Raw genomic sequence first — 68,131 nt, forward strand, 5'->3', positions numbered from 1 at the left:
TTGTGTCTTCCTATAGTTTGATGCTGTTGAGTAAATTTATAATGCAGATGATAAAATACTAGCAATAGCTATTAGCTATTAGCTAAAATACTTGGTGAGATGAGTCTAATTTTTTTTTTAAAAAAAGCATAATGCTCTCATTCAAAAAAACCCAAAATCCAACAACCAAAATAACCAACCTAAGATCTGCTTTTGGAACTGACAAAATACTTGTTTTGAAATGAGTCTTTCACCGGTTAGAACGGTTTTAGAAAAAATTACATAACAGCCACGCACATCTAAATTTTAAGTAAGAGACAGATTTTTTGACAATGAAGCTGATTAATAATGAGAACAAAACACCATGCAATGTGATGGATTCTTAATTTCTGAAAATTCACAGTCAAAAGTGAATTCAAAATGCAAGTTTTAATTGAATACAAGCTGAATGAAAAAATGGATGAAACATCACAGTTTGTGATAAAAAGAAAAGGAGCCCAGTGGTTCCTGGTGGCCTGGGGATCTGTGATGAAACACAATATTGAAACATGTTAGTTTTATTAAAACATCCTTAAACTACCAAGACTGTTTCAGCTACATTTTCTGTCAGTAGTACGTGACTGACTCAGCATCCTCTGCAATCTTCAGCACTTCATAACGGATATTCTCCCCCAAAACTTGCCAGCAACAATATTTCTTTTTTTTTTCTTTTACTCCTTTTACTTCTCATTTTTCTCTACTATCTTACTGCATTTAAACGTGCTGTTAGACTGCTGTTAATTTTATTGCTCTTTTCCCATTTGTCTATGTGTAAGGTTCTCAGCGCCAAAGTTTTTGCTCAAGTTTTTCCTTCTTTTTAAATTGGTATTTTTATAAGTTTGGGCATGTTACTGCTAATCTTTCTTTTCTGACAGCAATACTTTGCCAGTGACAGTAAAATTTTCTGGTTCAGTTCAGGAATCTTCAGTCTGAACCCACTTATTCAGTCCATTGAACTTGCATAACCCCCCCCCCCCCCCCCCCCCAGACAATTCCCTAGGTCTAAACCACATGTGTAGAGAGCAGATCTGAGTCCTGAAAGAAGAAACAATTCAACGGGTATTCATTTTCATTCATTTTTCAATACTGTCTCTTTGTCTCAGCCTGAAAAAAAAACAAACCCCTTTATAAAATCCTGAGTAAACTCTGGCTGGTTGCTCCTCAGAATGCTTTTATCTTGGTTTGTGGGAAAATAATCTGTGGTTTTGTGTTTGCGTAGAAACTTTTTGATAAGTGTTCTCAAGCTAGGAATTTTAAACACACAAACACACACAGAGCTTTCTGCTTCATCACTTTACTCTGACAGTTCTGGAACAACCAGACTGTAGGTGATCAAATCTTGTGACACAACATTTCATGGAGACAGGTGAGACAGATTAGAGACAACTGTTACAGTTCTGTAGAACTGCACAGGCAGCTGCATCTCTCTGACATTTCCTCTGCCTTTAATTTTAACATCACTTCTCCCAAGCAATTTGGAATTGCTTCAGTTTATGTTGATGGCAGCTGAGCTATGCAAAATTTTTATTCTCAAATACAGCTTCATTACCTGCATTTGGATTTCATTAGAAGCATGACCTGGAGCCATTGCTTGTGCATTTTCCTAATTGCATAAATCATTCAAATGAGCTTCTACAATATACCTTTCCCAATAGCACCATGAGAACCTCACAGTTTCTCATGAAGTCAGTTGAGACAAAACACAACAGCTTTTGAGGAAAGCTAAGGAAGGAGAAAAGAGATACAAGTATAGGAACTAATGAAGGGCTTAATGAAGACATAGCACATTCTCATCATGTTTTCTTGTAATATCAAATTGGGCAGGGTAGTTACTTCATAAACATCATTAAACAAACTGAAAAATCATAAAAAAGGGTTTAACTCTCACAAGAGAAATTAAATCCATGGACTTCACTTTAAAAAGCTGTACTGAAACAAAGAGCTTAGCAGGATACAAAGCTTGAACTAGACAGTCATAACATGTTAGGAAAAACTAACCACAGTTTTTAAAGAGACAGAAGCTCTCTTGTTTGAAGGGATAACCCACCAGAGCACCTGAAACTATAGAGTACCTTAACATGGTGGCAACTTACATATTAAGAGTAATGTTCTTGTTTGTAATTTTAATTTCCAAGCTTGAAGTGAAGTTCAAAAGTTAGTGAAAAATCTGTGTGTCCCTTGATACATATGGTCAGCTGCCAGCTGCTGCCTTGAAGCCCTCTTGCACAACCTGTTCTTGTGGGAGAAGAGATAACAGCTACTCTTCTTCAAGAAACAGGATTGCTACTGCTGGCCAGGGTGGCATCAGTTATGTTGAGGTCTAGATATTCATTTGGACAGCTAAATTCCTTGCAACTGAATGAAATGGATACCCACAAGCTGGTTAGCAGCAATTCATCAAAAGCCCAAATCTATTGAAGGTAAGAGAGACATGAAGGAAGAATATATTTTTTCCAAGGAGGACACAACCTGATCTTACAACCATCAGTCTAAGACTTGCATTTCAAATATATGGGGTCTCAGCCTTTTTCAACACAGACAATTTCTCTGCAATCAAATTTTTCCTCTCTGGCCTTACTTCAGCAACTGTCTGTAGAGAGGCTGATATTGGAAGGCAGGGGCTGCGTATGTCAGATTTCCCTATCTTTGCAGGGTATCCACCTGATGTTCTTATACTTGTGGAAGTAGAAATTACTTTGAATAAGGCTGGTCTTGCACTCCCTGCTATTTTCTGTGTTAAACAGCTTGGCTGAGAGCAGCTGTTGAGTAGAAGAACTGACAGTGGCTTGATCCACCCAGCTGCCGCTGACCACCTGCAAATTCAGTGCAGAAGGAAGGCTGAGTAACACTTGTAGAGCCACAAACACAGAAGTGAAAGCACAAGTACGTTTGTCAGAAGTCTTCAGGGACTGCTAGATGTGAATGGATTTCCCTTCTGTCATGCAAATGAATGTGGAACAATGTATGGATATTTTCAGACTGTGCTTCCCAGAAATCAGTTTGTAAGTGTTGACTGGTGTGGGATAACTAGAACAACTAGTCACTTTGCACTTAGCAAACACCCACTAGCATAACTTTCAGTAAATGCCTATAAAATATTATTATGGATGCAAGTTAATATAGAAATGGCAGAGCAGCTGTGTTTCATTTAGTATTCACACAGTCATTAATTATCAGAGACCGGTTTTCCTCACCACTAGTTCTATGACTGAAATGTGGCTATCTTTTAAGCAGGTGTCTTTAGAAGGCTTCATATATGTATAAAGGAGAAGAGGCAGATCCCCTTAGAGATGAAATGTAATATTCCTTATGGGAAAAACTAAAGGTCATCAAGTAGGAATTTTAATTGCCGTAACTATAAACTCCAGATTCCAGGTAGATGTAACTTTCTACTGAATTATTTTGAAATGTAATGTAAGAGACAATTAAAGAAAAACCTGCTAGATACACTCATAAATATTTTGTGTAGGGGATTTTCTCTATTTTCTTCTTAGTCATACCATAGACTCATAGAATCATAGAATCATAGAATCATAGAATGGCCTGGATTGGAAGGGACCTGAAGGTTCCTCTAGTTCCAACACCCTGCCTATGGGTAGGAACACCTCCCACTAGACCAGGCTGCCCAGAGCCCCATCCAGTCTGGCTCTGAAACTTCCAGGGAAGTGGCACCCACCACTCCTCTGGGCAACAACCACCAAGTAATTTAATCATCTAGTCATCTTGCATCTCATCCTCTTGGAAAACATCTTTAAGTTTGGATAGCTACTCTTCCTCTAGTCTTCTAAATTTAGCTCTGTCCATTTTGTTGTATGGTCACGGAGGATATCAATAACACTAGGACTTGCATGGAAATGTCAACCTCCTTTAGGAATTTAAACAGAAAAATGACATCACCTATTCTCAATTAATCACTGTTGAAGAGCTGGAACACATTTTCCAGCAAGGACATCTTTGTCATGGGCAGTCTAAACTTTCTGTAAATTGAAGAATGGATCACCTCAGATAGAGGAAGATAGTATTTTATTCTTGTTCTCCAATCTAGTTAGCTGAATTAAACACTGTGGGATTTGCTGGTCTGGAGTAACTTCCAACTTTTCAGTGCCTGGGAAATCTGCAGAGAAAAGAAGAGAGACATTATCCTGAATAAAAATTCACCTTGTACAGATCAAAAGACTACAAAGTGAAGTTGACAGGTAGTCTTGATTAGGTTACAGATATGATTTTCTAATTTGGAAAACAAATGCAAAGGCATAAAAAGTTAGCTTTTATCCTGCCTAACAAGCTATAAAGAATCTGGTATTGTGCAAAGCTATTTTTGATTGCAGAATGTCTATGCAATATACTAGAATGTGTAATTTTAAAAGTAGCCACAACTTAAACAGAAAACATGCTTACAGAGGTAAGGCTTTATATGGTTAGGGAGTCCTTTTTTTTTAAAATCATCACGATGGGTGAAACTGTCTATCAGATACAGATATCAGATCAGTGACACCACTCTATCAAGTGTAATAGTTGGTCTTATAAAAACCTATCTCCTCCCAGAGATTTTGTTGCTCTCAGACAATCAAACTTTTGCTGTTGCAACAAGGTAGTAAGAAAATGTTATCCACAGAGGAAATATCCAAAAGGCAATTTGAGCATAAACCTGAAAAGGCTTTTACTGTATCCTAGCACAGACTGCATTCAAAAGAAATGCTCATCTGCTTGATCTAGAAAACAGCTTGTCCATCTAACACATATTTTTCCATAGTGTCCATTAACTGAATTTTAGTATGTGGATTATGGCCATGTTACTCACACTCAAGGGTCCAACAGTTGTCAGGTATTAGCCCAAAGTGGACGATTTTTCAGTTGTGCTCTCACGGAAGCCAGAAAAGAAATTTGTGGTTACAAGTGCTGACCAAAAGACTCCAAAAGACAGGAAAAGATCCTTGACTTTCACTGGTTCCATTTCAGAGGTGAACCTTTGTGCCTGGCCCCAAATGGAGATCTGACAGCAGAATTAGTAATTAGTCTTTTCTGGGGATGAAATCTGGAGGAGTTGGGTATCTCTTAAGGTAAATATGCCCCAATGCTCCTGGGGATCCTGAGGTCTTCTCTTGATGCACAGCGGCAGCAGTATGCTTGAGGCTGCTCACACTGGCATTTTATCTGCCCTGCAGCCCATTCACCACCCTGTGTGTGAAGTGGTCAGATTTCAATCTCCGGATTTAAATAAGAAGGACATGGAAAGATTTGCCCTACTTGCTAGAACAGCTCCTCATTAACAAAACAATGCTTTCCAAGCCAAAGTCATCTGCATCCATGGTCCATTCTACTTAGGTTTTGGAAGATCACAGTCTCCTGAGCTAGTCTGTCCCTCCTTGTTGTTGCAAAGTTCTCTCATTTCAAGAGACAACGTCCTCTAAAGTGCACCAGTCTTCCATGCTTCATCTTTTTTGAGGGAAAGTAAGCTTTAAAACTCATGGTAGTTAAAGTTGTTTCTGTTGAATACTGTCAGACTACTGAAATGTCCTCAGAAGAAAATGAGTGGACTCATATTTTATATTCCCAAACCATTACATCACTGCAAATTAAAAAAATTCCTGTGATCCTCAACTGTTATTCCTGCAGTAGTTCTCAGACTGCCAGTAAGCACACTCCTCTGTGCATGTTTTTAAGCTAAATATTGATTTTGACATGAACTCTACCTTGAAGTAATGGACAGTTTATAATGCAGCAGTGTTATATATAGTATATATTTAAGACATTTTGGAAAAACTGATATTCTCTTGCTTAAACATGACCACCAGCAGTCTTAACACCATTAAGAGAGAAACTCTCAGTATTCAAATAAATCATAAATATATGATGTATTTGATATACCTGTAAGTGGCCTGCAAATACTGAGCAGCAGAATACTTAATTTGATGAGACTGGGCTCAAATTTTCCTGACCAGTAGCAGTTCCTTTAGGAGCTCTCTCACTTGCACAGGCTTTACCTTTGATGTATTTTGAAGCCTGGCTTTCTGTTCTCCTTCCAAGTTCTCTGTTTGCCTCAGGTTGTAGAAGGTGTAGCATGCTAGTCTTCACCCACCTCTTCTACTCCTGCTTCTGTGGAAACTTGAAGGCTTTGCTGCTGGCACTATGCTACAGAAAAAGTCATGCAGGATATTTGACTTTTTCGTTCTACCTTCCAGAGACTCTGAGAGTTTGTAGAAGGCACTTACATGTTCACACTCGTAATAAATAAGATGCATTTAGACACAGAGGAGTAGAACATCAGGGCCCACAGAAGGAATATCACAGGAGAGAGGAGGCATTGGTGGGAACATGCAGCTGGAGCCAGAGGGAAGACTGAATCCTGCGGTGATGATCACAGCAAGTTCGGTGGGGTCTGCTCCAAACTCCTCACTTGCATGTCTCAGGAGGCATCTAAACCACAGCAAAGCAGGAAGCTACATGCAGCACAGGTAACAGAGAAAGAGGAAATACTTAAAAACATTTTAAAGCACAGTTAAACAAATTAATGGAAATAATGTTCTGAAGTAAAATTTATGCATGTCGAAATATTTCCATGACAGATTAGTTCAGTTTGCAGACCAAAGACCGACGTTTTCAGCTTCAAGTTGTATTGGGGCTTGACAATAAACCTACATCCTTTTTCCAGTTTATATCCTTGTCAGAAACAACATGAGCTCAGTGATCTGAAAGGATGGCACATGTTGGTCGCAGCTCATGAGATGGAACAAGAGACATATCTTGGCTGATTTAGTTGCAGATAGCAATTTTTGTTAGAAAATTTTACAGATGAGATATGAGAAAGTGTGACTAGGAGAAGACAGGAGGAGGAGCAAACAGAACTTTTACTCTTCTGCTTCTGCAGATGATAACTGACAGGCCAGTAAGGTACCACAGCTTCATGGCTCTGGGGAGTATTTAATTAGTGGAAAAAATGGAAGAATTGGGTTCACTGATACAATATTCTGGACAGAACAGCAACAATGTTGCATACACCTCAGTTGTATAAGATTTTTACTTTTATTTATTATATCCCCCTGTCCTTTTGCATTTGCACTTGGGTACTTGTGCATGCTGAAAAACAGCTGCAAAATCAAGGCCTTACCTTTGCTGTGGAGTTAGAATTAATTTGTCTCTACTCTTGTGGATTTACAGCATACTGCAATGGGGCTACACTTTGAAATTCAGTAGAAAAGTACTGATTCTCTTCTACTTCCTGAGTATAGGATTCCTTTTTGATATTTCATGGGAAAGAAAGTTTTAACAGTGAGAATATTCATTCACTCAAACAATCTTGCCCAGAGATGTGGGGCAGTCTCCATCACTGGAGGTTTTCAAGATGTGGCTGGATAAGATAAACCTGGATAATCTCATTCAGGCTTCATTTCTCATAAAATGTTGGACCAGGCAATCTTCTGAGGTGACCCTTTCAGCCTGGGCTGTCCTATGGTTTTCTGTGGTTCACTGATTTCTTTTTGTCCAGGTACAGAGACCTGTGACCAGCTCAGGCCCCTGAGAAACTGTGTCTGTTTCAAGTACTACTTTTTAAAAGGACAGGACACTTCGTTTCAATTTTTAATTTTGTTTTTTGTTTATTTGATTCTTTGCACTGTTCTAAGCATTCTATGCTACATGCTGAGGAGAAAACAAAATAATGAGCCTTTTCCCACATTATTAAAAGGGATTTGTTCTAAGTCATAGGCCATTTTGTAATATGCACTTGAGCTGAAGACCATTGCAGTTGACTTACTTTTCTAGCATAGTTTATGAGAAGTACTGACCATTCCCACTTCACCTCACATAGAGCCACAGTACTCCTTTCAGCATGCCTGGGAGGTTTTGTGGATGCAGCCTTTGTGAGGCCATGTCTGCAAAACATCATCTGCACATCATTTCCCCCTCAGAGCAGGAAATTCAATACTGCAAAAAACACTGTTCATTTTTCTGGTGAAGGAAATGGGAACTAGAAAAAGAATAATATGACACGTTAAAAAAAATGTAATTGAACTCAGACATTTTTTGAACCTTTGCCATCTGCAAATTGGGAGAAGCAATGCAGGCCTCTGGAAAGCTTGAGAGGAGCTATTGTATGGGAAGAGATCTCACACTGCTAAATAGGAAACACAAAGAAACAGAAATCAGTCTGTCTCCAGTTTAGGTCCTGGTTCTTGTGGCAGTCACCTCTTTGACTAGTGACCTGGTGGCATCTTTCGCAAAAGGTACATAGAGCCAGCCCTACAAAACCGCTCCTGGAATGCCTGTTTCCTCACTGGGTACCCATTAAGAAAGGTGTGTCAAGGCTTCACTCCCTGTGCTCTTCAGCAGTTCAACAATATCTGCTAGCAACTGTTGTACTCTCAGAGGCTCCTTCAAGCACCAGCACATCTAAAGCCCATTTATTCTGTTCATTAAATGCTGAGAAAGCTTCTGTAATGGTTGAAATCCTGTCACTAAAAGGAGAAGCAGCAGCAGGACTGTTTGTTGACCACACACCCGTAATGGGTTTTCAGTCCTTTGTTTATCGCATTATGGAAGTCTTACTGGGTCCTCACATGAGTAACCTTGTTCTGTTGTTTTGCTGCTTTGTTTGCTGTTGAGTATAATTTAGTTTGTCTTTTGGCAAGTTGATTCAGCCATTACCTATGCTATACTTGACCTAAATAAATTTACCTTTTCGTCATAAAAAACCTAAATAAATTTTAAAAACCCTTGAGATCCTAATGTATTGTTAAAGACTGGCCAAATGACAAAAACTCCTGCAGCCATCTTTTCTGGAATGGGTTCTGTTTTCACTGATTCCAGTATAGATAGATAGATCTATTTAATATAAAACATAGTGCTGTATTGTTTTTGCTGAAATTACTTTACTTCAGATCATTTGCTTCAATCAAATTTTGCATATAGGTTAAACAAAGAGATCTCTTGTCTCCTCTCCTATGTGCCCATTTACTCTGATCTTTTCTTAGTATATTTAATGCAAAGGTCTGCCCTAAAATGACTGGGGCATTTTCATCTAGACACAAAGCAAAGTTTTATGTTATTGAAGAAGACAACTTCATCAGCAACATCAAGATTAACCATATTACAGTTGCTTTTTCACCAGACAAAAAAAAAAAAAAAGTGAAATTCAGCTTTCAAGGTTTGATCACCCAGTCACCATCAAAGTCTTTACAGCACTGTTTCAAGGATCCCTTGGAAGCAAACCTTGCAACACCTTTCCAAGCTCCTTTGGCTGGTGGGGACAGGAGGCTGGTGAGCCAGGGAGGCACTCCTGCTGCCACAGGCCACAGCTGATAAGAGGCAGGTTCTCCAGAGCAGCCACCTGCATGGCATGTCCAGGAGCACTTTAAGGAGTCTCACAATCACTTTGCCACATTTAACCAATGCTGTAATCCTTACTGGAGCATTCTTCATGTTCAGAAAATCTTCCCCTTTCTTCTCGGAAAGTCTCCATCTGTTGTTTCCAGATTTAACACTATAACAAAGCACAGTTCTGCTTCAGTGTGCATCTGGAGGCACGCAGCTCACATCCAAAGTATGCATTTGCCTCTGTCTCTCTTACTCACATGTATGTATATATGTATATACATGTATATATTCTTACTTACATATGTATGCAGATGCATACACTTCTGGATATATCACTTCAGATATCCACCCCGCTTCCCCTACCCTGGAATGGACCTGAACCATCTTTTGTGAATCCCTGCATTCATTCAGCAGCTCCTCTTTCCCATTACCCAATTCAAAGCTGTGTTGGCATCAGCGTGCAGAAAGTCTCAAGCTTCTGCAAACAAATGTCACCATTCAGAAAGCCCTGACTGCATCCCTTTCTCCACTGTCACTGCTTCAGTTCTTGCTATTCCTGTCTGCATGCTGCCAAAGTCTGGTATTAAACATGCTGGATACTGGCCTAAAAAGGCTCTAGACCTTGTTTTGACATTTTGCTGTTATCATTCTTAAGCAAAAAGGTATTGTACCTTGAACAAAGAGTTAGATTTAACAGAGTGTGCAGCACATGCATTCCTAGCAGAGAGTGGCTGGATTTTGTTATGATAACACCCCGAACTAAAATTGACAAGTGCTCAGCTTCAGAACTGCCCGAGTCAGCTGCGCTTGCTGTTAATGCATTAGACATTTCCCAGAACACACAATGGGAAAAGCTTTCAGGAAAAAGACAAGTGTAGGAAAGATTAAAGACAGTTTCTATAGGCTGTGCTGGTGTTCAGGAATGACAGTGAGGGAGACAATAGACCAAAAGTCAGCAGTTGGATTTTACACATGCATGCCAATTCCCTTTACTTTTAAAGAATCAGAAGAGATGGAGGCAATTGGAACTGAAATATTGGCATGACACCTGGTTACAGCACATGGCCTTGTTTTCTTTGCTTATTCATTTGGAATAAGAATTGCAAAAAAAGCTTGCAAAGCTTTTCTTTGCTTTGCAATTCTTTTACTGATGAGCTGAATTACCCCTTGCTGGTTTCTGAACACAGGCTTTCTTTTGGCAAGGCAAAAATCAAGACCTGCAGCCATTGAATCAGGGACACGGCCTTTTCCATTTCCAGGAAAAAAAGGGTCTGTGTTTGTCTGTGCTATTGATTGCTGCACAGTTGTTGTTTGCATATAGAGTGGGGAGTTCTCCAGACTCCCCAGGTGCAATCCCATGATCCAGTTGCGTGGTTTCCTATTATAAGCAAATGCTTCCAGATCCTACCACAGATTTCAAGGTGAAGGAATCCGTGTGAGTGTCTTTGACTGCACAGCAGCACAGAGGGAACTCAGACACTTACCATGTTATACAGGGATGAAATTAAGAACTAGGAATTAAACTAGGAGAAGAAAAATGTGCCTGTCAGGAATGCCTTCATGGAAGTGAGCCTTCTTGTGTTGCAAAGAGAAACTTATTTTCAAAAACAAGGTGGCATGCATAGTCTTGCTATGAGGAGGAAATGAAAGAGCAGTTCAAGTGAAATCTCATGTAGTTTCTACTTTCAACATTTATACTCCAATCTTAGACAAAAGCTATGGGAAAACTGAGTTCAAGAGTACATGTCATCAGCATAAGGTAAACGCACAATGTATGGCTACCAGAATTATTCCAAAGCAAAAATTGCAAGCCCATAAAATTCAGATAATGACTTTTATATATACTCAACAGTTTTTATCATGTGGTTAAGATTAAGCCATGTTGGTCTCCTGAGCCCTAAATTAGATTAAACAATTTTAAAGGCAAATTCCTTCCAGCCCTTGCAATAGTACCTAAGGCATAATGGAAGCTGTTTCAAGAACCCAAATGTACCTGTTCATAATTTAATAGAAAAAAAACCAAAACAGAAATTATATTTAAATTTGAGTTTCTCAGGTTTACTACACTTTGTTCACTTGGTAACTGTAATCTACAGTGCCTCAGAACAGGATTTCAAAGTTGTTATTATTTGCTCTTGTATCTATCCTTGTGAGGCTCTAGAATTGTCTGGACTAACTTTCACACCTTATGATACACATCCACACAATCTTTGTGAGTTATTGCTTTAAGGAAGTGTTATGTGTATGGTTATTGAATCCAGAGAGCACTCAGGAAAAAAGGAATGTTTATTTTCTCTTTAAAATATTTTTTAATCAATTTCCTTCATATGTTAAGAAGGTCTGTACAATCTTTAGTGTAACTAGCTTCATCAGACACCTCTCAGGGAAGATGCTCTTTTCACTCTTTACAGGCAAAAAGGAGCTGGCTTGGCCAAGATCTGAAATTAAATTTGTTGTAGAAAAGAGGACTGAACACAGCTCAAAAAGACCCAGACTTAATCACTAGCTTTACAGTAACTTTAATTTCATGGATTTATGGATTTTTTTGTGACTTAAAGGAAAAACAAATCTGCAGAATGCTCTGGTGCTCAGAGTAAGTGCTCTGGTGTTCATACATTAGCATGACACATTCTTAAGTAAAATAAAAGAGTAACTGTTCATGTAACAATGTACAGTCAGCAACTGCACAACACAGACAGAAGAAGAAAAACAATTTTTTGACATGTGTAAAATAGTGTTTCTTCCTCTTTGAGGGCACAAAGAATGTGTCTTGAACATCAAATTTTTTGAGCCCCTCCTTTCATAGTGTTTTATAATTCTTCGTCTATAGACAACTCTGAAAACTCCCATGAGATTTGTGTTGTAAATATCAAGTCACTTGACCTCATGCTGCTGAAGATACATTAGCGTTACATGCTCCAGACACCGGCACTGGGAAAATACTAAGAATGATAGATTTGGAAGGCAGGAAAAAACACCACCTACTTTCTCCAGAGTCCAGCCCAGTCAGGGCATAACTTTAAACTCAAATCAGCTCAGGAATGTTTTAAACTTTTTTTATTGCCCAATATTTTACATGAGAGTAAGGGACATGTCCTTCTACACCTCATAAATTTGACATACTGTAGTTTGAAATCTCATTAGCCTTCAGATGCAGCTTGCAAAACTTAAAGATCTTATGGACATGTTTTGATACTGTTACTCTCTACCAGTGCTATTTTTGCAAGCATATGTTTTGTATTTGTCCTTTCCATGAACTCTCAATTTTGTTTAGTAACAATATTAAACTATTTTACTATAAATTTAGGGTTTTAACTACTTTGGGGCTCTTGAAATGACTGGTGCATGGTCAGAGAACTTGTATACATAATTTTGTCCTCTGGAAGTACATTAAATACCCATAAATTTTAGTGAAGTGTCTTGTGGAAGAATGCCTGCTATTCTTCAGCAAAATCTTAATCAACCTCTTTATATGTTGGTAGCATGTAGCATTTTAAAAGCCATGTAAATTTAAAGCTGTGGCATAACTTGTAAACACAATTTAAACATCTTTTCCTTAGTCCAACAGATGTGTGTACACTGCCCAAAAGATGATTCTGTAATTACCTACTAGCACTGCTTCATTAATACAAACTATCAACCTATCTGGTAAGTTTGATGTTTTACTCTCTCTGCTCTGCAAAAGTGAACTCCAGTCCCTCTAGGTTTAAATGGGGCCTAAAGGAAGAAAGTTATTTTTGCACATACAGGATCTAATTTTGAGATTCATACGCCCATGTCATGATCATTGGTTTGTGTTTCATTGGTAGGCATATAATGTATTGGTTTTTATCACACATTTTTAAGTAAAATGTAAATTTTATCTTCCTACTATTGGTCAGTGTAGCTGTCTTGACCATTTAAGGGCCAGGTAAACTGGAGAGAATCTCTGCTGTGATCTGTTTCTCATGGATACTGGATTGAGTTAATATGAAATGGTATGAATGAGAAATGTGAAGATGTTTTATAATAATAGTCTCCCTGTTAGAAAAAGCAAACCATTGATGATAAAAAATATCCATACTATCTATCTGTTTCAAATAAAAAAATCCATCTGAACTTTTCCCAGAGACAAACCTTAAAGGATACCAATTTGTATATGTTCACTGCAACAACCTTTGAATTTAGCAGTTATACAAGGAAAGCTGCTGTCCTCCTCCATGCCTGAAGCCTTTGATTTCAGCAGTTATGACTATGAAGGTGCTGACCTCCTCCTTCAAGTGCCTGAGTCTCTTGTGGACAGCAGTGTGCTGAGCAGTGGCGCTGAAGGAAGGCCTGTGCTCCCGCCAGGATTTTGAGGCTCAGAAAGACTTCTGCACTGATGGCTGTGCTCAAGTCTTGAGGCACAGTGCCTGTTCAAATCATGCCAAAAATCAAAGACTTATTTTTTAAAAAAGCTGGTGAATGCTATTTGATAAGACAGTACCAAAAATTTTCTATCAGCTTTTACTGTAGAAAATTTGGAACCGATGTATTTTCTCCTTTCTGCCAGGCAGAGGGAGTTTCTCCATAGATAAACCTTCTTCCAACTACTTCTGTTTCCTGAGTATATATTTGTCTAGTTCACTGATCTTTCTCAAATGTTTCCAAAAAATAAGACCTTTTTCGGTGCTGTAGTCAAGGACTTCCCCGATGTGCACTGGGGGAGGCAGTATTAATTTCCTGAAAAAGTAGTTGTTCTTCAGAGCATTCTCTGTTCTGAAATTTTAATACAATACCTTTCTCCTAAATCCAACTTATTTCCATGGGAAGAATCATATATCGTGAAAAATGCAGAGCAAAGTCCAATCTGCATACCCCCTGGGGCTAAGACTTCACCATATGTTCTTTCCTTATGCTGCTGATCCCTCTGGTTCTCAGGGAGTAAATGCATTTCCAAAGACATCTGCAAACATGTACCAAACACATTTGTGTAAATAGGGGAGGAGCTTCCAGAGTAAAGTGATTCCTATGGGAAACACAGATTTCTTCCTTTTTTAGATAAGAAGCTAGGTTGTAACTGAACAGCCACTGGTCATACCACTGCCTTTCAGGTAAAAGGTTATCCCACAATATCCATATTGTTTTATTTGTGGACTTTGTTACTCTAAGATTTTTGTCAAGGTGTATGGCAAAACCTCTTCTCCATGGATTAATTATCTCGGCCTCAGAGCCAGACAGAGCAGATGTCATTCACATGAATAATTGCACAGATTAAGATCTGGATTATTTCCCTTCTTTTCAGTGTTTACAGATTAAATGCCTCAATTAGACATTATCCCTTGCTACACTGCCATTTATTTCCACAATTTCTGAACATGTCACTTTTGGCAAGCCATGCTGGGTAAGAGGAAGCCAGCCAGATTCGGGTAATGGTTTCTGAAGGCAGTGTCTATTAGCAGTTTTTGTCTCTCTGTGGTGAGATGGGTCTGTGGAAATAATTAAGACTGACTGAGGATTCTCCAAGTGCTCTGCACTCACATCATCCTCCGCTATTAACCTTTTGCCCTGAAACCTCAGAAGAAAAGAGGGTAAAACCATCTGAGATTTACAGTTTAGGGAATCATACCTTTCTCTGTTCATGTCTGCTTTTAGCAAGATTCTCTGTTGTCATTTTCACCTTTGCAGCACAAGACTGGCTTTGCTGTGTGCAAGCACATATGGTGGCTCATTAACTAGCCATCCTACAGTTCCCTAAGTCTTCCTGTTTCCCCGTGATGTTTTCATTTTCCTGAACTCCTTCTCTGCTATGCCATTAATACAACCTTGACACAAAGCTTGCCAAGAAAATCCCATTGTCCCACTGCAGGCCTTTTATTTTGACTCATCAACCTGTTCAGTATGGCTTGGTTAAAAAACATATTGATGTGTGTTAACTGACAAAGCCAGACTGAATATTATCCAGGCTAAACACTTATTAGAAAAAATAAAAACTATATTTTCTTTTCTTCCTCAGATATAATTCTTTCTATTTTCAAGTCAGTGGATATAGAGCTGGCTGGATGGAAAGACACAAAACAAGGTATATAAAATCTGAAGTATCTCAGACAGCATGAAACCCTGTCTATATGTGTGTGCATCCATCTTATATTTTTTCAAACAAAGCAAAGATCTCTTTACTGTATGCAACCAAATTGTGTTTATTTTTTAGGGAAAATAATCATGATTTCTACAGTCGCATGTTTTGTGGAGGTGAAGGTGAAGAGGCAGCTTTTGTAGTTTTTATTCTAAGCAGAGTCCAAGGGTAAGTGTTTACCTTCTACTCAGCCAGATATGCTTGGGCTTGTGGCTGACTGGGGTCTTCTCTTTTAGCTAGGCTGACTATGCACAGAGCCACGTTGTACTTCTGTGTATGCAGAGTGAAGGCACTGCAAACTCACTCTTGGTGGCAATTTCACTGCAGGGGATGTTATCAAAGAGCCAGAACATTAGCTCTGCTTACATTTGAGAAATGCATTTCATATATGCCTGTATACATAGCATTCTTGACCCTCCGTCTTGGCTCCAAGCTTTCCAAAGTGGCCAAAATATATACATAACAGATGTTTCTTTGTTTCACACCAGCCACTGTAGACACAGCTGATACTCTTCAGTGGACATGTTTATTGAAACTTTAAGGCAAAATATCTCAATCACCTGGTAAGCATTTTAGTTTGAAATCTGCCTTTCTTCTGCTCACTATGAAGTTTGCCTATTGCCTCACTCATTCCCACAGGGGTTTTTTGTTTGTTTTTCCACTCCTGCCAACCTTGAACTGTGTTTTTCCTGGAGTTTTCATTTTTCCCTGGATTGTGAAGCCCAGACATTTAAACCACCCTTTTTTTTTCTTTTTTTTCACCCAGCAAACTAACAAAAGCGGAAAATGGTGTCCACTTCTGAACGGATCTTTACCACAAATCTTAAGTGTTTGAAAGGGATGATTTCCAACAAAAGATCAAACAGCCTTTGGCATGCTGAAAAAGAAGGCTTTAGCCACAGGTATCTGTACCTTTTTCAGTTTCTTTCCTACCTGTTCTGTCAACTGATTTATTGAAGCTGAAACCCTGTGGGACAAAAGCAGTGTCTACTACTCTAACCACTTTGACAGACAAACAGTTTGCAGCTCTTTATTCATGGAGTTTATATTGTTATGTTTAGAGAACCTTATTCTAAGCTCACACCTTAAAAATCAGGATTACTTTTCACTAAAGTAGCAGAGTGCATAGCCAAAAGACAGGCACAGGCAAGCTCAGTGTAAGATAGACATGCAGTGTGTTGCTATGAGTGCTTCCTCACTGCACCCAGCCAGATGGGTCATAGCATACACAAAGAGTCTTCCCAAATGTGAAATAACAAAGACGCTAATTCCTCTGATTTCTCCAGGGGAATTCTGGAGAAATCACCTCCTTTCAGGGGTAGAAATGGCCTTGCCAGTTTCTGAAACAGTTAGACTAACTGCTAAGTGTGCAAAATATTATTCAAAAAGGATAGAACTCCTTTAGCTATTTCTCTCCTTACTGAGCTCACTATAATTTTAATTCCACTGCAGGTGTCACAAAAATAAGGCATGAGTAAACTCACTAGAGAAATAGTGAGTACAAAGGCATAATTCAGGCAAATTTCCCTCTCCTCAAAGTCTGAGAGTATAAAATTTGGAGAAGTCACAAACTAAACCAGATACAATTAAACATACAACTGAAAAACATCTTTCATTTTTCTCTTTCAGACATCCTATCCCTATTTCATTAGAAAACACCTCTGTATCTTTCAAGATTTCACTTTAAGAATCATATTTTTTAAATCTATTTTTTAAAATTCTCTCAGTAAGAGTGGGTTTCAGATATTGCCCTTTTTCCTAGGAAAAATGGCTTTTCCAGCAGTCAAGAACCAGTTTCTACACAAGAGAAGCATTTTTTGCCTCCCACCATCTGTTGAAAATGCTTATTAAAAACATGTACTAGAGAGCCTGGGTTTGATTTCCATTTAGTGGTGCCTTAATGAATGTTTGGAGTTCTTTTGCCCTCAGGCTTTGTCAAGTGTGCACATAATAACACAAATAAGTGCATTTGGGCACCCTGTTGCAGTCCTGCACGGAACACAAACTGAAACATCCTCTGCTACTAAGCGCATGGTTTAAAGCTTCATCAATATGTTGAGACCAAAATGCAGCAGAACTTGTCATCATTCAGAGGGTGGGACTTGAAAACTGGAATTCGAGAGAGGAAGGCCAACATTTGAAAAAATGTTAAGGGTGGTGTGGGTGCTGTTGCAGTTTTCTGGAAAAAAGAACTTGTTATTCAGACATAGAGGTCTTTCTATGTTCATTCTTTGAATTTAAGCACCGTATTTAAAAATCAATTCTTAAAATAGGCCAGTGGTATGAATGTCTTTTTTTCAGGCATGCTCTCCTTGCTTTGAGTGTGCAGAGCTCATGTGTACTGAGCTGTTCTTTCAGAGTATCTCACAGGAAAGGCATCCTGTCCCCCAAGGTTGTAGCTCTGGCCACCTCCAGCTGACTACCTATACCTAAGACATTTTATTCATGCCTTCTTTAATATAAACAACAAGTGTCCAACTACCCTCACTCACGTGAGTAGTCCCAAGATTTGGCCTCGGTTTCACCTTGTAAAGAATGATCGATTATCAAGGCCCTGTCAGAGCTTATATCCAAGCTACTGATATCTAGGAAAAATTCCTAAATTATACATTCAATGCACCATTGAAAAGGTGTGAGAACAAACTGATTCCCACCTCATTCTTAAAGTCTTCCCAAGGATACAGAGGGTGATTGGTGAGAACAAGGACAGATGAAGATGTAATTTGCCTTTCTCATTTTAGTTACTTAAGAGTTCAAGAGACACATTTCTCTTGATAAGAATTTACTTTGAGGGGTTTTTTTCTGCATATAAATACTTTTCTTTCAACACAGGCTGAGCTCCATATGTATTGTGTCTTAGTGGTTATATATCTAATAATAGGATTCTTTGGGAAGAAAGATTGTTTCAGCCTGCTATTTGATAGTCAGGCACCTTCCTGTTATGAAAGCAAGGCACTTTGCTGGCAGTTAAGGATTTAGCTGATGGTATTTCAACCTTGGATGAAATACCACACACTCTTTTCAAATAATACTCTCTCTAAAACTCTGCTTATACCCCTCAAGTACAGAGTGGTAACTAAACAGATTCAGAGAAGGAACAGAAAAAAGAAAAAAGCAAATCCTGTTTTCATTATTACTTTTTTCATAATTTTACTCCTCTATAGATCATGAATTCTGTCAAACAAGCTGAATTTTTAAGGACAGAATTACATATATTCAATTTTTGTTTATGCAAAATATCATTGGTGAGCTGTCTAGAGCAGGTGCTGATCCCATATAGGAGGGCATGCAGGGTCAGAGCTGAGCTGTGTTCCTGGAAAGGAGACGGATTGGAATAAAATAATGATATGAAGCCACTCTTGATCCTTCTCACTCCCATCTGTCTTGGATATAAGGACAAACGTTTTAGCTCTGCAATCTTGATCTGTCTGAACAACCAACAAGCCATTTAAAACAAATACTGAACATTGAATAACTCTCAGTTAATGTTTATCTTGCAGAGCTTGTTATAGTTATATTTAATGCTCCTCAAATATACAGTACAATTATTTTAATATATGAGTCACCCATCTCAAAAGATCTAAGGATAAAACCCAAAGGTTGCCCATATACAGAGCTGTCCTGGATCTGTTCTAACTAGAAATCTGTATCTTGTCATCTCCATCCAAGCACTTTTAAATGCGATGTTCCTCAGGGTGGATGGTTTTTCACTGAGCTTCAAGCAGTGTTCATGTTCTCTTATCAGTAGGAGTGACAGTGGTGCCAGCAGTATCTGGCCTTTATGAAAATACATTTTCTACACCCAGTGAACTGTATTTGCATTCCTGTGAACACAAAAAATTGCCTCTGCAATTGCCTCTCAGAAAACAGAATTCCCTGATCAAAACATATGTGGTCCTTCCCCAGGTTTCACAGCATCTGTTTAGGAAACAGACTCTTACTGTGTGACTCTACCTGTGAAAGGAAACGTGGGTCACTTTGTAAGAAATGGAGCTGAAAAGAGCTCGCGTTACACACGAGGTACTTCTCTCTGTGTGCACAGGAAAAGGAAAGCAGTATCCCATAAGCTACACCAAGGACCAGTTTATTCACAAGGCAGCTAGAAAGCCTATAAATTCCTGGCAGACAAGACATTGCAAATATCCTGCATATTTATTTTAAGAGAAACCATAAAAAAATAAAAGAGGTCAGTATCACCAAAATATATGTTGAAAAGGAGACCAAGGCATCAGATAAATTGCAGTGTTTGGCCTGTATTGGAGAGATTTTCCTCAAAGCTCAGTAATTGCTACAGTCTGCTGTGTTAGAAGGATGGCAAGGAAACAGGTAGGTTAAACAGGAGAAACCATCTCCATTCCCTACAAAGAAATTACACTCTTGCATAAAACCAGGGCACTCTTTCTGGAAGATCTGTGTATATTCATGTAGAAAGAAAGAACCAAACATAACTACTTGCAGTGCTACCATGCATATAATTACAGTTGTGAAAATATGTGAACTGAGACAAAACATTTGCTGGGCTGTTTTCTTTAGAGGGACACAGAAAACTGCATAATAATAACCCTACCAATCTAGAAACGGACAGCTTCTGCTTTGACACATGGACATAGCTTTGAAGAAATTTTGGCTGACCTGCCAAATAAAAACACACTTGGATTTTTATGCTCTCTATCCTAAGTTAACATACAGCCTGAGGAGTAAAAGTCATGCTTAAGTTATTTCTGAAATACATTATTAATATTTGTCTTCTCAACTCTTTGTCTTCTAGTTCAGTAGTTTTCAATATCCTTCCAATATATGAATGCCAGAAACAGATTTGCATTCAGATTTGCTCTCTTTTGTGACTTTTCACTGACCCTTTAAAAGCAGACTCCAGACCCCCACAGTTTTGCAATCCACAGCCTGAAAACTTCTACTCTAGACCCTTTCAGGTTTGATAAACTGATGTGTTTATCTGTCAGCTGTGGTTTTAAGCAGTTGCTGTTCAGAAGTAGATCAGTATGTGCCAGCAGCTCATCATCTGGAGAAGAAGGGACACTCTGGATCATCCCTCAGCATGTCATGTCTGCAGGAGTCCTGATCCAGTGAGGCTCAGTTTTGCAGATTGTGCAAGGCCACAGATGTACACGCACATAAGCAGAGAGAACATTATCTTATTTAATCATGAGCAAATATCTGCTGCCTATTTACAGATTTCCAGGCTGAATAAGCCATCAGTGTTGAGTGGATTTTTCCAGAACAAGGAAGAAAGAAAGTTTTGTGGGGACAGAAAGACTCAAGCCGCTCCTCTTTAATGAGAACTCCCAGCCTCATCTGCAGTGACCTTCATGGCAGGCCTCCCACAGACTTCAGTCAGGTCAGGGTTTGCTTTGAAAACTGTATGCTGGAACATATCTCTTTGTTCAAAGAGTGTTTACAACTTGAAGGAAATGGAACTTGCCCATTTAATGTAGAGGGTTTTAAAATCCCCCAGCATTTCATTTTCCAGTGTTAATTTCCCCACCATAACGCACCGCACTGTAGCCTCAGAACCAGGGTTTCAACCATGTGTCACCATGACCCTGCTTTGCAGAGAGTAACAGGGCTCTGAAATTACACAAAGTTATTATAAGTTATATTATTATTATATTACAGCATTGCAAACTTTTGGTTTAGATGTGCATTTTTTTTCCCTGGATGAGGTGGAAATGTAGTTCAAGGTTGCCCAATGTTAAGACAAACACAGCAAGCCCATCTCTGCTGCTTTCCAAGGATAAATAAGTGGTTACTTTCTGTACCCTCAAAGGATACCCCATCCATATCCTTCTGAGACCAGCATTAGCCACATGCTTCTGTCTAATGCTTGGGGGATAAGTGGTTTGACTACTATAAGCATCTTGCTTAATCTTCTAAGTCACGCAGTTCCACCTGGTTTTAAAGATAAAAAGATTTCATCTTTGTAGGTTTGTTAAAAAGGTCCCAGGTGTTACAAGTTATCCTCACTTTGCTCATTGGAAAAGCAACCAACAAATACATTACAAAGTTGTGATCTCAATGCCAAAACAGGTTCGTTATAACGTAGTTAGTTTTCAGCAATCATCAAAAAAGTGTGTAAACACCCATTCAAGCTCTAGCAAACTTGACTGCTACTAACATCCTTAAAATATGAGTCTGTCACCGTCCATCAGCATATAAAGACATATGGGTTTGTATGGTTAGCAAAGCAACTATATTTTGATGAAGGAAATTTTAACCAAAAGTGAAAATTCCTCCACTTTTTGAAAAACGCTGGTACTGGGATTTTATTATTTTAATTTTCATTCCTCTCCACTAGGCTTTTAAATGACATGAATGCCATTATCCCATTTCCTGCTGAGTTTGCCCAAGAGGAATTACTTACTCCTGCAGAGCAAATAACTATGATAAGTAACACAGTACTATTGTTAGTATGCTGTTCCAGAAGCTCAAGTTAATCAAAATAGAAGAAAAGGTGGCTTTTAGAGCAAAATTTACTTGTTATTTTGTCAAAACCTGTGCATTCCATTAGCACGAAGCAGAACCTCAGCAAGTAACAATCACAATGCTATAAATCTTCACCCTGTAGTTCTAAAGCTATGGATTTAAAGGCAAGAAAAGATCACTTGAACACAACAAAGACATTATTTTTTATAAATGCATTACTGCTACTAAACATGATTGCAAAGATGAAAAATCTTCTTTAGTAACACTCTACTAAAAAAGTTGAGCTTTCCTTCTATACTGAGTTTGTCTAACTGCAAATCTGATCTTTAAGCTGGATTTTGCAGTACTGTTGCCTTCAAAAGTTCTGTCAAAGACAGGTCTGTTCCTCAAACCTAAGAGTTCCACTCACTACATAGTTGCCACATCTCTGTGTTCCTGTCTCACCATAATAAGATCTTCTACTTTGTTATGACAGAAAAACTTACAAAATTACTGGTTCCTTAGTCACCTTAACATGTTTCCTAAGTATAGGTTTTGTACACATTAGGCTACCTTTGCTTTCCTGCACTCAAAGACAGTTCTGTTTCCTTGGGAAATCCCAGGGCATGCAAACACTCTCCTGGAGTGCCACTGTACGGTCTCCCAGAGCAGTCACATATATTCCCAGTTGAATCCTCTCAACAATTTCATCATTAGAATCTGTTGCAGTGATACAACATTAAAGAGTTTGTGTGACAATTTTGGCATTTTCAGGGGCAGCAGGGATTTTAATTTCCTGAAAACAGCAAAGACAGGAATCCACCAAACAGTATCCTCTAGCAGTTGAGCTGATATCTGACAATCTGCTCCCTTTTGAAAGTATATTTTAAGAGGATGAACAAATGCTCTGTTCAGTTTTCTGGAGCTGAAACCTCTAATTCAGCAAAGATAAAAAATGTGATTTCATAGTAGTCTAGTCAGAAGTTCATGTAATCTGGGATTACTTCATGTAGGGGTGACCAGACACTGCTGAATTCCAAGGCCATCTCTTTGAAAGGTGTCTCTCTGCCTCAGTTTAATGAAAATCAAATACCCTGTGTACCTGAAAGGACAAATCAAGCTGTGACTACCCTATCATGACAAACCATGGAAATTGCTCAACAGTGAACACTCTCTTTCTCCATCTTTCATGCATTTCCCTCACACGTGCAGCAGTATGGTTTCTTCCAGCTGTGATTCCTCCTCTGCTTCCTCTTTTAGAAATCCTTAGAAAGAGTCCTCAGGATTAAATACAAAAGGGGCTGGGCGAGGATATAATTCCAATGAGAAGATTGTGGAGATTAAAATGCAATGTAACAGAACAAGTCTTCTAGAAATATGCACTCAGGCATTTAACTATAACCAGGCCATTTCATAGCTTTTATCACATTGGACTTCTGCCAGTAAATGAAAATCACACAGAACATGCAACTTTAACAATGAGATTTTTCCTTTATTGAATCTAACTACCAGAGACAGCAGTCACCTCCACTGGTGCTCTGCCTTTGGCCCCCTTCTGAGGTTAAGGCTATTAAATTGGTTCCACATGACAGGACTTGGAATGCTGAAATCAATCTAACTTATGATTCTGAAGTTTAGTTTCCCTTAAAGAGTCATATTTCAAAACTTTGCAGCCCAAGCCCTTTCTCTTCCAGCTTCAAGTAAGGACCATTTAAACCTAATTTAAACACTATGAGAAGGTTGTAACATTAGGTCTGTCCCTGCACTTGTTTATTTTTCAATACGAATGAGTTAAGAGAAGAAAAACCTATTAAAAGGTAACAAGCACTAAAATTAAGGTATTAATTGCAGAGACTATCAGAAAGAATGAATATTACCTGATTGCTGTTTATTTGAACAATTTACAGTACAATTCAAAAGCTCATTTTCAAGCTTTCCTCTCCCCGACACAAATTAAGGATTATACTAATTTAGTTACTGACAAACTAGTAGTGTACTGAATGTTGCCTTCTGACAAAATTGGCCAGTCTTAACAAATACTTCAGGATAAAGAAAACTAACCTTGTTTGTTTGTTTGTTTATTCCAGTCCCTCTTACACAGAGATCTTCTTGCCTAGGAGAAAGATTATATACCAGCATTTAAGTGCTCTTGATATATTTGTTCCCAGTGGCCGTGGAAGAGATGTGTTTATTTCTTCACTAATTAATTCTATGTGATTGTTTCACTGAAATGAGCCTTACTCTCCATTTTAAAGGTCTTTTTATTAAGATTAAAAGCAACATAATAAGAGATGTATAAATATTTGGATATTTTGCTAAACAGAATACAAGGCATTTGCTATTTTTCCTGGGGCCCTTCTTTGCACTGTGCAGACTTAATTTATGGCCTGAGGGTTAGTATCATACAAACAATCATTTATTTCAGAAGAAATGTGATCATTACTAAGCTGTTCCATTGGTTAACGAGTTGAGGTAATTGCCTTAGGCTGCAGGCAGGAGAATGGGAAGCAGATGAAGCATGTTGAAGATTAACCACACAAAGAAACTGCCTAAACAAAGAAAAGGCTCCAAGAGGAGGAGGAGAAAAAGTCTCTCAGCCTAGACAGGCATACTGGGAAAGAAACTGCTTGTAGCTGCTCACTGCTTTGTATCCTCGAAAAATGAGGAAGAGAGTCATCAGCAATTCCTGTGGGCTAATCTGTGCATATGCACGCAAACTGGGCTTGCAGGCACTTTCTGATAAGAAGGAAAATGTGACTGTGACAGCCCATGAATGACACCAGTCATTAACCCAAATACTGATACAAGGAAGGTTGTTTAAAGGTGAAGGTCCTCCTCACTTTGGCCTGTTTACACTCACACTGGAAACCAGAGTCTCTTTAATCATGTTAAAGATTCAAATTAAATCTGCAGAAATCCCCCCAGCCACATTACCACTATACATTCCACTACCCCATATGTCCTAAACACACTAATGGCTTTTGTCTCCTGAATTTTATACGGGATTCATCTTATTCAACTAAAAAAATTAGAGTTTAAAAAAGTTTAAATGTTCACTACTCACCTTGGCTTCCTTTGTAGGCAAATGAGAAAAATAAGATGACTCCATAGAATCACAGAATAGAATCATGGAATGGCCTGGGCTGGAAGTGACCTTAAACATCTTGTGGTTCCAACCCCCCTGCCATGGAGATGGACACCTTTCACTAGACCAGGTTGCTCAGGGCATCATCCAGTCTGGCCTTGAGCACTCTCCGGGATGGGCCATCCACAGCTTATCTGGGCAACCTGTGCCAGTGCCTCACCACCCTCACAGTAAAACAGAGTTTCTGCCTGAGCAAAGAATTTCTTCCTGAAAAAGAAAACTTGTCTTAGCCATCTGTCTTAGAAGGAGATGAACTCTCTTGAAGATGCTCACTTCTTTTGACTGTCTGTAAAAGAAGACTATTAGTGAGCAGCACAGGCTTCAAAGCCTAACCCTGAAGCAGCTGACTGAGGAGAGAAGACATACTGGTATACAAGCGGGGACTTCAATTTCTGTTAGAGAAAAGTCTCTCCTATACAATTCCGGGAGACCAGCGGTGTCACCACAACAGTGCATTTCCAGCTGGCAATTTTAATTAAATTAATCTTAATTCACAGGAGTGCTTCTTATGACTATTTTTGCCATGAAAAATCTCTTATGCCTTCACTGAAGCTCACTGCCAGTGATACCCAGTCAAACTGAAACCCTGGTCAGCCTTGGAGCACCATCTAGCACAAAGTGTCCACCAGCAGACACAAGGAGGCATCTTTGGAAATCCTCTTTGGTGAAGACAAACCTTTGGAAGTCCCCCAGTGAACATTTCCTTGTTCTCTAATAAAGGACATTGCATGCCAGAGACATGCAGTCATGTTCTTTGAATTTGATTATTCTTGTGGATTCAATCACTGCCCTTCAATCACTAGCTACAGGATAGATCTTGATTTTAAAAATCTTTCCTTACTCCAAAATAAAGAACTAGCATTCGATTTTTTTTTTTTTTTTAATTATTCCTGGTTGTGCATAGCGTCTAGCTGAAAAGCATGATTGCTCACAGAGAAAAACAGCATTGTTGGACATATAAGGCTGATTTAAATGTATTACTTCCTTTGCTATTTTTGTACTAAAATAAATATGAGCTAGACTGGAATATGAGTAGGAGTAATATTCTAACACTTCATTAGCAAGGGAATGAACTAAATTTTAGATATATTCCTCAGCTACAGAAATAGAAATTTTCACTGACAACTAATGCAGACTTTTTGAAATTATGCTAAAAGTAGCAAAGGGTTTAAGTATCAAGGATTTTGTACTTTTAACCAGTAGTTAAAAATAGGAAAGCTCTGTCACACCTATGTTAAGGAAAAAAAATATGAACAAAATAGTAGCTCTACAGAAGTCCTGCAAAAGCCATATGAGTCTGTCATGGACTTTAACTATCTCTGGATCAGGCCATCGTTAAACATTTGACCAGATGTGCTATTATGCACCCTTGACTTCTGACTTTATTTCGATGACTTCCATGATATAACCAGGCTGGACCCATCTTCCCTGAGGCTTTAGTTTATGCACCAACGGACACAGGACTTAGTCTATCTGTCTAACTGGGCTATCATCTGGATGCCACATTAGAAGGAAAAATTTTTAGAAGTTTTGCCACAGAGTAGGCTCATATCAAAGTCATATAATCTGGGGATTTTCAGTGATCCTTATGACACAGCATTCCGCTGAGACAGTGGGCACTCTGAGATAAGCTCTGGTCTATCCAGAGTGAATGACAAATCTGTTCATAACAATGGGATCAGAAGCACATACCTGGATTCATTCCCTTAGGAAGAAGCTGGTTGGATAATGTTGCACCACTAAATATCTGATGTGTCAGCGAAGTGTTTTCTGCACTCAGGCCTTGTACTGGTATAAGTTTGTCTTGTGCTTGTTTGAAAATGTGATTTGCAAGTGTCTGTGATCAACATTCCAAAACAAGATTTACTGTCTTCATCTAAAAGTTGTATTAGCTGAATAATCTCTTTTCATACAATGGGTAAATTCTGTCAAACATCTAACATCTTTCTCCTCTTTTCTTGCTGAAGACACATTCCTGACTTTTATTCAGGAAAGGGCTAAGGCAAATGTGAGAAATCAGCTGACTTTTTATTAGATCAATGCAGCACATGACTTCTTCAGAGTGCAAAGTTCTCAAACATTTGAGCAAATGAATGAAATCACAAATCTTGCCATCTAGTAGCAATACAAGTTTATATGATTTATAAACAACAGCTTCAACCATTCAGGAACAGCAAAGGTGTACCCAGTACACAGTGACTACTAGTAGTATCAGGAAAGTTGATGATTTATCTGTCAGAGGTGATTATGTCACTTTGGAGCGCAAGTGTTCATTTTCTTTTTTAATTAGTGTCATAAATTTTAATATTAAATGTAAATATTACACAGTCAAAAATTTGATTTCATTTTCAAAGACATGAAAAACATTGACATGCCTTTCCAGCCTCACAGTGATGTTCATTTTCTTGTTCTTTTGCAGATTGCTAATAAACTGTAGATTTATCTCTCTGCAGAGCCAAAAAATCTTATTCATCTTTGGAATATCTCATAAATGCTGAAGTGAATTTGATTTATAATCCCCAGAATGTAAGATCTGAGTGCCTAAAATTCTTCTTTTCTTAAATTGCTCATGCCTAAGTATGCAGTTGTCCAGGGATTTTTCTGTATCTCACTGATGTCTACCAGTTATAGAAGAATTTTTTCTAGTTCTCCATAGTTATGAGACTTCTCTTTCTTGCCACAGTGATGTTTTAAAAAGTAAAATCTGTTTCTGTTATGGGTTTTCTTGCTGTGTGCCTTTATTCATGTCTGGAATTACCCAGCAAAGATGACAGGTTTTTGATTTTGATTTGAGGACATATGACATCTGCTGCATCACCGTTTTGGCTGGGGCATTCAAAATGCCCCAGCAGACGAGTGCATGCGTGCTTCTGACTCTTGGATATGAAGAGAGCCATTTGAACAGCTACAGCCAGCTCTATTGTGTTCATAGCAAACTCTGTGAAGTTCCTTTCAGCTACATGTCACTTCCAGTTTATGTTGTCTGAAATTTTAACAATGATAGATGGTACTAGGCTCTTTTCAAAATTCTTGCTCAATCAGAAGCTGATATCCAAGCATGGCTGCACACAGTTTTTTAAAGAATGATGACTTTTTCAATAAGTGTAAATAATTTTCCTGGGCACATTCAGGTTATATTTGGACATTTAGAGGTTTTACTCTACACTGTGTATTTGTCACTATTATTCACCTATGTGGAAAAGAGTGATTTGGACAAACCTGCCACATGAAGGAGGCACAAACGAGAGGTGCCCAGTGCTTTGCTTACAGAGAATAATACTGTTCTGTTTCATACCACTGTCAGTTCGACGGTTCTTCACAAAGTCTGGGAGTGCTTGCTTTAACAGAGAATCTGGCTTAACTGTTCTGCAATAACTCCCCCATGTGGGCATTTCATTTTACTCCATATTTAGTTTTCAAAACAGGCTGTTGCCAAATATTACTGTTTCTTTCATTTATAGTGGCTGCAGACACAAATTTACGCTTACAATGTATGGAAATCTTGGTCACTCTCCCTGTGTGAATAAAATCCAGAACATGTCATCTGTGCTAATCTCAGTATGAGCAGATTGTTTGAAAGAATGATTTCAGCAGGGTAGGAATGAACTGTACTGCCCTTACCAATAAAAAAGACTAAAACCTCATCTTTTGCTCTGATTTAGTTGGTTGCCTCTGATGCCCTTGGAATCAGTTGACCAGACCAGCTTCAGCCTCAGCTTGTTTACTGGAGTTAGGCAAAGCCTGTTTGCTGTCAAAGCTCTGAGCATGTCTTAATCCTCTCTTTGTAGCACTGGTTAGAGCCAACACCTATCCCTTGCTCATGCTGCCAGCGTTCCTCACACCCACGGAGGCGAACTGGCAGTGCAAACTATTTAGATGGCACATAAGACTGCAGAACTTTGAAGGATTGTAAACTCTCCAAAACTCTGTCTAGTCAGTACAGCTATGAAACTTCATATCAAAATCTTAATGCAGTTAATTAATAGTTTCTAAGCAGCTCAGTCACAGTAATGCAGTTAATTAATAGTCTCTAAGCAGCTCAGCCACAGTAATTCTGATTGCTTTCCTACTTCTTATCTAGAAATAAAAATGGTCATCTAATTACCTGATGGGATCTGTGAGAATAAATAAACACTGATCTTTTCTTCACTTTAACAAAGACTATAATCTAAGTCTATTAATTGACAGATTACCAGAGTGTGAAAGACTATGCCATGTTTCTGCTGCCAGTAGGTTGTATCACCCAAGTATCCCAGACAGGTTTTAAGTGGGTACAAAATGAATATTGGCATGAAGAAGGAAAGTGATCCTCCAGTTTGTTTCCCTGGTTGAGCTGGTTGATTAACAATGGGCTAGAGGTAGACAGGAGAGAGGTCATTTTCAGGCCGAGTAAACAGAGCAATTTCTCACCCAGAAATCTCCCCTGATGCATCTGTCTGAGCTATAGGGAACTTGTCCTTTGTATAATTAGAAAGAAAATTGTGAAACAGCTCTTCTTGTCTCTTCTCTTAAACTTATTCAGCCTGGTTAGCCACCAAGACACAAAATTAAAGGCAGTTTACATCCTCTTTTCAGATGGACCAGTCTCAGGAAATCCTGCCACCTCTTCAGGACAGTTTTTTTGGTGTGATTCTAGACTGTATACAAACATCAATTACTTATGTCTTCTGTTCAGGAGAAAATAAACGAACCACCAGCCCCTATTCCTTTGCTTCTCTAATCATTGTCCACTTTCATTCCCTGCATTTGCTTTTAGATGTGTCTGGATTACTTGTTTAATATGCACTTTTTTTAACTGTCGTTTGAATATATGTATGTGTATATATATACTGCTATCTATCAATATGTAGCATGTCTAACACAATTTTATTTGTTTAACTTTCCTAAAGGTACAGCTTCTCTAAACCGAAATGGAGCCTTTGTAAATCCTTGTTGAAGTGAATCGAATCTTTTTTCAGACAAGTTGAAAATGGAAGTTCTCTAGTTCTTAAGGTTTTATTAATTTGGTAAATCCAGGCTAAGCATTTTTAATACTTTACAGAGTAATTACTCTAGTACATTTACACTTACACCTGCACTTGAATTTTCCAGTAAGTTCATTCAAATGTTGTAGCTCGCCTTCTAGGCACTAAGTGAGTGTCTGAAATATCAAACTGAATGTTAGGGCCAGCCCCCTGTGTTTAGGTAGTCAGTGATGTAAAGAAACCTGACTAATCTGACTAAGGTGAAAAAATTCTTGATTTCTTAATTAGCAGATTCATACAGCTGTTCTCCTTTCATCTGGACTGGATGTGTACTGACACTGATTGAAGGACAGCATTGAAGTTCTTAATGTAAACTTCAGCAGTATTCCTGTTTTTCAAATGAAAACAAAATTGCTAAGTATGCCTGAATCATCACTTGTTAATTCCTATAACTAAATAAATAATATCCATTGCATCTTTATATCATTTGTTCTTTAAGTTTATTGAAAAATTTTCTAAAAATTTAGGGAATTCTTTGTTATAGAAGTGGAATAGCAGCCTAAGAAAGCAGAATTTGTGAATATGTTGAAGTCGGTGGGATATATGTATTCACATTTGTCGCTTTAGCAGACAAAAAGGTTCAGAGGTGAAGCTCCCTAAGTGTCCTTGGAGTCAGTGAGGAGATGCATGCCTCTATAGCCTAATTCAAAGCACTTAATTCAGACCTCTGTACACAGACATCTGTACATCCCCAAACCTTTCATTTTGTCTTGTACTAATGGGTCTGTTCTTGCACAAGAAGGAAGATATTCTTAAATGACTTCCCTCATTTCTCAAATTTGACTCATTTGTTTTTCAACTGCAGTGTTAATTTTCTTAACATTTGAAATCATTTGGTCTAGTAAGGCTTTTAATTGCTTCTTATATTTTGACATGATCTTGGTAGAAACACATATTGTGTGTCCTTATCTTTGCTTGTATTTTATGCATAGTGATGGACTTTGTACTGAGAGTTATACTATTTGACTTCCTCAATCTTTCTAAGTCTTGTTAGGTTCATAGCATCACAAAAGATTCTGAGTTGGAAGGGACCCACAAGAATCATCAAGTCCAACTTTTAAGCGAATTGTTGAAGCCAAAACCTTGGTGTTATTAGCACCACACTCCAACCAAACTGAGCTGATTTTCATATGTATATATAAAATATAATACAAATTTTGCTTGTCCTAGTGCCAGTCCTAAGAAAATCTCTTGTACAGAAACAGACATGGAAGTCTGAAAGAGTTCTTCTCACTGCCTAACAAATTCTCTTTAAATATCTCAAGTTCTCCGGTGTGAGGGCCAACCCTGTCCTGGGGTGCATCAGGCACAGCATTGCCAGCTGGGCAAGGGAGGGGATTGTCCCACTCTGCTCTGCACTGGGGCAGCCTCACCTTGAGTGCTGGGGCCAGTTTTTGGTGCCTCAACATAAAAAACAGACATTAAGGTCTTCAAGAGCATCCAGAGGAGGATCATGAGGACAGAGAAGGGTCTGGGGAGAAGCATGTGGAACAGCTGAGGCTACTTGGTCTGTTCAGCCTGGAGGAGACTGAGGGGAGAACTCATTGCAGTCTGCAACTTCCTCATGAGGGGAAGAGCAGGGCAGATACTGATCTCTGGTCTGTGGCCCCAGTGACAGGACCCAAAGGAATGGCCTGAAGTTGTGTCAGGGGAGGTTTAAATTGGATGTTAGGAAAAAGTTCTTCACCCACAGGGTAGTTGGGCACTAGAACAGGCTCCCCAGGGAAGTGGTCACAGCACCAGCCTGACAGAATTCAAGAAGTCCTTGGATGATGCTCTCAGGTACATGGTGTGACTCCTGGGTTATTCTGCACAGGGCCAGGAGCTGGACTTGATGATCCTAATGGGTCCCTGTCATCTCAGCATATTCTATGAATCTATGAAGTTGCATTTGTCCCTTCTATATTGAGTTACAAAAAATACTGGTGTCTGCAGATAGAGAAATCAAAGGTAGAGATCAGTGTGCTAAGTAAGAAAGCAAAGATAACCTCTGTGTTTAACTATACTTCTGGGTATAATCAGCATCACAAAAGCAGGCAATATAACAAGCATCCTTGCACAGCTGTCTTTTTGTCCTTTCAAATAACCAAATAACACATGCATCTGTATTTACTGATGCAGCTTTCATCACATGTGCAGACTGATTCCCAGATATGCTCCTTGGATCCACAGAAATATGCTTTAATTGATCTACTGCCTCACAGGTTTGCGTTAAAAATACATACGCAAATGTTTTAGTTATGCTATCCAGAAATGTACTGGTATGCTTTGCACATTACAGAAAGAAGGAATATTTGGGGGAGAGTGACAAGATTAAAAGTCTGGGAGAGTGACAGTTTTCTGAGAACAGTTAATCAGAAAATAAGAGAGGGATAACCTTGTCCTGCTTCTTCTGCTGTCAGAGGGAGGTCTCAGAATGATGCAGAACAAGACATCAGCTTTCTGTTTCCAAATTATGGGAATGTTAATTCCTTTGTTACAGTTTGACTGTCAAAGGAAGGTAAAACCAGACACTTGTGTCATTTTAATATAATTTTTCTCAGTAATTTTATTTATCCATGCAAAGTCATCTGTGAGCAACCCAGTAGGATTCAGGTTTTAAACTCAGAGGGTAATATCCCAAACATTTGTTCTGCTCTTTTTAAAGGCAGGCTGCCAAATTTTATGCAATGACTTGTGAACCAGTGCTGTGAACTTGTTAATGAAGCTTGTTTTCCATACTACCTGGTGTGATGTTTGGCAAGACAGGTGCTGTGAATGGCAGTATTAATGCCAACCAAGTTCTGTTTACAGGTACCTGTTTCACAGCTAAAACAAACAGCCAGAACTTGTTCAATATATACTTAGACAAGTATGGCTAGCTTTGTCAAGAAGAAGGTATCGATCTGATTTGAAAGTGTCATGAGGGAAAATAAGATGGGCTAATCACCCCGCAATACCTGGGACAGAAAGTAGATGAACACAATCTGGTCACCACCCTAATTTTAATAGCAACCAATCACAAATATTCTCTACTTAAAAAAAAAAATCACATTAATGCTAATGTGGTGCTTTATCATCACCACAAAATAAGCGTATATAACCTTAAAGACAATTTTACTGACTGAAAAGCATTGGTAATTTTTGTATTTTGCTGTGAGTCATCGGTTCTGTGGCGGACTTATACCACTGGATTTCAGTGGGTTTATGTCAGTGTGAAGGAACAGCTCACAGCTCCTGCTGTTTCACAGCACACTACTTTCATTTACTGTTCTGAAGTCACTGGTTGAGATGAATTACACTGAAAAATAACAGATAAAACCAGCAAGAACAAACTATTACAGTGAATCTTAATCACAAATCACAAACTTCTTGACAAAGTCACTGTAGGAAAAGATCACTTAGGGTATGTTGGAGGTCTGGTATGCCAGAGTACAACTTTAACTCTGTCTGGAGGGAAACTTACTGTGCTACAAAGCTCCATACATGGAATAATAAAATGCAACTATTTCCGAAATAGATACTGGAGGTACAGGTATTAATTCAAATTTTCATGTGTGTTTGTTTGGAAAGAACCAGTTGGAGTGCCAGACACCAGCCATTTGCACTTCCTCACTTCCAAAGAAGAATTGTATCTGTAGGCAGAAACAAACCAGTCTGGAAGAAACTGAAGATAAAAATAATTTATTTAGCCAGGTACTCCTAAATAAGAGGCTCCATCAGCTACTAAGTATTTTTTGTTACCTCAATAAACTTCATATTTTTTCTGATGCTTCTGCAGTTTTTCATAAAAATCTGTTCTAAATACACAAATTCTTCTTGTATTGCCCCAGGTGAAGACCAGGAAGTGATCGCCAGATAATCCTGTATTATATATCAAATTAGTCACCCTACCGCAAATGTGTCTGACAACTGCTTTGGAAGAGCTGGCCATGGCCAAGCATCTGATAGAACAATTTTAAATCATTGGCGTTTGATTTTCTATGCCTGAAAGCCCAGCACTGTTGGCTCTCTTGACAGCGGATCCAAGCATGTAAAAGGCTCCAATTTGTGTGTCTTCTTAACTGCACTGACATCAACCTAAACCAGTCACAGAGGCTGATACTTCTGTGATGATGGCGTATCCTCCTAGGTTGACAAGTTGGAGTTGTCTTAGTTTTTTGAAAAGTCTGCCAGAAAATACTCCCAGTGTTGTCCAGTGGCACTGTGATTATATTCTTTCTTTCTTCTCTATTTTTCATTTCTCACACTCACCTCATGTAAATCAGAACTGTATTGATTATGATCGTTTGGTTATTTCCAATGGACAGTTAATTACACACAGAGAAAGGAAAATGGGACAATTTTTTTTTTCATAGATAGCAACTTTTCTGTTGCTTGTCAATGAACTCAAGCGTCTAATAAAAATTGCAGGGTTTAGAATTATTTCAAGTTGATGAATCATATTCTAAGTTAGAAAAATGGCAGAAATTGTTCATGAAAATTATACTAAAGTCAAGTAAAAGAAAAATTACCTGTGGTCCCACTTTCAGATAATTTTTTATCTCAGTGACTATAGAGCTGCCTCAATTACTTAAAAAAGATCTGATTATATTTTCTGAATATATAGAGTTTATTTCTGTCTTTTCAAAATTCACTTCTCGGCTGTCTCTTGATTCTACCCTAAAGAAACAAATCTGTTTCCTCAGCATTCCTACAGTCATCTTTTTGGAAAAATTCTAAAAACTGTCACTAAAATAATATTCAGCAATCATCATTTCAAAACACTGTTGTGCTAGGACAAAACCAGATTTTCTCACTTATTTTTAAGCTTCAGCCCTTGTATGACAGTTTCAGCTGCTTCTGTGGTCAATGGAGAGTGGCAAGAGCTTTCCATTGCTACAGAGGAGAAGTTTGATGCCTAACTTTTACACCAGTGATGCCCATGAGACAAATATCACTCGTAGTTTATTTAAGGGAGTACGCATTGGTTCATTAAATAGTCTGAGAGCAATTAAAAATACAATTTTATGCTTGCTCATACTAACAGCCTCTGTCACCTTTTTGAAACACCTGTGGAAAAGAACGTAATTTTTTCACACATCCTTTTATTTTTCCCCTATCTACCACACTGGTATAGGGAAACAAAGTTCAAGCTATCTGTAATGCTACATTTTTTACTGTCATGCTTGTGTTGGGAGGATGTTTTCTTTTTTTCTAGGAAGTGTAGCAAAGGCCATACATTATACAAACCTTTTTTTGTCCCTTCTGTCTTAACCTACCATTAGGATGCTTGAAACATCTATTTTAATTGCTGGAACTCTCTTGGATTCTCAGAATCTTTGTTCTCAGCTTTCTCTTTTCCTGAAACAGAAGACTAGATTTTGTTAAAGCATATAAGTATCTGTGAAGAATATGGTGTTTTAATGAATTTCAGAGTAGGGGGTACTCAATGTACTTTCAGAAATTGAGAGCAGGGAGTGAAATAACTCACACAAATTACAGCTCTTAACAGATTCAATAGTCATATCTGACATCTGATGGTTCATGAGATTTGTATACGATTCTAGCTAGCATAATAACATTGTGTTACAAATTCTTGCTTCTTTTTCAGTTCTAGGACTTGTGCTCTTAGCTGCAAAATGTTCCATCATCAACCATAGGCTTGGTTAGTGTACAGTCTGCTAATTATAGCACTCATTTTCTTAGGAATTGACAAAGATTAATGCAAATCCCTGAGGCTGAGATGAGTATGCAGTCCAGCTTTCCTGATGCTGAATGAGTGTTCCCACCACTACAGAGTTTAAATTCCATTTAAAGTCCCCCAAAGTACCTTTGCATTTCTCCCATACTTCTGACAAAGTTGTAATAATTTATTACTAAGGTTGAATATTGTGACAATTTTCCTTTTTTTTTTTAGTGTATTTTTATACTCACATTTGTCATGGTCTCCAAATATGCACGGGTGACACAGGTTTTTAAAATGATGATCTGCTCGTGAATTTCAAGACTGCTAGTCTTTTCTCCCTAAACACTTCACTGTACCCTTCAGAGACTGTAAATCATGAAGCTGTGGTGCTAAAAAGCATGGACTTCTTTTGAACACTGATATAATTTAACTTTTTCTTTGTTATAAATAATATCACATGGTTTACATGTGATAAACCAGGCAAAATGGTTTTGTATCTTCATTACACTGGTATATTTTGTTCTTCAGGCCACACTCTAGAAGGCACAGTGGGGAGTTACACGTGCAGAAAAAGACATAATTGGCCAATTTTTTCAAAGTTAATACCACATCATAACAACTTCACCTCTTTCAGATGTGCAACTTGAAGGGCTAATTGAAAAATTTAGTCCATTTTTTACTATTAAAATAGCCAGAACAATTACGCCTTAAATGATGTCAACCCAAAACAGAAAGGAGCAGGTATTCTTAATTGCTTTTACAAATTAAACGTGCATTGCAATTATCATCCTGATTACAGTGTTGACTTTTGTAGCACACATTATTTGATAAATGCCTCATCTTTGGCAGAGATGTTTTAGGAACTGGAAGGGAACTCACAGGAGAAGAACAGACAATTAAATTTTCTGATGGGATTCATCTGACTAAACCAAATGGAAATGTCTCAAGATTAGAGTTCCCCTTTGTATAGAGGAATATAAGAACTAACTGGACATGATTCCTCTCATCTCCAAGCAGACACTAAAGTAGTACTGATAGTCATGTTCTGCTTTCCCCTGACTGGTGTGATTTCGTAGATGTTTATATAAAAATGTTTATAATTAGGTGAGAAAAAACCTAGCAACTGCCTTTGCAGATAAATCCTCCAGGACTGATCCACAGTCCACCAAAGTCCATGCAAGGCTGTTTATTAAACTCTCTGGGTCAGAGATCATTCCTTTCTTAATGAAAGATACAATGAAATAAAGAATAAGTGTTGGATTTCTTGAGCTCAGCTGCCAGAATTTTCTCAAAATTCTGGCACAGCTATGGAAATACATTAGGGATGTAAGAAAGCATTTTCTCACATTAGTCACTGGATGCACATTTGGGTATTTGCCATTTTCATTTCAATCCTTGATTTAGTAAGAGAAAACCAAGTAAAACACTTTTATTTATTTAGTAAGGGAAAGCACTGCTTTAACATATGAAAGCCTTGGAAACATTCCAGGAAAGGGAAAGGTTTGACTGAAGACAGGCATATACAGACTACACTTCCAAAGTATGGCTTGGGTAGGGATGTGCTGGTCTGACTGCTCAGAAAAATCTACCAATGCATGTGAAAAAGCAGCACTCACTTGTGTTATCAGCAGCGCTACAAATGGTTCTGTGTAAACATTATCCATATGGCTCTTGAGTCACACAGAGCACAGAAGGCCAAGGTTTCCACAGACAGCAACAGATGTTCTGTGTCACCAAGAAAGAACCTGGCATGGCCAGGGCTTTATGAAGAGATCAAAAAAATACATGCTAGTACCAGCCAAAAAAACCCCAAACAAATTCTGTTTTAAACAATCCCATATTTTGTATGGTCAAATATTATTTCCACAAAGCAAATTGTTCAGGATTTCCACATATTTCAACAGTAGGTAGTTGAAACCACCAACTGCAAAAAATATTACAAACCTGAAGACTCTTGAGGGATTATTGTCAAAGTAAGCTAGGTCACAATTCTAGCTTCTGTTTCAGCATGTAATTACCCAAGCATCTTGATCTGGATCTGGAGAAGTGAGAGAAGGTTGTTCATACAGAACAAAAGTCATGTTTCTTCTTGGTATTGCTGTATCCTTCTGAGACCTGGAGGTCACATCATTAAAGAGGTTTCTTTCATGTTACTTCCAGAATTGTTTTGAGCTCCAGTCAGGTATTATTGCACTAATACTGGTTGTAAGAGATCTCTAAAGCCTTTAAATTGAGATACAATGTCTGATAGTAAAAGATAAGAAAACCTGTTTTATTTTGTAACAGAAGATCATATGTGATAGAATAGCTATTAACTGTAAATAAACCTCTTTGTGCAATTTTCTGTACCTGATGATAGCACTCATCAATTTTGTTTCAAGATCAGTACACCCCATATGTAGCAATAGAATACTGTCTCTTTATGAATAATTATCACTTATTAGTGAATGTCGTAAGTGAAGTCAAACTTCAGCTGCCTGACTAGAATGTGTAAGCATTTGGCTCTGATTTTAGTAAAAAATCGTGGAGAAGCATAGAAGTTCTGTTCATCGTGTTTTTATTAGATAATATTGCTGCAGTGTTGAGAGAATATTTATGTGGAATGATATGACAAACGCCACATATCAGCTACAAACACAGGCTAATAAATCATGAGGTGTCTAAGCTGTGGGATCAGTAACACTGAAGAATCTCAATGTGAAAAATGAAAATCTCATAAACTAAAAAATGTAAATAGTGGAAAACAACATTAGAAGATGTATACTTTCCAGGAATAGCCTGGAATAGCCTAAAACAAGTTCAATAGAGTAGCAGGGTAGATTGCTTTTCTTGCTTTCTTGTTGTTTGAGATCAACAGGGCCTCTAAAACATGAAACATGAGGTCAAAACTGCTCTTCTGCCTTTCATCTAAAAAATCCCAATGTCTGGATACAAAATGAACATTTAAAAGACCCAACAACAACAATGAAAACGCAGGAAAAAAAGGTGTGAATTAAAAAAAAAATACTAATGTTTGTAACATCATAGCTTAAAATAAGTCTTTTTGTGTGTTCTATTCGTTATGAAGAGTTATGTACTGCAGTCACAATCAGGCAAACAGTTTTTCAGGTTACTTTCTTTTTCTGGACCATTAAACAACAGAATGGTTTGAAGCTTCGTAAATATCCAGTGATGGTATGATCTTACAAAGTCCAGTACAGTTTAACCATAACCAGAAAAAAAGCAACATAGTTTACACTGTCAAAGAAACAATGTAAATTTTTTCCTCAAAACTGACAGTGACTCAATTTTAAAATAGTTGTTACAAGTTCCTAAGACAGCACAAGCCAAAAGGAAGTAAGTAAGCTGCAAACAATAACCAGCATTGCCCCGTTTGAGGTACCTGAATTAAAAGCCTGTGTCTTGTGGATTGTTCTGGTTAAGAGGAAACATGAGTGATGAGTACCTTAGATACAAATCTCTCTGTATGCAAGAATAGTTACCTGAGTACAGGATGTCTAAAAATCACAATTCCTACACTTGACTCTCCAGAGCTCTCTCAGTAATCAGGAAGCCCAAGAGGTGAAAATATCTGCTATATCAAGTCCTACAGCAAAATCCAGAGATGAACCCAGTGGGACTAAGATTTCACTTGAAAAAGAGATCCATAGAAGTGCTGATATATTTACCTCTTGACAATCTGAATGGCTCAAAATAACTCATTTCCTTGTTCAAAAGACAATGAAGTGTAGTTTGTAAATAAATCCATTAAAAAGAGCTAACAGATGATCATTATCTTCCTAATAATGTTCAATAATTCATGCAAATATGTGTTATATAATTCAGCATTATGTGTTGGTCACAGGAACTAAGGCTGTGATTTAAATAAGCAAGTAAGAGTTTGGAGTGTCTCTGCTTTTGTGTATAGAGCCTGAGAAACATCACGGGATCTTGCTGTCACAGGTAATGTGTTCAGACCTTTCTGAACATCACGCACAACCAGACCTCTGCAACTGTCTGTCCGGGCTCTATTCCCTCTCTGTGAACAAGTCTTGGCTACTCAGATCAGTCATGTAATTTTCAGGAATGTGATGTGGAATTTTAGCTCCTCTACTGGACAGAATTACACCATGAGTTATGCTGAACAGCATTTGTTAGCTTACTGTCTTTTCCAAGTTGGTTGCTTTGTGTGGCAAAAAGAGAGAATGAAGCTCACGTGAGTTTATATTAGAAACACTGGAGAGCACTGAGAGCCCACATATAACACTTCTTGACATCCTGTTTAAATTTCTGTAGGTATTATTCTTTGTGGAACATGAAACTCCTAGGACAGTTAGGGCACTTCTGGTCTCATACCAATAATACCTCCAGCTGAGGCACAGGAAATCCAAATTGCTCTTCAAATTAAATCACGGGAAACCTTGACTCCTTGCTTGTCTCAAGCAAAGTTAATGGGAAACAGATGCACATTCCTGTGAAAAAAAAAGTTGTATATTTATCTACTGCTGGCTTATCTTTCAGTGTACGGGGCTAAAATTATAATACTCACTTCCCCCTGCCACCATCCCCCTCCCTCAGTATTTCATTAGGTTTGTATGCTTTTGCAAAATACTAGTGAAAATAAATTATCCATTTGTTTTAATACTGATAACTGATCATTACTGGCAAGTTTGGACCATTAATTTGATCAAAAATTAAATTTGTGTGCTCTGAGAAACACAGTAACAAAAGTACCATTCATGTTCTAAATTGATACAAAACTATGAAAACCATAATCATCTGATATAACAAAATATTCAATCTAGACTCAAATAAAATATTTTGGTTTGACTCCAGCTAACAATATTTTGGTAAAAGAAATCTCCCCCTGACACAAGGTGAAGGTGTATCCATGTCTTTAACAATATGACTGCCCTCCCTTCCACCTCAATATGAAACTATGCCATCCATCCATTGGAACTATCATTCCAGTTGCAATGAAAGAGGCTTCTGGGTATCCTTTATCAGAATGCCCCAGACAATGTTTTAGGTTCAGCAGTTAGATGATTATATGCTGTACAACATGTGAGCAGCTGCCAGTGGCAATATCAGAACAACGTGCTACTTTCAAGCTGGTTTACATCCATGTTCCTGCTGGTTGTTTTCTTCTTTGCATTTCTCAGCCCTATGATGGACAAGATTAACATCTTCCTCCTCCCTCTGAGTAGGGGTTTAAAAAAATTTTTTTAAAAATACTCTTGCAATGTAAAAAGCATTTTATAAGAGCTTCGTTGATTGTTCTGCTTAGTGTTTACTAGAGTCAGCCATGATCAGGTACACGCTGTGGAGGAAATGTGGAACAGAAAAAGAAATTCCTTCTTAGTGAAGTAAGCTAGTTGGTTCTAACTTAAAGTCTTTGTGTAACAGTTTGTAGTTGGAAAAAGAGAGAAATCTCTGTGTCCAGGTTAATACTACATTTTATAATTATAGTGCATGCAGCTTCCGGCTGTAGATGACTAATGGCCTGAATTCAGTGAGATTGTCCTCACCTGCAACCAGGTAACTGAAAGATTAATCAGGCCCATTCATATCTTCTTAAAGGCTAAGTCAGGAACTGTTCACAACACTGAATGTTTCAGTGCTGTCCTTAAATGTGTTTTTACTGTGACACAAAAAGCCAGTGTCTAAAATCTGTCATTTCTATAAACCTGATATTTAACAAACTGTATCAATTCCCAGAATGTTGTTGTGCTTCTCCTCTCAGTACTCCCCTACTTCTGTCTCCCATATCCCCAGTGTCCTTGGAGTTAGTGTGTTTACAATTTACCAGTCAGTTGCCACTGAAGAAGCACGTTGGCAAGTGATCAACCCTACCTTCCAGCTTTGAAAGAGATTTGCTCATTCTCAAGTTCCTGCTATTTCCTAAAAATCTATGACATCTTAGAAGAACTGTGCTGGCCTGGAGCCCATGTACTGGTCTCAGCAGAGTCCAGCTCTTGTGTTGTCCCACTTGTATTCTCCCATGCTTTGACTGAGGTTACTCGGAGTTTATATCTATTTCACTTCTTTGCTTTCTTGAAAGCATTGGCTTAGTCATCCCTGGAGACCTCAGGCTTTGCAGGATGTGGAGGAGGAAAGGGGCTAGTAGATCTAATAGCTCCCTTGGAAGAGTAGAAATTTCTCCATGATCTTGATGAGGAAGGAATGAAAACAAACAGCAAAGCAAGGAATATTTTTGAGGTGTTGTCTGCCTCTCAACCACCAACATACACGAGCTCACTATGAGCTCCCTGAGAAGACCTCCTCACCCTTCCTAAGGGCTGTCTAACTTGCCCTCGGTTGACTTCCTCCTTCATCACTCTATACCATGGACTTTGAGTCACTGACAGCATTAAAAACTGAACATATTCCTGTGTTATTTTTTATATTGTTCTTTCCCTATCCCCTTCCAGAATGTATTTTTATAATCTTCTGCTGTAATAGCCTGGCTTGCTAAATGAATTTTTTTGCTTTCAGCTACAAAGCAATTTTGCACTTAAGGAAATGAAATAGAAACTGCTAAGTGTTATGTCTTCATTGCCTTACTGGCAGTAGGCCTAATGTAGCAAGTGAAACACACATCATTAGGAAACACCATGATGGAGGTTTAAGACAATCCTTTGCACGTCATGTCACTGAGGGTACAGAACTGCACAGAACAGGGCTGCAGTCATGTCTTTAAGTGCTTGCCCTCAGAGAGAAAAAGAAGTCACACGTCAGCACAAAAGATCTCCCACCATTAAAAGAACAGCGGTTCAAACCTCCCTGGAAAGGTAGGGAGACAGAGAGGCAGGCAACGAGCAAAGTGACTGTAAGAAGTGCCAGCGGCCGTGATTTGGGAAGGAATAGAAGTGCTGGGGATGCACGGCATGTGCAGTCAGAAACGCTAGCAGGAAGCTGGAGCGAGCTAGTTTGAGCGAGGGGAGAGAAATTGGGGCTGGTTTTGATTGTATTTGTATTCATGTCCTGTGCAGAGCACCTGCAAAGCACTTTAGGTTGATGATGCCTGAGGACTATTTTTTAAGATGGATATATCTTGCCAAAGGAATATTTCTGGTACAGCAAAGCATACCAGCCTTGGGACTTTCCGTGTCGTATAAAACCATTCATAAGGTGACTTAAACTTTATTTAGACACCTTTTATCAGGTATTTGAGCATTGTCTGGGAGCAAACCTTTGGTGCTATCTTGAGGTAAGGTAAGAATATATTATCCTATGAGGCACAGACAGATGTGGTTTGCCCAGAGATAGCCCGTCATGACTATCTCCCAAGCAGGCATGCAAATTACCAGCCCATTTTATCCCTGTTTCCTGGTCCCTTGCTGTTTCCTGCCACTGAATAAAGCTTTGATCTGTGCTAATAGCTGCTGAAAGCAATAACCTCATGGTTAATTTACATTAAACAAGTGCTCTCTGGGTTAATTTAGCACCAGTAAGTCCCAGCACGTTAAACTGCATTTCTTCCTGTACAGTCTTGTCCTATCCTTGCAAACAGCATTTTGTAGCTTGTGGCTGAGAGCCCAGTCCTGCTCCCAGATACTGCTGGATAGATCTGCTCTACCCACAGAATTATCCAGCCTGCCTTTTCCTCCCTTGACTAGGCCTTAATTACTCATCTGGTTGTGTATTTTGTACGCTGCTATCCATTTTATCCTTTTTGTTTTACTTCAGACTTTATGAAAAGCTAGGTTGTCATTTGAAAACACAAACACAAAACCAACTTCTTTTTTCCCTTCTAGACACCCTATTGGTCTGATGTAACTCTACCATGACTCCTTCTTGATTAGTTCTTAATTAAATCATGGTCAGAAGAAATCATTTCAAGTAGTTTGTGTGCTACAGCAACACACCGAGGGAAGTTTATTTATTTTTCATGCCACAACGATCTCTTAATATCTAGTACAAATGACTCATTGCAGTTTCAGCAAGTTATTGCTTTTCTGAAATACTTGTAAATTCAGTCGTCCTCACTTGCTGCATACTACTCTAAATTCTGACTATTTCCCATCAGTATAGAACAATTAAAGGAATAACGCTCATAGAAGCAGGAGTGCTCTCTCACGTCTAATACCACCCTGTTCCCTCACTGTCCTTTTTTGGTAATGTTTGGGTTACATTCTGGATGTGAAACAAGCTGTCTGATAGAAAAGTGCCTTGATGTTTGCATTGGTGGAAAATTCCAATTCCTCATTAGTTTATTTACTGTGTTTTACTGGGGTCTAATTGTAGGTTTAAATGCTGTGGTTATTTTTAACTATATTAGTAAGAAAAAGTCCTGCTGCTTGGAAATTACTGATTTTTTTCAGAAATATAAAGTACTTTGAAACATCCAAATGAAAGACTTAACTGTAAACCAGTCATAAATCAACAGTCTGTTTTTCTCAGAAGTGTTTCAAGGAGTGATTTACTCCTGATGTCACAATACCTCTTGCAATTCTTGCTGGAGACTGAATTTTGCTGACACAGACTCCTTATGTCAAACACAAAAGACTCTGTCTTAATTCAAGTGTGTTTTGAACCAGGCCCGAAGGTAAGAGAAAAAATGATGGTGAGAAGAGGATTACTATTCCAGCTATGCAACTGAAAACAATCTGACTATGCAGAGGAAGGGAAATGACAGAAAAGGAAAATAATATCTTCCACTTTCCTGGGTGCTCTGAGAGGGGATAGGAGAGGGGTGGGAGTACAAACTGATGTTCTGCTTTACGTATCAAATTGGCTTCTTTTTGCTTACATTGAAATTATATGGGATTCTCTTTTTTCACTTCCATTTTGAGAGCTGGTAGGAGTTTTTGCCTTTCTCCCTTCTGAAATTAAAAGGCCAACCAGGCTGACATAGGAGTATAAGACTGCTCAGTGTCTGTTAGAAATATGGTCAAGATGAAGGTGAGGCTGACTTGCTTCAGGAAACAAAGGACTGTCAGGTAGAAGAGTTTTAGAGTCTTGTGAAGAAAGAAAAGAAATTGTTTATGCTTTCTGATGTCAGGGGAGAGGAAGAAATCCAAGACAGAGAGATATCTTTGCCTCTAGGTCTCTTACTGAGCAAGAGAATTTGGGTTTCTATCCTTACAGGTAATGCTTTACAGAAAAAAAGAGTTTTGAATAAAATGAATACCCAGGGATTGTCTCATCATGTTCCACACAGCAGCAGCTGACGCCCAGGGTGTTTTACAACACATGCCCATGTACCCCCCGGACATGGGGGGGGCACCAAAACCCCATATACTCTGTGACAGCCTCTCCACAGTGACACAGAGCCGGGTTCTGGAGATACCATCCAGTGTGGTCCCTGCAGAGGAGAGCAGCAGGGTCCCCAGACAGGTCTGCAGGACGAGGTGGCTGCCCATCTGCTCAGCTCTCTGCAGGCATGGGCAGGTCCAGATGTGCCTGCAGAGATGCACAAGTGTCTGTGGGATGTCTTTTTCTGATATGTGGCTGCCGTAGGACTGCAGGCATGAGGAGGAGTGAGCAGATAGCAAACAGCAGCAATCCTGCTCCAGGTGCTGCATTTGGCTGAGTAACCCTGGGTGCCTTTGCTGGTTGAACAGCCTTTGGCTGGTTAGGTAGCTTTCTGTGACTGTGATCAAAGGGCTTGAGTTTTCTGCATCCACACAGTTTGTATGAGCAGAGACACTGCTTTGAACCAGGTTTGCCTTTTGCTGTAGTTCTCCTGCTCTGGGCTTCACTGTAGGGCACTAGTTAGTGAGAATAGAAGGGGCTTGGACCATGAATGCAGGATTGATCCTTAACTGACAAGATAGCAGTTCTCAGAAGTAATACAGAGCCAAGTAAAGTTCCTTTTCCAGCTGTTTACCTCTCTGTTGCCTGTCAGATTGGGAGCTTGATGGCAGAGACTAATTCTTAATATAGATTTCCACGTTTTCTAGCTGAAAGTAAGTACAGTGCAAATAACAGGGGCAGAAATTAAGGCATTTAGTTCTTACTTTTGCAACAAACTTATCTGGAGATAGATTATGCCTGGTGGAGCTAATGTGCACTGAAGTCAATGCCACCCTGCCTTAGCTGCTCTGAGCTCAAGCTGTATTGATTTGAAATGCTTGCACATGGTGGAATTATTCCTTCCATTCAGAGCAGGGCATGCCCTGTGTCCCTTTATCTTCTTACAGAATATTGCTTCATTATTATGCTAAATTTCAGAAACATCATGGCTGTTTCCTCATCACTCTTAATAGCTGATTAAGTAGTTTTAGTTTTACATACTCCAACAAGTCCTGTTTAGCAAAGCCAGGTGTTAGCTAATCCTGATGTAGCCACTTGGGTTTAACTTTTTTAATGAGAATGAAACACATCTGTTGTATAGAGATAGTAAATCACTTTAGAAGTTCCAGCAGGAGATAAGATCCACCTACACTGTTGGCCTGTACCTATCAGGCAGCCATAGCTTGCTGTGCAATCAGTTTTTGTCCCAGTACTGAACTGTTTGAAGATTCATGGTTAAATACAAACTTGGTCATAGAGTTTACATTCCACAAGTGGCTCAAGCAATTTAAAATGAACTCGACCTGACATTTTAACCTCCTTACCAAGTTATGCAGACTGTTTGTACTGGCAGGGGGATCTAATAAATGGGGTAAAAAAAGAGAAAGGGGAGTGAATCTTCTTATCTCAGCTGGATCATTGATTCACTGTGTGACCTATGCAAAGCTCTAAGACTCTATTGCCTTACAGATTTTCTTTTCAAATAAGAGTACTCCGAGGCCCAAATATACCACTTGAGATGTGATTTTCTTGTTAAATTTATGTCTGCTTTCAGAAGAATTATCTAAGCATGAAACATTTTGTACAATGCTAAAAACAACACAGAAATACTGGAAATAAATTATTTCCCAACTGTGAGTCTTCCAGACCATGAAGTGGGCTATTAGTATACAAACCTTACATTTACAGTAGCCAGCAATTCTTGAAAATCACTACAGTTTGCATGGGTTTAGTTGTGACTTTTATTTTTCCCAGCATTATCTGAATTCTCGAGGACTAAGACTTTCAGCCACTTAATCTCAGTTTAAGGTCTCTTCCTAAGAGCTGAACCATAAAGGTTTAGTGACTTGGGACACTTTGAGAGCACCATCATCTGGCCATTCAACAAAGGCATTTCCAGCCCAGTACCTCTTGCCTTTCTGTTTGTCTCGAGAATCACAGTATGAAGAAAATTACTAGATCATACTCTGTATGGTAGAGGCAGTGTCATGGATGTATGAATGATTCATGAATTCTTCAAACTCTTTCAAACAGCAGCTGCCATTTTGTGTGCTGTTTCACACCCAGAACATAGAGGAACATTTTACTGCTCTAGTGTTCATTGCGATAGCTCATTCTTATCCTTGAATTGATATTGAGGTAACACACATTGCAAATGAAAAGACTGCTACCTCATCTCTTGATCCTGATTGTGCCATAATCCTAGTGCATTGCCTCAGGCAGTTCTTCAATATATATGCCATATTTCCTCTAGTCAGACTACATTCCTTGAAAGTGCAGTCCACATCTTGCCATTGCGTTGCAAAAGAAAACACACCATGGGTATTATCAATATATGATAATGATGCACTTATAAGAAAAGAATCGTTGCAATATTAAGCATCACAATTGAAATAATTCTTTTATTCTCCCTTAAAAACCAGCAAGAACTAACATTTTACCCACTTTTTCTCCTAAAACAATACCATATGGTGCCTAGCCTAGAGCAAGGAAGAAAATTTCTTTTGCTTTCTTCATGTCAGTAGCAGCTGGGCTGCAGTGGAGATAAGGAGATGGTCTGAAATCACTAAGGATTCTGGCTTTTCAGGTGTCTGAGGGTTTCTAGGGGAAGATTATCTGTATGTGCAGCTCTACACTGTTTCCCACAATGCAGACCAGCCTGACCTTACCAGGGAGGGACAGGCTGCAGAAAACTGTAGCCTGGAGAAGGGAAGGGGGAAGAAAACTGTGGAGCAAAATAGCTACTCAAACAGACTTCCCAGCAAAGGAAGGTCAGGTAGAAAGAAAAAAACAGGAGTGTTACTTCAGACGCTGCACTTTATTGAGCCACAGATTTCTCTTTTAGAGTGTATTCACTTTGTTGGAATTCAGAAAAGAACAAAATGAAATTACTTAGAAGTCAGGTAAGAAGAAGTGAAAAGGTTAGTCCAGTGAACATGGTGCAAGCTTCTTTACAGCTGCCCAGTGGATACTTAAGCCTTCTTTCACAGTATGTGGGGAGTTCATCCCTATTCATTCTGTGTGTGTAAGGTCTGACAGATCCTAAAGCATCATGAGGTCCACTGAGAACTTCTAACATGGGACACAACAAAGATATTTACTGGCAGCTGTCAAAATTGCAAATCAGCTGTAGGAGAAGTCACCTCTCCATGGAGCAGATAAATCATTGCCTAAAGGAAGCAGAAGTGTTGCTCTTACTGTGGCTGGCAGTCCACAGGGCTTCCAGCAGCACCTGATCAGCTGAATCAATGAAAGCAGAAGGGGAGGAGTGGTGTCACTCCTGCCATAAGCAGCCAGCAGGATCATCCCTTTGCCATAATGAATAACTTCCACAGGAACCAAGGAAAAAGAACAGAGCACAGAGTCCTCTTTCTACTTTGCAGCAAGAAAATCATACTTACAAGTGTTGGGAACATACAGCATGGATATGGCTGACTAGCATATCCATCTCAAAGAAAAAGTTTACTGCCTAGACTCATCCTCATTAGTTTCAAGTTATAGAGAAGGCAATGGGGTCCAGATATTATTGTGTGCGTTTTGAAACTGGGGTGGTTTTTGTAGCTTTCTTGTTTTAATTTTAAACTGTGCCACATCTATGCCAGAAGCTTCCAAACAGGTCTGGAGGAGTGAGAGGAATAAAAGGGGTTAAAATCTGGGAAATAAAAAGAAGGAAACTCCTCACAACACTATTACAGTCTTAGTCATGTTAAACTATGGGGAATAATAAGGCCTACATCTACATTACCCTATCTGAGCACAACAGGTCACCTTTGATTTCTAAAATGATTTCCACGTATTTTGGTATCCTCTCATTTCAGAGCATTTTTCAACTTAAAAAACTATCAACTGCATTTAATTCATGGGAAACAGCAGCTGTAAGATTTGTTCAAGATCACAGAGCAAGTGAATTTCAGAAACTGGAAAGAAAATAAACTAGTATGACTTTGAGTATTTTTCCCTCATCACTGGTTCATGCAGCTTTCCCTTAGGAGACAATGACTCTCACTGTCTCCTCAGTCATAGGGCAGACTCTGTATATAAAGGAATTATATGTAAATATTATATATATATATATATATATATATATAAAAATACATAATGGAAACAGTTTTCTGTTTTCATCCCACTTCAGCCATAGCTTTTAAACCTGAGAGTGCCACACAGACTGCAGAACATTCAAGACGATGAGATCACCGCTTTCTATAAAAACTCCCCAAGAAACAAAAACAACACTTTATTGCTATAGTAAGGGTCATGACACTACTTTCTTATATTCACACTATATTTTTTAAGAGCTTGCACAGCACAGTTCACAAAAATAATAAATCTCCATGAGAATGTGGTGGCTTCATCTTGCAGGTCATTTCATTTATCTTGTTAAAGTACTCTAATTAGTCACACTAATCACACACACTAATCACACTCTCACAATCACACTGTTGATTTTAACTGTGAAGCATTATCCATCTTATCCATATTCCACAGGTTGGCAATGAAATTTGGATGGCTCATCGTATTGCACTTGCCACTGCAAGCCCTAAGCAGAGAAGCGATCCTTGGTACACAAAGCATGCAACAAAGAATTGTCCTCTCCCAAACATTGACTTTTTTCAAGAATTGTCCTACACCTTGCACAATGAGGGGCTCTTGAGTGCACTCCTGCATGTTAGCCCTACTGCATGGATGTCCTCATCAAAAATGCCCTAAAGCCCAGAGCGCCTTACCATGCTTGGTGTTGCTGGGCTTTCTTTTCCCCAGGAACCTGATGCCTGCTCCCAGCCTCCATTCATCAATTTCTGATTCCTCTGTAGGGGAATTGCTCTGTTACACTTCACCAGAAGAAGCATTCGCCAGGTAGAGAACAGAAGCAGCCTATACGTACGATTCAGGTAATGCTCCAGCAAACAGGAGAAACCCATAGGGCTCAAACCACCAAAAAGAAACATCTGGCAGTATGTGGCAGAAGACTATTCCTCCAATGACCAAGCATCTCCTTTTTTACCATCAATACAACAAGTCACTGAAAATTGTTTCTTAATTTGAGCTAATAGGCACTGTCTGTTGTGCTCAACCCACTTTTGCCCAGTGTTGTGCTGTGGCTTACCATTTTCAGGAGTACAGCTGCCACCTTTTTCATCTGACACCCAGTAGAAAGGGAACATGCTAACTTGCACAATTCCAGCTCCCAGACACTGACATGTCTTCTGCAGCACTCCAGAGGTAACCACTTACCAGTTATGAATGGCAAAGAGCATCACAAACATATCCTGTAGCACAGCAAAACCCACCTGTTGTAAGGAGAGGAAGTGGGTAGTGAGTAAAAAAAAGAGAAGAAACCATCAGTGAGGCTTTAGGAGTTGACATGATAAACAGGAGACAGGCAGGACTGGGATTTGGCCAGAAACAGACTTGTCTCCCTTGTCACGATAGGAAAACAGTGAGTTATGACACTGTCACAAGGCTTTAATCTTTTGGTAAGTTGCTTTTGAAGGATAATGGCATAATTTGTAGGGGCCATTGAACCAGTAACAATTAGCAGCTTATCACTGCAGGCTGAATGATCCGTTGTACAGATCTTCTGGGGTTTTTTACTGCAAATGTACTAAAGAAACAAAACTTCGATCATGTTCTCTCATTCTGTGCATGGGTTTTCTCTTTCAAACTCTCAGAGAAATACTCATGTAATTAAAAGAAATAGAAATAAAATTCAGAGACTTCAGAAACATAGAACTATAACAATGTACAGCATTTTCAGACCTTCTATCAAATGTATTTGTCTTTTATATATATATATGTCTTTTTAAATCATAATTTTCAAACTGAGTACTTCCCAGGTTCTCTGTTAAAAGAAAAGAACAAAGTGCACGTTTGAATTCCTCTGTTGAAAACCATGAAAGATAAAATGAAAACATGCCAGTTTCTATAAGCTGAGTGCAAATAAGAGTGACTGACACCTTTATCTAGACTTCTTTCCCAGCAGCCAAGAGGTTAATAATCATAGGATACAAATAGAAAAAAAAAAAAAACCCCACTTAATTCCAACTGCCTTATTTTCTGAAGTGCCTTTAGGGTTCATTCCAAAAGGTTCTGTTTCAAAGCACACCCATGTAGTCTAGAAAAATGACAGTGGTTTAAAAATCATTCAACAAAACCACAGTGTCACAGTTTGGACTATTCAGTTGCCTTGTTTAAATATTTTTACAGTAGTGTGACTTGCCAAATCTAGCTGAGAGGCTCTAATAATCACATATGCCATGGTCTATATTTTAATGACACAGGCAATTGCAATCTAGATTTATTGAAACAGAATCACCCATGGGCAAAAGAAAATCTATTCCTAGTATCTCACACATCCCAAATCTCTGAACCAGGGTCCCAAAAACTAGGATACATGCTCTATGGAAACAGCTTGCTTTAATCCCAAACATGCACTTTACGGTTTAAGTTTCAAGACTGCAAGGGACAGTAAGGAAGTTATGTTAGAGACAAGGTTCATGATAGTTGGACAAAGAAAGCTTTGAAATGTACTTCTTATGCTTTCCCATCAAGCTTATTCCAAATGCAAGATGTGAGGGTCAGTGAACACAGGATGGCATTTGTGCCAAAGGTGCCCTGCTGCTGCAGAGCTGTGTGCCATGTAGTACAGTCAAGCTCATCCCAGTTGCCAGGCCACTGCCTGCCTCAGTTTGGCTGTATTCCATAGGTATAACTGCTGAGAAACTATTTAGCTTGTTCAGTCAGAATTGCATCTAACTGCTACTTTTTTAAGGCTGTATCTAGAAAAAACATGAAACTGATAAGCAACTGAAGAGCTGCACTTAAGTGGCAAAAAATAAAATTTGCATTTTTAAAATACATATAACACTCAGAATTTTAAAAAAAGCCAAAAAAACCCCAAAACAACTAAACAAAGGGGGGGAAAGGAGAAAAAAAAAAAGGCTCTGTAAATGTGTTCAGGCTCTTTTACCATATTGGAGAATTAAGCTAACAAGTAATCTCTACATAAAGCAAGAGAGGAGATAAATGGCAATTGTAACATGAACTCTATGGATGTTTATGACCTGCTTCAAATCCTTTTACACCATTCAGGTAGCAGAAGAGACTCTGGATGAGTCTAGAAGTATGTTCACGCAATGAAAACCACAAAGCAGCCAAAAGAGACCACAGAGTATTTATTGCTCATAGTAGACAACAGTGTTCCTTTTCCATCACACATCTCCAGCAGCAACTGAATGCTCCAGAGAGCATCACCACTGCAGCACATGAACAAACACACCAGCCAAGACTGCACTGAATGAACATGATCTACAGTGGCAGGAGGAATGCAGAAAAAGCATCAGTGGAAACATTTTCAAAACATCAACAATTTGAATTTTCTTATCCCTGAAATACCAGATTGAAAATATATCTCAGATAAAAATAAATTAGCCCAACTTCAGTATTTTGCCTGCTTTGGACAGCTGGTTTTAGCTACTGAAAAAAGGTGTAACACAGTTAGAATAATGTGAATGCTACGACTGAAACTGGAATGGTTTTCCCCCGCTTGAAATTAGGGGTTTAAAATTTGTTTTAAACAAGTTTTGAGTAAAGGATGTTTTGAGTAAAGGAATGTTTTGACTAAAAGAAAGTATTGTGTAAGCTTCACCAGCTGCAGTCCTGAAAACTTCCCAGTGTCTACAGTTACCTTTTGAAATGGCTGTGTCAAAACAGAAGGCCTGGAGCCAGGAAGCTCTGATAGCTAGCCCTGGACATGACACACACTCAGGTAATTCAGGTAGACTCAATCCTGAAAGATATTAAAGACTTCCTGTGAGATGCTGAGATGTAGCCCTGGCATGGATTTCTGCTGAGATGTTTCTTCTCAAATACCATTTATCTTTCCTTCTGCTGTGGTGAAGAGAGAATGATGTGGAGGAGTTGGATGTTGCAATATTGTACTTGCATTGCTGACAGGACAGATGGCAAAACAACTGGTATCACTGGGGTGGGTGATGTTGCTGGTTTGTTCTGTCTGCCTGTAAAGGCAAAAAGAACTAAATCCAACTCTAAAGACTGCACTTTTTAAACAGACAAGTATGAGGGGAAGGGGTAGGGCATGACTTACTCACCTTGGGTTCAAAACAGCAAACACATAGTTTGTTCCTGATATATATGAAGACCTCTTATAGCAGATTGTTGTAACATGAGGTTGGTTTACAGGACAACTTACATAAGTGTGTTCTGGTGATGATGGTCATCTGGAGATGATTTGCCAGATCACTGAACAGTAACTCCCCTCTTCTTCCTCACAATCTTTTCCCTCCACAGCGCCCCTTCATTAACAATTAAACAAAAACACAACTGCTGTTTATCTGCTTGATAACTGTATTGTTTAAGGATAGCTGGCCAACACTAAAGTCTGAAGCTGCTTTTCTCTTATAAACCTATATAGAAAGTAAATTACAATATAATGACAGATAACTTCGGAGCTTACAGTGCCTTTGCCAGCGAATGGTTTCCCAGTTGCTAGTATTTCCTTTGCCTACAAGTGGTAGACCAGTTATTGAAGATTAATAACCACAATGTTAGATCTATTTATGTAAGAACAACGCAGCAAACTGTGGATCGGTCAGCAGAGGGGGCAATGAGTAGGCTGACAAAGCTATGGAGCGTTCTGTTACTGAAGGATGGAAAATAGGGATGACATTGCCCTCTCGTGGGAAACCGCTGAAGTGGAAAGAGGCAAAGCTCCAGCCGGCTGATGCCGGCAAGGTTTGTTAATCCTGCGAGTCTCATTACAGCAGGTGCTTAAACCTCCTGACATTTTCGTTCCATATGCTCGGGTCATTCAGAGTTGAGAATGTGTGGCATGCTACAGGACCAGGATTAAGTCTTTATTAAAAAATTCAATGTGCTAGCTAGGAATATAACTCTGAGGCTACAGCTCAGAGGCATCCCTTTAAAAGCCAGATATTTGAGGTCAGGATTCTCTTTACTGAAAGTACAGCCTGAAAAGCACTACTATTTAGTGCTTTAGCCTAAGAGCTATGACACAGAGCTGTGCCATGGAGAGTCAAACCTTGCTAAGACAGCTTTGCTTTAAAAATACCCCCTCTGTTCTGTCACCATGCAGTTCAGATCCTATCTCCTAAAAGTATAATTCATACTGTATAGAGTGGTGGGATGGAGGTGATTTAGGGTTAACTTCAGAGGACTTGTAAACTATTTATGTACTATATTGAAAAACGTGTTATAGAGTGGGATACTGTCCAGCCATGATAGTGGTGGACATTAAAAATGGGCTGTCCTGACGAGTTACATTTTATAAAGAAAGCTGATTTTTATTTTTGCCCAGATCTCTTCAGAGAACCTGATAAAAGATGAACAATTCAACTGGTAAACTGGGGATGAAGGAGAGTGAGAAAAAGCAAGAAGGAGGGGACAGGTTAAGGACAGGAAAGCCAAGGACAGCCTTAAGGAAAGCAGCGTATTATCTGTGCCCAGATGTGTTTCTGAAGTCCACATGGTTGCAATGACAAAAATGCAGGAAAATCTCAGGATATCTTTGTGCAGGAGGCACACAGGCCTACAGGTGGATCACTGCCAACAGCATATACAGGACTGGTATAGTAAGAATGGCTGCTAGAATATTAACCATTAATAAACCTTCTCTTCTAAACACAAGAAAATATTCCCAGCACTTGTCATCCACTGTGGAGAGCAGCTGTTAAGAACCACAGCAAAACTACACAGGAAAAAATTAAACTAGGTATGTTCTGGTTTTAGAATGGCTTGTTCTTCTTCTATTCTCCATATATATATATATATATATATATATATGCATATGTATATGTAGGCGTGTATGTATAAATGCAGGGTAGGAACTGCCATGACCAAGAAAATCTTACTCTCTCAAAGACCTTGTTCAAACTGTCTCAACTTCAAATTACTTGAGATGGAGGACACAAGCCATACTTTGTTCATACACCAAATACTGCTTTGAAGATTCAACAGGCTTTTATAAAGGTGAGATAGGCAGCAAGAGGACTCTAATTGACCAGTGCACACAGAAAGAAATCATTCAGACAGCTTGTCTTTCAGGATAACATGATAGAGGAGAAGGCAAGCACTTTTCTAAAAAGCTAACTTTCCTGTTGGATATTTCACCAATAAAGTGTTTTAAGAGGAAAAAATGGTAGCAATAATGTATCTCTAAATAAAGCCAGCTGGGTTAAAGTTACAAGCAAGAACTGTCTCAGCTTGACTTCTATTCAATTGCCAGAGCTCAGCTAAAGGAAAGCTGTTGCAGTGAGCAACGCAGTGCCTGGGTTTGGTGTGGTGCTAACCCCAGCCCAAAAGCAGTGCAGCACCCAGACCCCTGCCCACCCTCACACTGCCGCCACTCACACCGCAGAGCAGTGATCAGAGCAGCACTACAGCTGCCAAACCAGAGCTGCCCTATGGGCTCTCCAGTGGTCCTCAGCATCTCTTCTGGGCATGAGAGCCCTCAGGGTCCACCCACAATATGGAAAACAGCCAGAAAGATACCCACTGTGTGCTGTTACCTGGTGCACCAATTACGCCATGGCTCCTTCTGATATGCCTGCTGGTGACAGAACGACGTTCCAGTATCAAAAAAGAAATGAAGGTAGTACCTGGCCTCCCGGCTTTAACAGGTGTTTTGCCAAGTCTCTGGCTCACAAACCTTAGAATGCCCAGTTGTCTGAGTGAACAGAGTGGAGCTAATCCAGTGTAACCCCATCCCTCCTGGACCCTCATGTAACACACATCCGCCAGCCCCTCTGCTCCAGTGCCATCTTGTCCTGAGATTTCCAGTGTATCTCAATGCAGAATTATATGGCTGCAAGAAAAAATTCTATTTTTCCCACTCTGGATGATCTCACTTCTTTCACATGGCTCCCTAAATTCCTCACCCTAAGATGGCCATCTTCCCTTGTCCTCTCACCCCAGCCTAAGGTCTCTGTCCATAAGCCAGCTGCTGCCTGCTCAGCTTCTCCTGCTCTGCTGGCACAGCTGCTCTACCTCCCACACAACTACTCTGGCTCCTTCCTTCACAGAGGTAAAAACCACAGGCACAGACTGCTTTTACCAAAAATCTGCCTGGGCAAGACACTGAGGGCAGGAAAGAAGAACATGTCCTGGAAAAATGGATGCAGTAGCCACAGCACAAGAGGATTTAAGTATGTCTTTAAGACAAACAGCCTGTCTCTTTAAATGGGCTTAGAAGGTACCTGTAGTGACTCTGCATCCTTCCTGGGCTCTACATTATGTCTGGTATCACGTGTGCTATGGAACTTCATCATTTTTCTTGGAGTAAATGTTCTTTCTGTATACTGCAACTATATAATTTTTCTTGGAGTAAGTATTTTCTCTCCTTTTTTTAGGATATACATACATTTGTTGGTGTGAGCATGTAATGCAATTTGTTATGATGGCTGTCTTGGTTTTGAAAGGCAGGTGTCTGCTAAGGTAGGCGGAAGCCTCCCTTGAAATGGCAGATGTAACCCCTTTCCCTCCGAGTTATTATAATTTTGAAAATCAAGGGCCTTTAGGCGAAGATGTGGGAAATAGGAATAACAGTTCTTTACTATATATATATATGTATATAACCAGTCAAACAAAACAACAACAACTATGGCAGTAACAGCAATCACAAACCCAGTGCCAGCCTTCTCGGCTGTCGGGCCCTTTCCCCTCGGGTGCAGTTCCGCTCGCAGCCGGCAGGGGCGCTGGCGGCTCCCGGTGAGCAGGGCAGGTGCGATGGTTCCCCCGCGGCTGCAGGGGGCGCTCCGGAGCGAGCTCGGGAAACCCGCGGCTCTGGTGCCCTGGGATCCCGGGAAGGATGGAACAAAGGCTTCCCAAACCCTTGGGCAGCCGATCCCGGGCTCTCAGGAACAGCAGGCTGGAGCGGCAGGCTGGAGCGGCAGGCTAGAGCAGCAGGCTGGAGCTGCAGGGACGAACACAAATCCCGGGTGGCAGACGAGATGTATCCAGATGGGAGAACCCCACGGAGGCCCAGGCAGGCAGGGCTAGCAGGGCTACAGCGTAGCGAAAGCTCGAAGCAGCAGCGGGGCAGGGCAGCCACAGCCCGGTCTCCAGCAGGGCAGGGAAAGCGGCTTTTGGGGTCCTGGCGTTGTTTCCAGCAGAAAGAAAAACGGCCGAAAAAAGGAACCAGCAGCTCCTTTCTCTGCAGCTTCTCTCTCCTGACGCTGAGAGCGAACTGAACCCACACCCAGGTGAAAACAAAAGAGTAGCCAGGTCTTTTGTCTTCTCTTAAGTATGGCCATTTGTCCCCTAGCAACATGCATATGGGAAAAAATTCCTTTAACAGGAAAAAAAAATAGGACTAAACTAAAACCCCAACAATGGCATTTTTCATTCATACTTCTCTGACGAGAAAAATACAGATGTATGAATGCTCAAACTTATTTAGCAATTAAAGCTAATAGGCCTTTTGGCTATATTGTTTCATACTCATGGGAAAATATGGTTCTTTCCAAATATTTCAGACCAAGAGAGCATAACTTCTCACAGTCTCTTACAATCAACTTTTCTAACTGAAAACATTCTGAAGGCAGTATGGTTTTGTGAATTATCTGTAGACTCTTTACCACAATTGTACAATGAGCCTATAGCTGTAGTTTGGTAACCATTGGCTTAGGAATCAAATCACACCAGAATTTGTATTCAGGTCCTAGCATTGCTACAAAATTCACAGGCAACTTTTCCAGACACTTTCATTATGTCTTGTTTTCTCACTCAGTAAAATTAATATAGATCATATCAGCTGCTTCCCAGGACTGTTGGGATGACTGTTGTTTTGATAATGATGAAATCTGGGTGGATGTGACCAGAAAGGCACAGAGTGTCATTATTAGATTTTACCATCAAATAAACCCTTCCATTCAGAGTTAGATTTCAGCTGAATTTAAGGAAAGAAGACTAGGAAGTTTAAAAAACAGTCAATAACCAAAGGGCAAAGAAAGATTGTCACCTTTCGTTAAAGTAAGCATTTTTAAAAAGTACCTGGTTTAACAATCACAGAAAACAGGCAGATTCATCTACAAGAGAAAAAAGTCAAAACAAACAGTCATGCAGAAGAAAATAATTCTGCCTTTAGCTGCTGGCTTTCCTTCCCTGAAGCTGGGTAATGACATAGTCTGTCAAAATGTTTTAAAAAGCATGTCTTAACACTTTTGCTTGTGGAACTTTTAAGCATTTCCCTGTCTAGCTTATGGCTTTACGGATTCTGATATTTGGAAGGGAAGGCTTGTTTTACAAGACTAAACAAAAACATCAGTTGCTTCATTGGTTCTCATAATGGATCATTTTTCCTAGCAGGCAAACCCTCTTGTTTAATTCGAGTCTAGGAAACGAACCTTAAAAATCTGGCTTGGAATCTGCTGTTTTCTTGTGCTTACTAGTTTCTATTTGTGAATCTATTTGCTGGTTTTATACTAAAAACAATGCCTTTCCATTTATTTTTGCAGTTATGAGTCCTAAGACAAAAAGCATTCTGCTTCTTATTGTTGCTACTTCCATCAATTTTCCTTGCCGTTGTTTTACTCTATAGCAGCACAGCTCAAGATTTCCACTTGGTGCAAAATAATGCAAGAATATTGCTGCTCCACACTTGCAATATTCAATTATAAGAACCATAATATCTGAGCATGGTAATCAAAATGCTGATACTAGTACATTTTACATGGGAAATAATAGTTAATTTGCTGAAAAATAGGGGCTATTCTAAAATGATATTTTTTCTAAAATTATGGTTAATGTTTATGTAAATTGTACAAATGTTCTCAAAGAGAAGCAGGGTGTAAGCTGAGAAAATGGTGTCCCTGGAGATCAATGTAATGGTTGTGGTGAGATCAGTGCCAGGGAGAAATATAAATTTCTATGCTGTGCTGAAAATCTTTCTTCAATTATTTAAATATCATTTAAATCCTATTTTTAGAACTAAATTTAATTTAAATGGGCAATAGACCTTGCTCTAGCATAAGAGAGAATTTTTCTTCAAGCATCTGTCTGGTCTTATTTGGACATTTGTTCATTGCAAGGCATGTGTATGAACGGGATTTAGTTTTTCTCTGGATAAAATCACCTGCCTGAGACAATGGTGATGGGCTAACTTCCAAAACAGTCTCTGCAGTTTCAGACACACCTGTAACTGATAATGTGTTATCTCACCCTCTGAACTAGAAAGAAAAGAGGGGAGTGAATAAAAAATATTAAATGTTAAATTAATTTTAAATAGAAGCACTGTTTTATCATTGCTTTGATTTTATACACAGAAACATATTTCCTGCTATGATAAACTAGAAGGATGAGAAACCACTTGTATTCTCACTGGGATCAGACAGTTACCTTGTAGAGCATCAGGTCAGTGACATTGCTGAAATATTTTTCATCCAAAGACACAAACTAAAGACTGACAAGCAATTCTCAAGTTTATCATCAGTTTTAGGGGAGTCAAAGAAATTTGGACCTCCATGCAACCTTTCATGGAAAAAAGTACAATATCTCTTTAAAGAAGTGGTATTTTATCCTGGACAATCACTGCTGGGAAAAAAAACAGTCTGTGTTTCAAGGCTGTTAAAAACCTAGTGACATGTTTTTTGTGCCTTTTTAAAATTTCAGAAAGCGATAATAAGGTGCAAGTTGTGTGAGTCCATATTCTCTTTTCAGTAAAATAGATTTTTAAGCAAGAGTTTAATTTTTCAATACAAGCTCAAAGATAGAGGGATTCTTAGTGTGGTGTGTGTCAGGAATAAAATCAGTAAGAGTGGAACTTTGCTAAAATAACCTGATAAATATGAAGTCATAAGTGAGCCATGAAATCAGCATGGTAGAAAGATGACCAATTTTTTAAATTTATTTTTTTTAAAGTCACGTATTTATTAGCTGCTCTACCAACCTGGGCAACTGATATGAACTAGAAATGCTTATCTGCCTGATCAACATGCCTCTTTGCTTTCTTAGTTCTCAATCATTCATGGTCAATCATCAGTCGTTTAACATTTGTTTTCAAGGTCCTATAACAGCAATTTAAGTCTTAAAGCAGTACACTGTTGGATAGCTTAGTTTTTGTGTGCTTTAAGATGACGTCTTTCTGGGGAGGGCACTTGGTATCAAGTGATATAAATCACAGTTCTGCCTATTTAAATCAGACATATGTACACAGACCTTGAATTTTAAACTTAATTTTCCATCCTAACTTCCAGATCGTAACTCACTGGTCTAACTTTATATGTTCATTTTTTAAAAAGGAATCCGTTTTTCTTTTAACATGCATTGTAACTCACACTGAATACAAAGAAAGTCTGCTTGGTTTTCTCTTACTAATGCACGAAACTTTAGGAGATAGCATACTTCAGTACAAAATGGTAAGTAGAAGAGTGATAAATATGGATGACAAAAACTGGAGAAATAGGTGGAAAAATAAAGGTTTTATGCTGAAAACTGGCATGTGACTACTGCTTCAGGGCTAACCCTGGAGCATTAATTGACCCTGTGTTTAGTGAGCTGTGACGCCTGGTGAGCTTAAAACAGCCTTTTTCCTAACTCCTCGGGAACTGAGAATCTCTTCCCTAGATAAAATATTTAAGTGTTGAGAGGAAATCTGAGCATCTTATGACAGCTGAACAGGTAGGGTTTCCTAACATGGGCTTAGCACAGTGTAAGGAGAGGGAGGATGTAACAAATATAGTTTACAATCTTTTTGCTCCTTCACCTTCCCTAGAAAAGGACTAAGCCTGCCTCTTTGATGAGAATTCAAGTTTGGATTCTATTGCTGGACCCTGGCTTTTCTGTTCCATGCAGAAAGCACAGCCAATACAGAGGGGTGTGTCTGGTCCCTTCCTTCTTCACCCCTGCCCTTAGTTTGAGCTACTCTTGGCCTTTGGTCTTCAGCAAGAGATACCAGCCAGAAGGCCAGGTTAATAGAGCTCCCAGTTAATACACGTTCCCCCTGTCCTCTCTCCCTCCTAGTCAGGAGCAGCTGCAGATGGCTGTGCCTCTTGCTAGCTTGCATAACTCTCTAACACCCACTTGCTTACTCTGTTAAGTAGAAGAGACCCATCCATGTTCCACTTCAATAATAACCTGAGCTCTATCCAGCATGGTAATTACACCATGCTTCTGAAAGTCACAAGAATGCTTCTGGAAACATTGGATTACCTTCATGAAGTGCAGCTGGAGCGTAGCAACAAATTATTTGTCCATAAGTACAGTTTGTCAACAAGTACAGCTGAAAATAAACTGTGGCATAAGCAGACTGCACTTGACAGTCCCATCAAGTTCTTTTCTTTAAGCTCTCACAGATGAAACAAATACTTTCTAACACAGCTACTAGACATGTCTATTTTATACTGCATATTGTGTTTCGGCATCTGACCAGTAGATAAGAATGTTCTAGGATGAGATTGAAAATAAATACCTCAAACTAATGTCTTCCTCCAAAGGTCAAGTGCATCAGGACTTTTTAAAACACATCTGGTAAGCAGACTACGAAACACTGCTCAATTTGTGAGCAAGAAACATTCTGCATGGACACACAGAGTTGAGTTCACGTGGTCAGAAATTTCCAAGCTTAAAGTACAACAGAATGTAAATGACTAAGAGGTGACCTAGTCTATTGAACTTCTGTGCATTCTTACAAAAAATACCTGTCATACTGCAAACACACAGTCTACTTCACAGATTCTGGTCAGGCAGAAGGTTATTTCTACAGCTATAGAACAGAAGGGAGAAAGAGTTTCAGCTCTCTGTCAGTACAAACCAAGACATAACATTACTATGGTTTACATACATTTACAGCAGATACAAACTGCTCTGTGAAGGGATTTGATACATTAGGGCAGCAGCATCTCTGTAGAAGGGAATTGTGTTTCAACAGATGTATCCATTTCTTCCAGATAACCCAGAAACTGCATCCATGTGAACTCACATACCTCTGTCCAGCTTCTCCACCTCTCACTCATGATGCTGCTGTGCCCTTGACCCAATTTTGACCACACCAAGGCCTGCTTTCACATACCTGCCAGAAAGTTGTTTAGTTTTGGACATTGCTAGAAGATTCAAACAAAGTCGGTGCTTACTCTCTCAACTTGAGCAGAAAGTCAAAGGTTTGAAGTTTTATAATTTATTACCATCTAATTGAAGGGTTTGGAGGGGGTTTTGTTTTGGTCAATCTTGATCATTTCTAAAGAAAGTCATGCTATCTTGAATGCAAGATGACTGAAACAAATACAGTAGAATTTTACTGTCACAATCCCACACTTGTTCTGGCCAAGTCCCACCAACTTCAGACTTCTTTCATGGCATTAGAACTACTTCCACATCAAGCAGGTACTTTTGTCTTTCTTCTTTTCACATGTGGGATACTTCTGCCTTGGTCTCTGCAGCTGATCTCTCCCTCTGCACCACACACAGTAAAATCCTCCATGTAATCATATTCTTGTGTGACCTTAAATGTGCAATTGTTTGAATTTCTTTTGGAGGAGGTGATAATGTGTCAACTTCAAATATAAATGGAGATACTGTTAATGTGAATACTCTGCTGGTGATGGATGTTAATCAAAGTATCAATAAAAGCAGCATTCTTCATAAGCACAACTAGCTGCTGCACTTAATATGGATCCAGGGAACAGAGTATTTGTTTTTCAGAGTTGATAAGCAAGCCAGGACTGTGACCCCAGGATTCAATCAAGATCTCAACTCATTCCCCTTGCCTGCCCTTCAGGCTCTGCTCTCTTCACCAGATAGGACTACATGTGACGGCAGCTTTAGGAAGCTGTAGAGAGGAGGTATCTAGATGTAGACTGTGGAATTTTCTTTGGTGATGCCAACAAGATACAGGTGCATTCCAATGTACGTAGACTGCACTGGGTGACAAAATGTGTATGCAATGGCATTGCATCAGCACAATCTGGAGCTCCAGAGCACCCTTCAAACATCTCAGTCTTCAGAGATGGCATTCAAGGTGACATTATACTGGGAGAAACCAGGAGCAGAGAGACAGAGTCACTTGCACAATGAAATAGAGATTATAAACCCCAGTGTACCATTTGAGGCTGACAATACGGCTATTAATTTCCAAGTAAGAAATAAGCATAACCAGTAGATGGCTGCATTCATGAAACATGACTGAAAACATCCTCTTCTGTGCTTAAGCAGGCATGCTATCTGTTGAAGAGAGCTTAGGACTTTGGCAGTCCTGCTAGAAATCTGAGTGCCTTTCAAAACCAAACTGAATCTACTACCAAAGCAGTGAATCTCAGTAAATGGCCTTGTTCTGGGGCAAAGCCCCACCTACTCGAGTAAAATAACTTCCTTTGAAAATAATTTTGATTCAAGCATAACAATACTGGTAAATTTTATCTTTGCATGGGAAATGTGCCCTCATGTTATACTTGGAAAACCAGTAATCTCTGAACAATACGTCCTTTGAAGCCCTGTGCATGCACTTAAGATTGTTTGTACAAGAAGGATTGGGGAGGTTTAGCTACTGCCTATGCAAAATGGTTGTTTATTGTTCTAAGAATCTATTGATTTGTCAATGTCCTACAAATCCAAGTAGGCAGTTACTGGAACAGCTAGTACAAACATTTCCAGAAGAGTGCTTGTATCTATTTACAACCTGCCTACAAGTTTTGTTTATCTGTTTGAATTGTTAGGGCTCCCACCCCAGTTCCTGCCCAGAAAGGAGTCTACGTAGGAACACCCCTGTGCTATGTTACTTCAACTTCTCTTTGAAGTATTTCTTTGGGACTGTGCCACTATGTTTAAATGCAAGGGGTTTTGGATAGAAACAGCACCTTCCATAGCAACTTCTTCACCTGACACTGACAGCATTTCTTAATACTGGGGAATCACGAGATTGATCATTGAACTTCATCTAGAGAAATTTAAAAGACATTGAGGAGGTACGAGGCTTAAAACTGTTTCTGTTTGGTTTTGGTCATTTATAGGTCCATCTTCATAGAAACTGACAGAAAAAAATTTAGGGTTGCCCTTTTATGAATATTGCCTGCAGAGAAAACAGGTAACAGCTAGACTCTTACCTGCGTCTGGTCTTAACAGAAAACTCAGCTATACAAAAGGCAAAACCAGGCTGTGCACAGGGTAGAAGTGGCATGAAAAGTAAAAAAACCTGTCATGTATGTACCAGCTACTACTTGTGCTCTGAAGAACACCTCTTTGCAGTTAGATTTAACTCATGCTTCAGGAAGAGCTACTGATATTTTGTATGTACTTTCAGCTGAGAAGAAAAGTGAAAGATTCAGTTCATATTAAAAATGCTTATTAAGATATCATTACAACATTTCAAGGAATTTCCAAGTTACCTACTGTAGGTCTTTGTTCTTCAGCCCAAAATCTCATAATTGAAGGGTTTAGGTGAATAAACAGAGATTACCCCCCCCACACACACACCCCTCACCCATATTTAAGCACATATATATATATTTAAATACATAATAATACTATTAAAGTTTGACAACAGCAGCACTGGAGGAGGAAGAAGGAATGATTTTTGGGTAGCAGGGTGAAGAGTTACAGGAATAAGAGATTAACAGGGAGAGATGTTCATTGCCTTTCTGATAATGTTTATTTCATGTCCGAATCTGCCACCAGTCTGCTTTGCCTCTTCCTAAAATAAGAGAGTGTAAGGGACGGTCTGAAGATCCCTCATCTGCCTCACGATCATCGATGAGGACAGAGACTGAACACAGGAGTCCTGGCCTGGCTGAGGTGGGATGTCTGCCAAGAGTTGCCTATGGGTGTGCCCACTGGGAACTGGTACGCATTCCTGAGGAAATTAGTGCAGGTCGCAATGGACTGCGCCGTTCTTGCTGCCCAGGCGGGAAGGACTGCGCTGAAGCGGAAAGGAATGACCTGTCCTGTACGACCTGTCCTATACCAAAGCAACAGGCCCCATAACAATGGCTGTAGATTTCCCAACCTCTTGGCCAGTTGCCCCTCGCTTCTGAAAAGGACTATAAAGGGACTTTCTGAAATAACTGCGATGAGATCTCCCCACAGAAAGAAGATGAATCTATTGGCAGAAGGCCACGAGGACTTCGTCTCATCCGTTGGTAGCTATTCCCCCCTCTTTCTTCCTCTCTACTCTTTATCTCTCTCTCTCTCTCCTCTATCGCATTAGGTGTTGTGGGCACTTAATAAAGGTGCACTGTTCTGATTAAAACTGAAAACCCTTGTGTCCTTTTACACTCTGAGATCAATAAACGAACCATCACGACCCCCGCTTGTATTAGCAGATCGTGACAGAGAGTCACAGGAAAGCCTGCAGCACTCACCTGCAGCAAGTGTCCACAAGACTCAGGATGTTTATCAATTCACAAAGTATCAACTTACTTGCCGCTTTTCCTAGTGAAGTAATTCTCCATAAAGGCTACAACAAATCCACCGTTGGTTCTTACGCAATCTGAGCATATATTGATCCATAAATCATTTAGTAATAATGGACAATATCTTGTCCAGCGGAATAAGGAAGGATGCTCCTCCTCTTAACTTTACTTGCTTTTTAGCTGACTCCTTTAAGAGCGTGCAGCATCAACCAGTATGACTATGCTACAGTCTATCATTGTATTTGAAAAATGAGGTTTTCTTCCCCCCTCCACTGAAAATGTACTAGTATTCACTAATATTCAAGGTAACTGTGGCTAAAGATAGAGGGTAGAAAGCCATCAATGAACTGAGAAATAATTTAAGAAAGTTAAAGGGACAACCCTGTACATTTAAAGATTAGTACACTGGTAAGTTCCATTTCTAATGGACACACATTCCAAGTAATAGTAGTCCTTACAGCTGACCCACTAACACTTGCTTCTTTAATTTCACAAGGTATTGCTAATAAGAATATATTTTCCACTACCCTGTACTTCTTTCAGGCCAAACATGGATTATTTTAGCACTGATGAGGGAAACAAATTTTCTGATCTTCCAAACACTGATGCGCAAAACCAACACTCCTTATCAAAGTCACACCAAGCATTTTGTAAAGTATCTATCTTTGTTTCATCATTATGAATTCCTAGCTGAATTTTGCTTGGAACCCGTGTTATTCAGTTGGTGTCAATTATTCAAAAGGCCTATCTCCATCTCTGTTATAAAATACTGAGTTCTTTCATGTATGTGCATATAGACAAAGAATGGACCAAGCTGTCTTGGCTGAAATAATACCTGATACCTGGTAATAGGGTGCAGTGGATACTTTTGCTATATGAATTATTCCACATTCAGGTAACATATCTTAAAACTTTTTGAAACATTTCTATTATTCTTTTCTCATCTTATATTTGAAATGTATCTGCCATTAGGTGGTTTCAGAACAGCAGGCAGTGCTTACATCTCGCACAAAAAATTCACCAAGGAGCTTAACATTCATTAGGAAAGAAGTTGAATACTACTTATGAGATGGCAAAAATTAGAAATTGTCTGTGGTATACCCAGATGTAATTTTAAAAATAGCCAAAAGGTGCTCAGAACTCACAACCCTGCTGAGCACTTTCTAGAGCTATTATTTTTCATTTCAGAATCAGTTTACTTTTTTGACCTATTGTGAAGTACATATGACTTTTTACATGCCCACTATCCAGAGAATTATTTTCCTCCATTACAAGAAAAGGTCACAGGTTTGTTATTAAATGATACAATTATTCACACACATTAAATTTCAGACCCTCTTTGTTAAGTTTTCTCATGGTAAGGCAAGTGTACCTCAACGAACAAGGGAGACAGTCATGGATAGGGTCAGTAAGGCAATGACTGCAGACAAGACACAGCAATCAACAAAACAAGGCTGAAGTGGTAACCCTTCAAGCACAGGCATGCAAAGAAATGTCTGTAGAACAACCACATTCTGAGGAAGCAGCACTCCTGGGTGCCTCACTGAAATGCTCTGCACTAACACACATAGCCCAAGGGACAGACAGGAAGTCAGAATTCTGGGTGCAGTTAGAGGGCTGTGCCCCTCTTGGGATCACAAAGATTTGGTGGGACGTACCCACAACTGGCGTGCTACAATCGGTGGACACAGGCTCTTTTTCTCCAAATTGAGCACACCAGACTTCAAGTGTTATTAACCTAAGTGCTTGCAACTGGACCAACAATAACTCTGTTGTAGTCTTTAAATTCTAATCAACAAACATTTGGTTTGCATGGGAAGTGGGGGTTTTTTTTGGCTCATTAATTGCATGGATGTCTGGGCTGGGACCCCAACCATGAAGAGACAGCAAATCAGGCTGTGCTTTAGACACAACATGAGGATTCATCAGAGAGATCTGGGATAATTTTCCACGTTTGCTTCTACGTATTTTGGCAAAAGAAGAGATGGAAAAGAGTTTCTTCTTAACCTGACCTGATGTCAACTTGAGAGCTAACATCACAGAACCGTAGAATGGCTTGTGTTAGAAAGGACCTTAAAGATCATCTAGTTCCAATCCTAAAATTAGCTTATAGGGCCAAGTTTTAAAATCCAGGGGTAAGGAAAACTAAGCAGGACTATAAATAAATATAAATAAAGTCCACAAAAAGTAAAATAAAATAGAAGAATACTTCTTCAGTACTGACAAACAAATCTGTTCTATTTAAAAGTCATGACATTTTTTGATTATCTTGTTAAGGTAGATATGAAAAATACAGGAGACATATTTCATAAACAGTAATTTATTGAAGCAAACAATTTCATTTTCTTAATAAAATGTGCTAATGACCTGGAAAAAAAAGTCATCAAATAAATAGGTTTTTTGCATTTATTTTACAGTGTTGACTTTGCAAAGTTAGTGTTTGCATAGATTTCACAGGTTCCTATTATTACTGTCTAAACAGGCTATTCCTCTGAAGTCCTTCAGTATTATTTGGAATGCTTTGGTTCATACTAAATACAGTAGAGATAGAACAATACAAATATAACAGTAATTGCATTTTATGACACTGGAATAACTGGTCTTCAAGTCAAACCCAAAATCTGTTTACAAGCAAAGATAAATAAACAAGTCATACCTTTCTCATTCTGAACAAAGCAAGAGTCTTTTCAGAGCTCTACCAAGTTTTCCATGATGCCTTTTCTTGCTTTTATTTGTCAACATTTTAGCTAGAAAAATTCTGAAAGATATCTGCACCCGCAAGCCAGTTCCGGAAACAGGATAGCCCTTTGTCCCTGATCTGTTTTCTTCCCTTGTCAGTAATGACTTCTCCAGTTTGTTTCACAATCACCAGCTTAGGAATTG

General features: G+C 39.1%; 1 protein-coding gene and 1 long non-coding RNA gene across 2 annotated transcripts in view; one reads left to right on the forward strand and one right to left on the reverse strand.

Annotated features, from left to right (window-relative positions):
* Positions 1 to 25,043: 25,043 nt before the first annotated feature.
* LOC125319447 lies at positions 25,044 to 41,855 on the forward strand. Its single transcript, XR_007200734.1, has 3 exons — positions 25,044 to 25,159; positions 32,762 to 32,766; positions 41,846 to 41,855. It is a non-coding gene; the product is annotated as an uncharacterized LOC125319447 (long non-coding RNA).
* A 25,783-nt stretch (positions 41,856 to 67,638) lies between these two features.
* Positions 67,639 to 68,131, reverse strand: part of NXNL2 (nucleoredoxin like 2) — a 6,913-nt gene continuing 6,420 nt past the window's right edge. Inside the window, exon 2 of the mRNA XM_048292612.1 lies at positions 67,639 to 68,131. This exon is cut by the window's right edge and continues 29 nt beyond it. Within this exon, the coding sequence (XP_048148569.1) occupies positions 67,992 to 68,131 (140 nt within the window). The 3' untranslated portion in view covers positions 67,639 to 67,991.

Source organism: Corvus hawaiiensis, chromosome Z (genome assembly GCF_020740725.1).
Source record: "Corvus hawaiiensis isolate bCorHaw1 chromosome Z, bCorHaw1.pri.cur, whole genome shotgun sequence".
In the NCBI taxonomy this organism is placed as follows: Eukaryota; Metazoa; Chordata; class Aves; order Passeriformes; family Corvidae; genus Corvus; species Corvus hawaiiensis.